Source organism: Saccopteryx bilineata, chromosome 6 (genome assembly GCF_036850765.1).
Source record: "Saccopteryx bilineata isolate mSacBil1 chromosome 6, mSacBil1_pri_phased_curated, whole genome shotgun sequence".
NCBI classification, from domain to species: Eukaryota; Metazoa; Chordata; class Mammalia; order Chiroptera; family Emballonuridae; genus Saccopteryx; species Saccopteryx bilineata.
In genome coordinates, this window is record NC_089495.1 from 8,824,642 (window position 1) to 8,896,730 (window position 72,089).

Below are 72,089 nucleotides of genomic sequence, written 5' to 3' on the forward strand. Positions count from 1 at the left end.
TCAGAGTAATGCTAGTCTCGTTAGACGTGTTAAGGTGAGCTATTTCTTTAATTAGTTGAGACAACCTAAAGAGCTTAAATATATTTCTTGCCTATTAAATTTGTCTTTATAAATAAACATAGAATGATAGATGGATAAAGGACTCACTTTAATAAGAATTTGTCAAATTAAAAATCACATGACACAATCTTTGTGCTATAAATATGTCTAATCCCCCTTCCGGAAATTGTTACTTTGTTTACCTTCTGTTTGAGAACAACAGTTATATCACATCTGGGATTCTTAATGGGCAGGCTACTTCTACTAACCCATTCTCCCTTTTACTCTATTAATTCAAATTTTATATAGCTTAACTGTCTTAGTAATGTATGCAATTATGTGCATTATATGTAAATTCTATTTATTGCAATAAAGTGGCTTGATATTTCTAGCACTGTCAAGTAGCTATAGATCACATTTTTTGAAAGTTTACTCTGCAATGGGGATTTTTATGTAGATTTTGCCTGTAATACGGTTAAGCCCTCTGGTGAAGTTAGAAAGATGTTTGTGTAGTGAGAAAAACATAAATAAGCATAAGCCCAGAAATATAAATGTAAAAAAGGAACTTGGGGAATTTTCTGATGCTTTGGAATTATTGCATCCACCTTTAAAATGGCAGCAAGCAGTGTAAATAAATTAATTGTGTATAAATCCACACAGACTTTCTTATATTATGAGTGGGGGAGTAGTGGTTGCTTTATGAAGAGAAATTCAAGGACTGCAGAAAGTAGATTTTATTCTCATGGTATAGTGACTTATGTGATTTGACTTGGATTTCTAGAAGCTTGCAAAGGTGTCCTAAATTCCTGCTGATCCAAACTGGGTCATATCCCCTCAAAGGAGATGAAATATATAGAAAAAAATCAATAATAGACTAAGAACGTTATTTATATTGTCTAAACCTCATACATGCATAAAATATGAGTTTGATACTCTTACTAAACGTTAAGGGAGGAAGTTGAGGGTTAAGATGGTTTAAACAATTTACTTAAGATTAAATGGCTAGCTTTATCCTACCTTAATATTAAAGAATAATGCTCTTTCCCCCAAATGAAACAGAGCTAATTCACAAAAGCAATAAAATATTTAGAAAATAAAAATGAACATAAGTGTACTTGCTTTATGTGAATAAACCCAAGGCTAAGGTGGTAGTAAGAATTCAAAAAAAGATTTGAAGGTGTGGGGGAAATAACTTGTTTTTCACTGATGATCTAAAATTGTGAAGATGCATTAATTCAGTAAGCAAGTACTTGTTATGTTTTAACTGAGGAAAATCATAAATGATGTTGTCAATGGCCCATGGAAACAATGTTTTACTCATTTCTGGTGGAAATATACATCACTATAGTCTTTCTGGAATGAAATTTGGCAATATCTATTAAAAACCTAAAAACAAAAATGCCCATAGTTATAACCATTAAATTCTGCTTATAGGGTATTTGTTTCCAAGCATACTGGTGTTTTTAACACCATTAAGTAATTGTATCATATGTCATTTTTAGTATACATATGATTGTAGTCTGTAATCTTTCAGTAGGTCTGCAAACTTGAGAAAGAATTTCCAAATGGACCGGGCTTGGGTCCTTCGGTTGGGATGGACCATGAGTTTCAGAACACCCGAAAGAGAAATGAAAAGAGCTTCATGACACCCGATTAGGTGCAATGTCCAAACAATATCTATTTGAGACACTTCAGCAACTGAATGGTCCTGGGCCACTGCTCAGTGGTGACAGGCTGACTGTATCTTACAAATGGGTCTTTGGAGAGCATATCAGTGGCCATCTATTTTTGAAAAGGGTGCTGAGTTTCTGGAAGAATATCTTAAGGACAGTGGTCACAATTTTAATCCCATCTATTTCTGTAAAGATCTAGAACAATGTCTCTATACATTTATCTATCAATCTGTTCCTATTTATCTGAAAACTTGTATCTATATTTATCTACAGTCCATTCCCATCAAGGTAAAAAGCTATACACACATACACAACTATATATCAATTTTATATCTTTAAAATGATAATCATGTCACCAATGAAGTGAGGCTTGGGTTGAGACCTGACACATTGGTAGGAGTTCATCTGCAAAGGACGATGAACATTTGAGACTGAAGCGAGGCCCGGTGATTGGAGCACATTAATTTTGAGACGCTGAATGTAGATCACGTGGCTCCAGCACACAACCCATGGATGTGTACAGTACAAGATCCAGCCGCAGGTTCAGGCTCAGATCCAAACTTCCTGGTCTCACTGTGCTAACTAACTAAGCACTTTGTGCTTTACCCTAGGAGCAGTGGAAAGTGTTAAAATGTTTTTGAAAACTACAATTATATTTATTTTTCAAAATAGTCATTCTGTGACCTGACCTGTGTTGGTGCAGAGGATAAAAAGCATCGACCTGGAATGCTGAGATCACCAGTTCAAAACCCTGGGCAATATGGGAGTTGATGCTTCCTGCTCCTCCTTCCTTCTCTTTCTGTCTCTCTCTCTACCTTCTTTAAAATGAATAAATATTTTTTTAAATAGTCACTTTGTCTACCATGCAGAGAAAAATATAAGGTGCTGATTAGTAATAAGGGACATGACTGAAAATTGGACTTTAGTAATAACAATAGAGCCTGACCTGTGGTGGTGCAGTGGATCAAACGTCAACCTGGAATGCTGAGGTCACTGGTTCAAAACCCTAGGTTTGACTGGTCAAGGCATATATGGGAGTTGATGCTTCCTGCTCCACCCCCCTTCTCTCTTTCTCTCTCTCTCTCTCTCTCTCTCTCTCTTTTCTAAACTGAATAAATAAATAAAATAATAATAATAAATAATAAAAAAGAAATAACAATAGATATAGAAATAAATACACAAAATTGGGCTATATTTAGGGGAAAAATACAGTATGGCTAAAACCTGTTAATAGATTGAACATAAGAAGAGAAAGGAGAAAAAGGCATCATCAAAAGTGACACCAGGATCTCTGGCTTACATAGATTTTGTAGGTTAAATTTCTGGATGGATGGAACCAATTACATTTCCAGAAATGAACAAACCATATTGGGGTAGCAATTTATAAGTATTAGGAGCTCAGGCTGACTTTTGCAAAAATGTTAAGCAGGTAAATGTCGCACAGGAAAGAGGTCTTCCCAAGAGACGTGAGTGTGGGAGTCATTCAAGGTCGGAAGACCACGCCATGAGAATGGGCAGAGAACCCCCAAGTCCTGCTTGAAGCTGTCTGGGTCAGGGCCTCTAGGAAGTCCAGTACTTAGCAGCTGGTTAGAGGAGGCTGAATCTACAAGCATGTCTACTTAGGAGGAAAACCAGAACTCTATTGCCATGGTCACCAAAGAAAGACATTATTTTTAAAATGAGAGAGTAATCAACACAATGCTCTTGTGGGGTCAGAAGGGATGAAGTTTGGAAAAAGTTACATCAGATTTAGAAAGATTAATGTTATATGTGACCCTGATATTTTTATGGTAATTAACGACAAATACGGGAGCCATGTTTGAGAGATCCAACAGCGAATAGGGACTCGGAGATACGAGTTATGGGGGAAGCAGCGTAAGTTCTCATTTAATATGGACAATAGGTTCTTGGAAGCTGTGACATTAAGCAAAATGAACACAACAAAACTAGTTTTACCTTAGGCTAATTGATACAAACAAGAGTTAAGTTCCTAGGGCATGTGTCTGTCACAAAAACATCACCAAACTTCCAGATAAAGACCCAAAGCACTTGTAATGTTAAATATTGAAATCAACATGAACCATACACATATTCAAGAAAGATTCATAGAAAAACAAGAGTTCATTCCTTTGCAACCTGCTTATTCCAGTTCAGGGTCATGCACAGCTCAGACGTGTCCTGGCAACCCAGGCTGCAAGCGGGACCATCCTGGACAGGACGCCCTCCATGGCGGGGACACTCACACCCACGCCCACACTCACTCAGACTGGGACAGCATAGACACGTCAGGTCACCTCAGGTGCACATCTTTCAAATTTAAGAGGACACCAGAGTTCCCAGAGAAAAACCCACACATACACGTGGAGAGAAGGTACAAACTCTACAAAGCAGTGGCCTCAGCCAGGAATCGATCTTTTTTTTTATTAATTTTTCATCACCGCCATAACAAAATGAAATGCAACAGATTTAATTGATGGAGGACCTGCTGTACAGAGTGAAAATTATCTTACGTCTATATTCAATTGCACATTCTAAAACAAATTAACTTTTCAAAAGTAACAAAAATCTTTCTTCAGCTTTACTTTAGTTTCTGCTATCATATATTCCCCCTCTGCATCTCGGCACCAAGTAACGTTAAATAATAATACTATTTGGCTTCATTCCCAAATTTATGTTCTCTTGAAGTTATTTCACTCTAGCTGCTATTCCTTCACGAGCCCCCGCAATGTCCCTAGTCTCATACTTTCTTATCAGTAGAGGATACAGGGTCATATCAAATGGCATTATTTCATTTTCCTTCCTACTTCATTTCTCAAATGACTTTCCAAACTATTAAACTCCACTAAATTCTTCATATTTTCACCCACTGTGTTTTTCTTAACCCCACTCTATTGGATAGCTTCTGTCTCAGTCCGGTTGGGTTACTGTAACCAAATACCATGGACTAGGGGGCTTATGAACAACAGAAATTTATGTCTCACTGTTTTTGAGGCAGGTACCGTTAAGTCCCAAATTCTAGGTGCCAACAGATTGGATGTCTGGTCAGAGCCAGTTTGCTCACAGCTGGGTGTTTTGAAAGCTCCCCTGGTAAAAGGGGAAGGGGGCTTACTGGGATCTCTCTATAAATTAATTAATCCCATTTATAAGAGAGCCCTACCTCTTGACTGAATTACCCCTTAAAGTTTCCATCTCTTTTTACTATTACCTTTGGAGGTAGAATTTCAACATATGAGTTTGGAGGGACATAAACATTCCGTCCACTGCATCATCTACATATTCTTTTTCTCTGTAAGCTGTTCTTCTGGTGTGGTTCCAATTGTATTAGCCCAATGGGACTACAAAACTTTTACATGTTTTCCTAATCCGTGAGTATCACCAGCCGTATACAATGGGAAGTCAATAAATCTTGCTCACTTGGGAGGCATATAGATATTTTGGGGCCTGACACAAAATTTAGAGGAAGTCTTTAAGAAAAGTAACTCTGGGCCTGGCCAGTTGGCTCAGTGGTAGAGCATCGGCCCTGCATGTGAATGTTCCAGGTTTGCTTCCCAATTAAGGCACACAGGAGAAGCGACCACCTGTTTCTCCACTCTTCCCTCTCTCCCTGCTCCCTCTCTCTCTCTCTCTCTCTCTCTCTCTCTTCCTCTCCCGCAGCCAAGGCTCCATCGAAGCAAAGTTGGCCCGGGGAACTGAGGATGGCTCCATGGCCTTCACCTCAGGTACCGAAATGGCTCCAGTCGCAACAGAGCGACGGCCCCAGATGGGCAGAGCATCGCCCCCTGGTGGGCGTGCCTGGTGGATCCCAGTCGGGTCCCTCTGCCTCCCCACTTGTCACTTAAAAAAAAAAAGAGGAGAGTGACGTCACGGAAATGGCGCCGTGAGCAGCGCGTCCGACAGCTCTCCCCTAAATCACAACAAATTTATCAACTAGAAACAGAAAAATTTATCCTCGGAGCATTCCGGAGTTCCACACAAACTGATAGCGAAAGGACTGTTATCACTTGAATCTGAGAGACGAGGGTGTGGAGGAATCGACCACAGGGACGTTCTTTCAAACCGCAAGGAACTGCGCCTGTGGTGAGTCAGCCCATATACTTGGGAACCGCAAGCCGCCGCGAGCGGCCAACGCGAGCCGCCACTGCGAGCTGCCGCCGCGAGCCGCCGCGCGTGCGCCCGGTCCGGTTGAGCACCGCTGACGTTCCCAGCGGCCCGCACACTACGAGTGGGGGTCGCCGGCCACCGGTGCCCGGAGCGCCCCATTCGCTCGCGTGCCTTGGGCATTCCACGCGCCCAGGGCGCCCTGCTGGCCCGCACACCCAGGGGGCTCCATTATCCTGTGCCTGGTGCGGTCCAGCCGCCAGCGGCGGGGTGAGCGGGAGAGGCTTGGGAGATTCTCTCCGTGGGCGGGGCACCTCACCCAGCCATTCAAGCTAACAATCAAGCATTGGGGGAGGGGCGCGCGCAGGCAGCCTAAAATACCTTCGGAAGCACAGCTGCGACCCAATCACTGAAATTAGCTTAACCCATAAAATCTGCGCACCCTCGGTTCTATTTGATAAGATCTCTCTCAATTCAGCGTTCCAAGACAAGAGGCATGATATTTTTTAGTGCCTCTCGCTAAAGGGGTGGGGGCAACTTCTGATTAATAGAGCCTCCATATTTAGGGATAAACGCTAACAAGAAGGACTTGGCAGATAATAAGGTCTATACTACACTAGTCGTAAGCAGAGACTAGTGCCTCTTCTTCCCTGCAAAAACAGGCTACAAAGTGTGGAAAGCCTGGGTTGAGAGGTCCAACTAAATGATAGGCGCTGAACAGTCACCTTGACAACAATTGACTCCCACCCCCCGCCTGATTACACTGGAGGCCCTGACTGTCAGAGCCTTTCCCAAAGCCTTGCACTGAGTGGGGATAGAGTGGGGATTTCCCAGCTCTTTGAGCCTCTTACTCCCCAGGCAGAAGCAGTTGCAGCCTTATAGCTGGATCACCAGGCTGCTAATTCAGAAAGGGGGGACTAGGAGAGAGAATCCAGGAAAGCAAACTCTCTCATCGTTGGACCCTGCAAACGCCAACAAGCCTTTACTTCCAGCAAGACTAAAGCCAATTATATGACATTGCCATAGAATCCCATCAACTGCAAATCCCTACCTAAGAGTGACACAGGGGCAGAGCCTGGGGTACAGAGTCACTGACCAGGAAGAGGGAGAGAAAAGAAAAAGGAAGAAGTTAACCTCTCAAAATCAAGAAAAACCCACAGACTTTACAACTTGATCCACTATTTTTTTTTTTGTTGTTGTTGTTGTTGTTTGTTTCTTCTATCTTTTTGCCTTTATTTCCTCCACCTCGGTCCTTCTATTCTCTGCCCATCTTATGCTTCCCCTTTCTTGAACTACACTACCCATGAGTGTTGCATTTTATTTTTCTTCTTCATCCTCACCCTCCTTTAAGGTTATACTCCAAAACACTTAACTCTCACTCTCTCCTCTTTTTTTCTTTTTTTTTTTTTTGTCTTGCTTTATTTTGTTTTTTTCTCTTCCTATTTTATTTCTTCCTTCGTTTTTCTCTTTTTCTTATTTTTTCCTTTCTATTCGTTTTTTCTTTTCTCATTTTACTTTCCTCCCATATAATCCTCAATCACGAACAAATTAGTTAATTTGGGACTCAAGGCTTTTTTTGGCTTTATTTCTCTTTTTTGCTTTTGTTTTTATTTTTTTTTCTTGTTTGTTTATTTTTGTGGCATTTTGGGTCCTCCCAACCCAAGGTCTCCATTGTATTTAGTCTTCGCTTCACTTAATACAACAGATTTTTACTTATTATTTTTATTTTTTCTTCTTTATTATTCTTTTTTGGTCCTTTTTTCTGGTTCCCTCTTATCCCTCTCATTATATCTCTTAGTTGACCATCACATACAAGCAAATCATCTTATGCTTGTCTAAGATTTTCTTCCTTTTTTTTTTTTTTTTTTTTTTTTGCATTTAGTAGGTCCCTACTCCCTTTTTTTTGCCCCTTGAACTCTTCACCCCAAATCAGGCCCTCCATTATAGGCACGATATTTCCCTGAGGAGGGGAGAGGAGGGAAAGAGAAGAGAGAAAAAAAGGGGGAAATAATAAATTATTACTGTTTTTTTTTTGTGGGGTGTTTTATCTTTTTTTTTTTTTTTTTTTTTACTTTTTACTCTTTATTAATTCTAATTAGTGCTATCAATAAGACCACCCTCAGATGCCGATAAGAAAGAGGAAATCGAATATTATGGATACAAAAGAAAGAGAGGTAACACAAATAGATGTGGAAAAATCTATGGAGAAAAGACTTAACATATTGGAAGCCTTGGAGCTAAATGACAGAGAATTTAAAATAGAAATCTTAAAAATACTCAGAGATATACAAGAAAACACAGAAAGGCAATATAGGGAGATCAGAAAACAACTCAGTGAACACAAAGAATATATTACCAAGGAAATTGAAACTATAAAAACAAATCAAACAGAAATGAAAAACTCAATTCACGAGCTGAAAAACGAGGTAACAAGCTTAGCTAACAGAACAGCCCAGTTTGAAGATAGGATTAGTGAAATAGAAGACAAACAACTTGAGGCACAACAGAGAGAAGAAGAAAGAGACTCAAAAATAATAAAAAACGAGAAAGCCCTACAGGAATTGTCTGACTCCATCAGAAAGAATAACATAAGAATAATAGGTATATCAGAAGGAGAAGAGAAAGAAAATGGAATGGAGAATATACTCAAACAAATAATAGACGAGAACTTCCCAAGCCTGTGGAAGGAACTAAAGCCTCAAATTCAAGAAGCAAACAGAACACCAAGTTTTCTTAACCCCAACAAACCCACTCCAAGGCACATCATAATAAAGATGACACAAACCAATGACAAAGAAAAAATTCTCAAGGCAGCCAGGGAAAAGAAGAGTACAACATATAAAGGAAGGCCTATTAGATTATCATCAGATTTCTCAGCAGAAACTCTACAAGCTAGAAGAGAGTGGACCCCAATATTTAAAGCCCTGAAAGAGAGGAACTTTCAGCCAAGAATACTATACCCATCAAAGCTATCCTTCAAGTATGAAGGAGATATAAAAACATTCACAAATACAGAAAAGATGAGAGAATTTATCAACAGAAAGCCCCCACTCCAGGAAATACTAAAGGGGGTTTTCCAACCAGATTCAAAGAACAAAAGAAAACAACACCACAAGTAACAGCTCCACCAAGAACACAATAAAACCAAACTTAAACTGTGACAACAAAGGAAAAAAAGGGGGGAGAGGATGGAGATTAACAGTAGCAAAGGATGATGAAGTGCAGAAATACTTATAAGATAGGGTACTACAATGAATATGGTAGGTACCCTTTTCATTACTTAATGGTAACCACCCTTAAAAAAACCACCACAAAAACACTTGACTTAAAAAAGGTAGCAACAGAGGAAAGAAGTATGGAACACAAACAAACAAAAACAAATGATAGAAAAACAAAAGAGAAGAATCAAACTAGATACAAAACTAACAGAAAGCAATTTATAAAATGGCAGTAGGGAACCCACAAGTGTCAATAATTACACTAAATGTAAATGGATTAAACTTACCAATAAAAAGACACAGAGTAGCAGAATGGATTAAAAAAGAAAATCCAACTATATGCTGCCTACAAGAAACACATCTAAGCAACAAGGATAAAAACAAATTCAAAGTGAAAGGCTGGAAAACAATACTCCAAGCAAACAACACCCAAAAAAAAGCAGGCGTAGCAATACTCATATCTAATAATGCTGACTACAAGACAGAAAAAGTACTCAGAGACAAAAATGGTCATTTCATAATGATTAAGGGGAAGTTGAATCAAGAAGACATAACAATCCTTAATATATATGCACCAAACCAAGGAGCACCAAAATATATAAGACAGCTACTTATTGACCTTCAAACAAAAACTAACAAAAATACAATCATACTTGGAGACCTCAATACACCGCTGACGGCTCTAGATCGGTCATCCAAACAGAGAATCAATAAAGATATAGTGGCCTTAAACGAAATACTAGAACACCTGGATATGATAGACATCTACAGGACACTTCATCCCAAAGCGACAGAGTATACATTTTTCTCTAGTGTACATGGAACATTCTCAAGAATTGACCATATGTTGGGCCACAAAGACAATATCAGCAAATTTAGAAAAATTGAAATTGTACCAAGCATATTTTCTGATCATAAAGCCTTGAAACTAGAATTCAACTGCAAAAAAGAGGGGGAAAAACCCACAAAAATGTGGAAACTAAACAACATACTTCTAAAAAATGAATGGGTCAAAGAAGAAATAAGCGCAGAGATCAAAAGATATATACAGACAAATGAAAATACGACATATCAGAATCTCTGGGATGCAGCAAAAGCAGTAATAAGAGGAAAGTTCATATCACTTCAGGCCTATATGAACAAAAAAGAGAGAGCCGAAGTAAACCACTTAACTTCACACCTTAAGGAACTAGAAAAAGAAGAACAAAGACAACCCAAAACCAGCCGAAGAAAGGAGATAATCAAAATCAGAGCAGAAATAAATGAAATAGAGAACAGAAAAACTATAGAAAAAAATCAATAAAACAAGGAGCTGGTTCTCTGAAAAGATCAACAAAATTGACAAACCCTTGGCAAGACTCACCAAGGAAAAAAGGCACAGGACTCAAATAAATAAAATCCAAAATGAAAGAGGAGAGATCACCACAGACATCATAGATATACAAAGAATTATTGTAGAATACTATGAAAAATTATATGCCACCAAATACAACAATCTAGAAGAAATGGATAAATTCCTAGAACAATACAACCTTCCTAGACTGAGTCATGAAGAAGCAGAAAGCCTAAACAGACCAATCAGCAGGGAGGAAATAGAAAAAACTATTAAAAATCTCCCCAAAAATAAAAGTCCAGGCCCAGACGGTTATACTAGTGAATTCTATCAAACATTCAAAGAAGACTTGGTTCCTATTCTACTCAAAGTCTTCCAAAAAATTGAAGAAGAAGCAATACTTCCAAACACATTTTATGAGGCCAACATAACCCTCATACCAAAACCTGGCAAGGATGGCACAAAGAAAGAAAACTACAGACCAATATCTCTAATGAATACAGATGCTAAAATACTAAACAAAATACTGGCAAACCGAATACAACAACATATTAAAAAAATAATACATCATGATCAAGTGGGATTCATCCCAGAATCTCAAGGATGGTTCAACATACGCAAAACGGTTAACGTAATACACCATATCAACAAAACAAAGAACAAAAACCACATGATCTTATCAATAGATGCAGAAAAGGCTTTTGATAAAATACAACACAATTTTATGTTTAAGACTCTCAACAAAATGGGTATAGAAGGAAAATATCTCAACATGATAAAGGCCATATATGATAAACCATCAGCCAACATCCTATTAAACGGCATAAAACTGAGGAATTTCTACCTTAAATCAGGAACAAGACAGGGTTGTCCACTCTCTCCACTCTTATTCAACGTGGTGCTAGAAGTTCTGGCCAGAGCAATCAGACAAGACAAAGAAATAAAAGGCATCCATATCGGAAAAGAAGAAGTAAAGCTATCACTTTTTGCTGATGATATGATCCTATACATCGAAAACCCGAAGGACTCCACAAAAAGATTATTACAAACAATAAACCAATACAGTAAGGTCGCAGGATACAAAATTAACATACAAAAGTCCATAGCCTTTCTATATGCCAACAATGAAATATTAGAAAACGAACTCAAAAAAGTAATCCCCTTCACGATTGCAACAAAAAAAATAAAATACCTAGGAATAAACATAACAAAGAACGTAAAGGACCTATATAATGAAAATTACAAAGCATTGTTAAGGGAAATCGAAAAAGATACAATGAGATGGAAAAATATTCCTTGTTCTTGGATAGGAAGAATAAATATAATCAAAATGGCCATATTACCCAAAGCAATATACAAATTTAATGCAATTCCCATCAAAATCCCTATGAGATTTTTTAAAGAAATGGAACAAAAAATCATCAGATTTATATGGAACTATAAAAAACCCCGAATAGCCAAAACAATCCTAAGGAAAAAGAATGAAGCTGGGGGCATTACAATACCTGACTTTAAACTATATTATAGGGCCACGATAATCAAAACAGCATGGTATTGGCAAAAAAATAGACACTCAGACCAATGGAACAGAATAGAAAGCCCAGAAATAAAACCACATATATATGGTCAAATAATCTTTGATAAAGGGGCCAACAACACACAATGGAGAAAAGAAAGCCTCTTCAACAAATGGTGTTGGGAAAACTGGAAAGCCACATGCAAAAGAATGAAACTCGACTACAGCCTGTCCCCATGTACTAAAATTAATTCAAAATGGATCAAAGACCTAAATATAAGACCTGAAACAATAAAGTACATAGAAGAAGACATAGGTACTAAAATCATGGACCTGGGTTTTAAAGAACATTTTATGAACTTGACTCCAATGGCAAGAGAAGTGAAGGCAAAGATAAATGAATGGGACTACATCAGAATTAAAAGTTTTTGCTCAGCAAGAGAAACTGATATCAAAATAAACAGACAGCCAACTATATGGGAACTGATATTTTCAAACGACAGCTCAGATAAGGGCCTAATATCCAAAATTAACAAAGAACTCATAAAACTCAACAACAAACAAACAAGCAATCCAATAAAAAAATGGGAAGAGGACATGAACAGACACTTCTCCCAGGAAGAGATACAAATGGCCAACAGATATATGGAATACTACTCAGCCATAAGAAATGATGACATCAGATCATTTACAGCAAAATGGTGGGATCTTGATAACATTATAAGGAGTGAAATAAGTAAATCAGAAAAAAACAAGAACTACATGATTCCATACATTGGTGGAACATAAAAATGAGACTAAGAGACATGGACAAGAGTGTGATGGTTACCAAGGGTGGGGGGGGGGAGGGAGGACATGGGAGGGAGGGAGGGAGAGAGGGGGGAGGGGGAGGGGCACAGAGAACTAGATAGAGGGTGACGGAGGACAATCTGACTTTGGGTGAGGGGTTTGCAACATAATTTGATGACAAAATAACCTAGACATGTTTTCTTTGAATATATGTACCCTGATTTATTAATGTCATCCCATTACCATTAATAAAAATTTATTTAAAAAAAAAAAAAGAAGAGTAACTCTGATTACATATGAAAAAGCTGGCTACGAAATATGTAAAATAGCTAATGAAATTCTATTTCTTTAAAAAGAGGAAATAAATCACAACAAAATTTAAAATCTACAAAACTGAAGAATTCCAAAACACCACATTAACTAGAGAAGTAGTTTAATGATTTCATTAATTAACTGAATGATGCAGCTCTACAACATTTACCCCCTTTTATTTTTGGCCACATATTTTCCTGCCAACTTACATGACAACGGGTAAAAATGAAGTAAGAAAAAAATAAAATAATTTAGTTTCTCTTCTAGCATTGTTGATACACATTTATTTATCTTTTTTGTTCCAATTTCAGATAATTGGATTTTTAAAATTAGACAGAACCTTAGGTTTTTATATGTGTGTTAATACTTGCAACGTTGGATGTTTTTCTGAAGGGTCTAACTCTTTATTACTATTTGAATAAGTAATATCTTAAAGAGTCTAAACTTCATTACAGTTTGAGCACATAATAGTCATTAATCAGTTTGTCAAAGGGGGAGAGCAGAAGACTCACTCTCTGACTTTGATGTTTGATTATGTGATTGGACTCAACCTCTATTCTGAGTACGATTTGATGAGAATGAACCTGCTGTTAACAAATTTCCACATACAATGATTGCAAATATTTTCCATAAAATAATTTCTCATAACACATTTCAAGCCGTGTTTCCGTTACACCCCCAGGTGCTCTTATTTCTAACAGCCACAGCATTGGGACACCGAGTATCTTGGATCCCAAGAAGAAATTTGTTTTTTACTTCACTGAAGTAATACTTTGAACATGATTTGTCACAATACTTACATTCCTTGTGTAAAAGAATACTCAGCCTATTTAAATATTTACAATTTTCAACTTTTTCCATTTTTCTCAGTTTTATATAGAGTTTGTGTTTTTCTAAATAGCTGAAAGTCTAAGTGGCAGGATTTAAAATTGCCCTTTTAGTGGCACTAAATATGCATTTCTTATATGGGAACTACCATTGCAAATGAAAGAATAAATGAGTTATTTATTTATTCAGTCATTCATTCAATTAACAACTACTCATTGTGGATCTCATACATGTTAGTCTATACTTGGTGGCTGGGACTCAAGTAACAGAATAACAGATTCAAACACACACACACACACACACACAACTGTGCTCTTAAAGTATCTAAGAATTTAGTTGGAAGAGGCTAGGATTAATACAATAATATTAAGGTAATTATTAAATTAGGATTTCAATAAATGTCATGAAAGTATAAATTTGTCAGGATAACACACTAAGTCAAAGTAAATACCTTTTTTATTCATCTTTCTTTATACACTCCAGAATAGTTATTAATTAATTACATTTTTGTTTCTTACAACCCACAGAGGGAATATACATGTAATGACTAAAAATTATTTACTCATTCTCATCTAACCTTAAGTAATTTTACAGATTTTTAAAATTTTTTTTAACTATGTTATTATAGTCAGGAATAAGCTAGAAGTGAAATTGACAGAATTAGAACTTTCATATTTTTAATATTTAAGTTAAACGCCTGTAAGAGAAAGAGTTTTCACTTTTCAACTACTACCAACAATGAGTTAAAGAACAATAAAGTTAGCTTGATCTCAGATTAAAGGAGTGTTCACTAATTTGAAATGAAAGAACGAAAGGGTTATAAGTGTGAATGAGAGAGAGAGAGAGAGACAGAGAGAGAGACAGAGAGAGAGAGAGAGAGAGACAGAGACTGAATGAGAACAAAAAGGTATTCAAAAACCCTTGCCTGAAATGTTAGAAGAAGTTTAAGACTCTGCTCCTAGGGATAGTGCAGCCACACTCCACGCCCTCCGGAGCCGCCCTCCCGGCACTGGCTCAGACCCTGTGCCCTGTGAAGTCAGCACCTGACGCTCCCTGAGCTGCACCACTTTGGCTTATATTCTCACCCACACTCGACGGAGTTTTATGGTCACTGGCTTCACTCTCTAGCTTTTTGCTCTCCTGTTCTTCTCTGGTTTCCCTTCTGCTTTCTTTGAGTCTTCTCTGCCTTCCAAAATGAAAATTAGTTCATATTCCTATTGTGCACAAAGGAAGGAGAGGTGAAGTAGCACTCCCTTCTTCCCGCCAGAGGAAAGAAGAGCATGGTTACACAACGGGGTTGCTTAGTAAGTGCCTTTGCTTGGCATCAGGGTGCAGGGAGCCCCCTGCCTCGCCTGCTCAAGGGCAGGACACTGTTCTATACTTAGACTCTCGTGCAGTATGAAGGCAGTCCTCTTAACAATTGCCCAGACAGTCCCATGCCTATAGTAGATTTTATTTTTACATCCAAAAACATGATTTAAGCACCAAACCTAAACTCTACATGCCTCCTCAACTTTAAATGATGAAAATGAGTTTTTTTAAGAATGGCAGTCACACCATGATAGTCAGAGACCATTTCTGGCTGTTGGCAATTTATTGCCGGTTTTCAGTGTCTGTCTTTGGCTGTTGCAATTTATAACCATTTTTCCCTCCCATTAGAGTTGTAGGCAAATCTTAGCTCTGCAAACACTGACACCAGTTAGTCAGGCAGACAGCAGGAAAGTGACAAGAGGAAAGTTTACAGCTAATTTTGAAATAGTTCCGTGACATTGGCTCATGAATAAAATGTAAAACAAATTATATGGGTGAGTACATACAGATTTAAAAGCAAGATACCAGAGAGTTCAGGAAAAAAATAATCCCTTGTGAAAACCAAGACAACAAATATAATGTCACTTCAGTTGCTGGAATAACATAGTGAAATAAGTCATGTCTCCTGTATCAGAAATATCTGGTGAGCTACTTAAAATGCAAATGATGCTCCCTTATCCAGGAACTTAAGAAAAAGAAGTCTCTGGGGACGGGCCTCAGAAGTGTATTATATCACAAAGCTACCCAGGTCACATTTATGTTACTTAAAATCTGGGGAGCATTTGACAGTCCACGGTAATTCCTTCCTTGTAACTAGGTCAAGAAACTGCTCAAAGACGGGTTCTTTATGAAAGTGTATAACTTGGAGAACATGACGGATGTCAAAGCATTTTATGATTTCTGGGTTATTCATGTAAACTATTAAAGAAGAAGTTTGCACCTGATCAGGCAGTAGCGCAGTGGATAGAGCATCAGCCTGGGATGCAGAAGATCCAGGTTCAAAACTCCGCAGTTGCCAATTTGAGCCTGGGCTCATCTGGCTTCAGTGCGGTGTCACTGGCTTGAGCGAGGGATGATAGACATGTCCACATGGTTGCTGACTTGAGCCCAAGGTTGCTGGCTTGAGCCCAAGGTCGCTGGCTTGAGCGAGGGGTCACTTGTTCTGCTGTAGCCCCTCAGTCAAGGCACATATGCGAAAGCAATCAATGAACAACTAAGGTGCCACAATGAAGAACTGATGGTTCTCATCTCTCTCCCTTCCCGTCTGTCTGTCCCTATCTGTCCCTCTCTCTGACTCTCTCTTGGTTTCTGTTACAAAAAAAATTTTTTTAAATTAAATTAAGATAAAATAAAGAGGAAGGTTGCTAACAGTAATCATGGCCTAAGAATCTGAATGCCATGCGTGTATAAAGAAAATGAAATATAAGGTCTGCCTTTGAGGAAAGGAAATTCATAGCAGGAAAGAAAAAAAAATAAACTTAAAAAATAAAATTGGGAAAAAAATACACTGACTTCAGTTGATGACGGAAAAACAAACCAACAAAACGAAAAGGTTTCTATTGAACCTGCAGTGGGAGGCCAGAGGGGAAGAGCACAACACAGTTAGGAAGTTCCAGAAGGGCTCTCTGTAGAAGAAAGGGCAACAGGGTGTTGTTGCTGAAGACACTTAAACAGATGCCAGAATTGTTGATCACGAAAAAATATGGGTAGCCCATGTACAACAATGTCATTACAGAATGTCAATCCCCCTGGGAAGTCAGCCAGACTGGAGGTAATTTTCTGAAAACAGCTCAGTCCTGAACTTAATCCAAAAGGCATTTATTCATAACAAAGTCCTCCTTTCAAGAAGGGAGAAGGCTGTGCCAGATAAAGAGCTGCTGCCGATCCAGTTTCACTGTAAAAATAAGCAGCGTGCACCATGAGGTAGCCCATTTATTCGGAACAGATTTTGAACTCCCTGAAATACAATTATTTAGAATATCTGCCATTACAGAAAGTATGCTTGTTTATTTTAATGGAGGACGCTTCTGAAATGACAGGGAAAAGAAAATCATAAACACCAAAGAGAAAACCCTAAAACACCAGGCTCTACTGAATTTACAGATGAGCTTCATTAAAAATTCAACCCAGCTTTTTCGCTTCCGTAATCTTGTAGGAATGTGAATATTCAAACTTTGGGCCCCATTCGGATTTGAGACGGGTTATTTATATGAAGCTTAAATGTTTCTGGTTCTGAGAGAAATCCTGGTGAAAAATGACAATCGCAGAATATGGGAAAGGAATAGCAGGTCATGAGGTTTGCTTTGGTAGTTTTATTTGGCAGCAAAGTGGACTATGAGTTCATTTTAGTGCTCTGCTTCAAAGAATTGAAGAATTAATTCATATTTACTGGCATGTTAAAGCATTTAGACTTTCATTGACACTATTGTATCACTAATCCGCTCATACATGACGCTAATAGAATGCCTTCTAAGGGCCAGGGTTGGCCTGAGAAAATAGCATGAAAGTAAGCATGGAGTCTAGGGAAAGGAAAAAGTCAGTTTGGAGCCGTATGATAAGACTTATTTATGTACATAAAAATTGTATTGTCTAGGGCTGTGCTTAACTTTTGGTAGGTGGGTGGTTGTAAATGTACACATTTTAAAATACAACATGTAATTAATAAATAATAAACAATAAAATTATTATAAATAAAATATTTTTCCAGTGGAGAGGTGGTTATTAGGAGAAATAGAATAAAATACAAACTAATCTTAAGATAAAGTAAGTGAAGTCATTCCACACAAGGTAGAAAACATACGTAAAAGAATAAATACTGAGGCACTGGCCGTTTGGCTCAGTGAGAGAGCATTGGCCTGGTGTGTGGATGTCCCGCATTCGATTCCCAGTCAGGCACACAGAATAAGTGACCGTATATATGCTTCTCCACCCCTTCCTCTTTCTCTCTCTCCTCTCTCTCTCTCTTTCTCTCTCTCTCTCTCCTTCCCTTCCCGCAGCCATGGCTCAATTGATTCAAGCAAGTTGGCCTGTGCTGAGGAAGGTTTTATGGCCTCACTTCAGGCACTAAAAAATACCTTCAATTGCAACAAAGCAACAGCTGCAGATGGGCAGAACATCGCCCCCTGGTGGGCATGCTGGGTGGATACCGGTTGGGGAGCATGTGGGAGTCTGTCTCTTTGCCTCCCTTCCTCTCACTAAAAATTAAACAAAATGAAACCAACCAACCAACCAACAAACAAACAAACAAAATAAGAATAAATACTGAGAGAAGTCACATGTTCAGAGAACTAAAAGGAATTTTATATTAAGGGAGTAGAAGTCGGGGCTTATAAGCGATGAGATTTGATGATGTTAACTTATCTTGAGAAATACTACTTCTATGTTTAAGAACATGGTTTTATTGACTTTGTTTTATAAAAAACACATCTTCCCAGTCTAGATTGAATGGAAAAACTGAGGCAAGAGGATAAATTGTTTTGCTTGATAAAGTAATAAGAATTTTAGAAAGGTAGAACCCTTTAGGGCTGATAACAGAAGCTTGGATGACTTAGAGACATTCAGATTACACCAACGAGGGCCAATTTTGCAAGACCAAAATAAAGTATCTATAAAAGATAGAGTACTACAAAGCTAAGTTTTCACACTGAAAACTAAAATTCAGATGGGATGTCTTGCTTTTACTATTATTATTAACATGATCACTCACATTATTACAAGTCAGATAGTTTGAGGTGAATATGATTTGTCTAAATGTATAGGAGACATTTTCAAATTAATAACCATTTAATCCAAGCTGTTTATTGATAGAGGCAGATCTCTGCTTATAATGAGTCAATAACCAGCTGTTGCATTTATGACTGATGGTTTCAGCCATTTATATTTATGTTTTTATTTTTTTAACACATATAGTGGTCAGTCGGCACCTCACATTGCTTTATGGGAGTTATAATGTGGCCCATTTCTCTCCTCTGTTTCTGCCCAGAACTCCCCCTCCCCCAAGCCCTTCTGTGGCTCTGTTCACCCACCGCAACCAAGATATTAATGTTTTCACGTCACTTAGGATGGCGTAGAAGAGACAAGTGCACTGGGAGAGAAATAAGACGTGGACATTGAAGAGGAAGTAAAGAGCAGTGTGGTTGCGAATGCTTCTGAATGAATTTCAGGCTTTCCCTTCTGTGTCTGCATTATCTGAGGAGAGAAATGGAGAAACTGTCATTAACACTCCAAGTCTGAGGTGGGGTTTTATAATCGTGCAATCTAGAGACAGCATGAGAGAGATGGTATAATTACTTAGCCCCATTTTAAGAAGCTGTTGACTGAATTTTAGAGACATTCAGTTATTTATAGAAGTTTACATAACAAATTAAAGGACATCATGTTCAAAGTTTTGTCTGATTCAGAAATCTTTGTTAATTCTTCCTGAGCATACATCCTTAATTCCTCCTGTCCTTGGAAGGCAAACCTCAGACCGTTACCTTAGGCCGGATTAACTCTTCAAACTTAATGTACATGTAATTGTAGCAAATATGTTTTATTATTAAATTAATTTATTTTTTAATTATTTTTAAGAGAGAGAGGAAGAGAGGGAGACAGACAGACAGACAGAAATAGTGATATGTTCCTGTCTGTGTCCTGATCCGAGGTCAAACCTACAAATTCTGCATATCAGGATGATGGTCTAACCATCTGAGTGATCTGGCCAGGGTGCAAATATAGTTAAAAGCCATAAAAATAACATGCAGTTTCAGAAACACTTTGAGGAGCAAAGTTTTTTTTGTTTGTTTTATTGTAGAAAATGAGAAAGCAGGCAAGAAAGAAAGAACAAATCTTCTTTTAAAAATGTCACTCATCTAATGTACCTAATTAATACATTTGATTATCTCTGACAAAAATGAATCTTTTTTTTAATTTTTTTTATTTTTTACAGAGACAGAGAGTGAGTCAGAGAGAGGGATAGACAGGGACAGACAGACAGGAATGGAGAGAGATGAGAAGCATCAATCATTAGTTTTTCATTTTGCGTTGCAACACCTTAGTTGTTCATTGATTGCATTCTCATATGTGCCTTGACCACGGGCGGGCCTTCAGCAGGCCGAGTAACTCCTTGCTGGAGCCAGAGACCTTGGGTTCAAGCTGGTGGGCTTTTGCTCAAACCAGATGAGCCCGCGCTCAAGCTGGTGACCTCAGAGTCTCGAACCTGGGTCCTCTGCATCCCAGTTCGACGCTTTATCCACTGTGCCACCGCCTGGTCAGGCAAAATGAATCTTACTCTTTAAAAAAATTAAAATTCTAACATTCTGATAATAGAGCATTTGAAAAACTAAGATGTATAGATTATATAATTATATATATATGTATATACATATTACATGTAATTTTTTTTTGTATGTATAAGTCATAAACAAAATACTCTCCATTCACAAATTTTATGTACAGAGACATATCCTGAATGCCTTCCTTACTCTGATCTGGGGCCGTCCTTATATCTACAGTACATTTCTGGACAAATGTGATCCTTCACTGAGCCATTGTGTTCTTTAACCTTAAAGAGTGTTGTTTTGTTTAGGTCTTGCCTTGATTTAGGAAAAAAGATATTTCATCCCATGAGGTGCATTTGTCAATGATGTTCTAGAAATAACAGACCCATGATTTTCATGAACTGGTTCAGCTGAGAACATGTGTTCCTGTAGCCTCCGTCTCCAGTCTGACCCACAGCACCGGAAGACACTGAAAGGTGCCCTCCCTGTCCCTCCCAGACACATCAGGATGGTTCTTCAGATCTAAACCGAGAGTACTTTCCCTCAACTTAACAGTTAGTGCCTCTAAATGCTCTGCGAACCAACTGATGGTTAAAATGCAAATGAACCGGGAAAGCTTTGTTGCACTTAAATAAACAACATATTTTTATTCCGGGTCATTGTCTATTTCATTGATAATTTAGAAAATTTCAACATAAAATATTTCTTATTTGGGATTCCTGATTTTTATTAACTGAATCAGTAGAAAAATTCTAAAAATTGCATCAGTATTTTTATCATTTGAATAACTTTTAGGTACTAAGTAACTAATGGCCTTTCTTTTTCTTCCAGTTTAATCCTTTTGTGTTCTGCTGTGTGTGTGTGTGTGTGTGTGTGTGTGTGTCCCTACCTGTGAAGGTTCAAATGTTTCTTGCATGAATTCCGGTGTCTTACTTCTTACAGACAGAACATGGCTAGCATTTTAGAAAGCGCTGATTTACTTTTGCATGTCAGATATGAAAAAATTGCTGTTCCCTCTCACAGTGACTAATGTGCCTGTCAGTAGCATGGTGTTTTACAGAGTTTTATGTGGCAAAGGACTAGTAGCTACTTTTTATTCTATACTCAAAGCAGCAAAACATGGCAAGCTGAACCAAAACGTCAAGCATTGTCTATCATGACTCAATTACATGTGACAGGGAACATAAAAAGGAAAGAAATACAGTCTCAGCTCCATCTTAAATAGAACATTAGCTAATGGGAAGATTTTATTTATTTCTTACGATGCATTGCTTGCCAGCAAGAAGCAAACATATCTTAGTCAGTTTCCTTATACCATAATGGTGAGACTTACAAATACTAGTCTGTTCTCCATATTTTTTCCTTCCCTGTTATAAGCAAAGCACAATATCTTAATTATCCACTAATTCTTTCAAATGAAATAAAATTAGGGAGAGACTAGTCAAAATTTATTGTAAGAAACATCTCAGATGAGTAGTTTCAATATCTGTGCGTCAAAAATGTGTGAAGAATAAAAATTGTTACAATTCCCTGGAATAGTAAGGGAAATGTAAAAAAAAAAAAAAAGTTTGGTTAGCCAGCCATCTGAGAAGAAATTGAACATACTAATCTCAGTCAATATTTTCATGTTGAATTAGAACGCAACCACTATGAAACATCCCACTAGAACATTTTGGGTTCAGACATTGCCAAAGCTGAAATAGACTTCAATGAAACAACAGAGGATTTCTGGAATGTTTTCATAATATTTCTTCCAGCAGCAATGCCCGGTATCAAATATGTCACTCTATTCAGCTTTTCCACAGCAAGTTTCACTGCCCACGTGCTCTCAAACAGGAGGCCGTCCCTCCTGAGGGGTTCTGCGGAGCCGGCGGAGACCTCTGAAGCCTCGCTCGGCAGGCTCCAATAAGGGAGCTGCTAGCTACAGAGAGCTATTTAAATTGAAGTTAAATTAAATAGAAATGACAGCTGGACTCCTCAGTAGTGCCATCCATGTTCTTATGTTTGTGGAAAGCAGATCTTCGGAAATATTGGGTGAGCCGCACTACTGCTCATCACAGACAGACAGAAAGTCGGAAGGAGGAGGCTGGGCGCTCTGAGGAAGGTGCACCCCTGCACTGCGCAGGGGAGGTCTCACTGCAGGGCTCGGCCGCCGACGGGTGATCTAACAAACCACGGGAAACCGGCCTGCTCCTGCCAGGGAGCCCTAACCTAGCGCACAGTCGTCACTCCGATCAATTCCCAAGCCAAGCTCTCTTTGCTTGCCGAAGCCATTTTTAGACTGGCTTGGGAATCCTGACCTGCTCGCCTCCAAAAGCCTCAGAAGGGGAGAGAGAAGCATTTTCAAACTCAATTTGTATGGGCGTGGCACCAGCAGGGCTGACGTCAGAACCACACTTCGGGTTTTCCTTAGGGTGGCTACCACAAACAGTGTTAGTACAAGAAATGATTAAGCCAGGGACAGGTTTAGATACAATTTATCACCTCTAAATAGGGCAATATTAAAAGAGACATCACACGATTGATTCCTTCAGAAATTTCCATGTTAAGAAGCACAAAGGACAGTTCACTTTCTATAATACAGTTTGATAAGGAAAGACCTTCACTGCATCTATGATAGAGACTCACAAAAGGGGACTTGAGATATGTATCTAGATTCCTATCACTGAATGTCATCACATGCATAATAGTTACAGATAAAATACTCAGCCCACGATTGCCAATCATGGAAATGTTCTAACTACCTTCCCTAGTCTCTTCAGTTTTCCTGACACCTAACATAAATCACGCGGACTTAATCGCATTTCCTCCTGTAATATTGTCAAAAGAAGTATCGAGGAGCTATTTCCAATAATAACAACTCTTCATTCTAAGAGGTATGCCCATCAACATCCCCACTGCTGGGTACCCACTGAATCTCAGACCGTGAGTCCAGATCCCGTTTGCCGGATGATTAGCCATTTTAACATAGCATCTCCCAGGCTGTTTTCCCAGGTCTTTTTGTGTCTCTTGTGAAATAAAGATTCTGTAACTAGGCACTCTCTTTAGTGACAGTGTAATCATTTAGTGTTATTGAAACTCAAATAACAGTTTCAATATTTATATAACCGACTCCGGTGGTAGTGAGAGCAAGCGCTGGGGATCTCTTATTTGTATCAGTCCGTCTTCTAAATACCAGCATTTTTGTTGCCATGCTTTTGGACTTTTCATTCCTCTTTTTCTTATACTCTACAGTTATAAGCATGGAGGGGATTTTTTTCTGTTCAACAAGTATGATTTCTCCTCTCTCTCCTGTCTTTATAAGTAAGTGTGCTTTCCCTATTTGTTTTAACAAAGAAGGTGCCCATTCAGTTCCGTACACTCCAGCCTTCTCTAATGTCTCCGTGAGGGCGGAGACGAGCTCAGTAAAGCCACTCGGGTGTCTGGGCCCCTGTAGGAAGGAATTGATGTTTCTCACCTCCCTCCCTTCCTGTCTGTCTGTCCCTATCTGTCCCTTTCTCTGACTCCGTCTCTGCCATTAAAAAAAAACAAAAAAAAAACAAAAAAAAAAACAAAAAAAAAAAACAAAAAAAACAACTAACCACAAACCTGGATATCAATATCAATTTTGGATAAACTGTGATCAAATACCTGGTGAGCGGAAGCTTAGGGATTCTTCCAGATGACTAGGCTGCAGGACTTCCGATTAGCACAAACCTCACCACAGGCAGTTTTGTTGCTGGGGCCTGGGATACTATTTCTGAAAGCACACTGGCTACATTTTCCAATATGTTTCTGAGCATACTTTATATGCTGTAATGAGATACTTGATAAAATTGCCACATCACAAGAATTCAAAGTCAAATAATAGACTTCAAGAAAAACAATCCCTAAATAAACATTAATCATGCTGTGTTTGCGTTCCATGAAATGAAAATAATAGCAATCAAAGCCCAGAAATGCCTGTGTAGAGATGGCTTTAAAATTTATGGTCCTCAGCTCCATAATTGCAACTGTTTCTGACAGTAATATCTTATTTAGTATTACAACAAGACTGGTTACACAAAGAGCATATCTAAACTTGCCTTTTCCTACAAGTCAAATTGCCGCTGTTTTCAGAACTTTCTTTTGCCACCTGATTCATCGCATCCCAATCATTTTAGTCATATATTTAGTCATTTTTGTAAACTGTGTTTTCTTTAGAGACTCAAAATACTTGTAAAACTATTGTTCTGTATCACTGAATGCTTTCCATTGAAAAGTTATACATAGTTTGTCATTTCCTGAATATTCCAGGCAATAATGTTAACACTGTAATTCTAAGCAACTATTTAATTGTCTTATATTTTAAAAATTATATAAAAACACCTGATCTATAGATAAATCTAAGTTTTATTGTCATCCCTGAAAATAAATGAATACATATAGATTTTGGTAATATTTTGGACCTGATTCAGAGCTTATTCAATAATTATACCAAATAAACAACTTTTAAAAAAATCTATATCTCTATAAAGAAATTTGCATGTGAAAAAATAATAAGACATTTTAATGTAGTAGTCTGAGTTCAATACCATCAAACTATAATGGATGTATTGAGGAAAATAGTTTTAACTGAATTACTTTATTTTGAGATAACTGTAGAGTTACATGCAGTTGAAAGATGTGTTAGTCTCCATCTAATCTGGCCAGTGCTAACATCTTGCAAAACTGTGGTACAATATCATGTGCAAAATACTGGAATTGATAAAATTAAGACAGAATATTTTCATCACTACAAGAATCCCTCTGTTGCCCTGCTCTAGACCTCACTTTACACGTGCCCTCATATCTCTTCACCACTGGCAAACACTAATGTGTCCTCCATATCTGTGAGTTTGTTGTTTGAGAATGTGACATCTATGAAATCATACCGTATATAAAATTTAGGGTTGAAATTTTCAATGAGCACAGTTCTCTGTAGACTTAAGAGTTGTTGCAAGGAGTTTGTTTCTTTGTACTGCTGAGTAGCACCCCCGGGATGAAGGCATCAGGTTGTTTAACCATTCAGTCAAGACCTTTAGGCTGTTTCCAATTTTTGGAAAATATGAATAAAGCTGCTATCCACAGTTTCACACAAGCTATTGCATGAAAAAATAAATAGTATTAGTTTCTCTAAGGTGAATTCTCAAGGTTGCATTCTAGGTGCATGTTCCTTTGTTCATTTTTTCTTTTTTTTTTTTCTTTCTTTCTTTCTTTTTTTCTTTCTTTCTTTCTTTTTTTTTTTTTTTTAGAAATAGTCAAACTATGGTATTTTACAATCCTACCACAATATATGAGTATTCCACTTCTTTTTAGGTGAAGAGGAAGGGAGACAGAGAGACAGACTGCCTTCTGTGCCCCAACTGGTATCAACCTGGCAACCTCTATCTGGGGCTGATGCTTGAATCAACCAAGCTATCCTCAGCACCTGAGACTGATGCTTGGACCAACTGAGTGACTAGCTGTGAGAGAGGAGGGGAGAGAAAGAAGGGAGAGACTGAGGGGCAGAGAAGCAGATGATTGCTTCTCCTGTGTGCCCTGATAGGGAACTGAACCCAGGACGTCCACACACTGTCCCAACACTATCCACGGATCCAACTGGCCGGGGCCGAGTAATCCACTTCATTAGCATCATTGCAAGCATTTGGTGTTGTCAGTATTTTTTATTTTAGCCATTTTGATTAGTGTGTACTAAATCTTTACTGTGATTTTAATTTGCATTTCCTTAATAGCAAATGATGTTGAACATATTTTCATGTGCTTATTTGCAATATATATATATCCTTTTCAGTGAAATGTCTATTTTTGGCTTTAGTTCTTTTCTAATTGAATTGTTTGCTTCCACTGTTCAGTTTTAATAGTTCTTTATATATTCTAGGTACTAGTCCTTTAGCTTATAAATTTGTCCTACTATGTAACATGTCTTATTATCCCTTAAAGTACTTATTTCATAGAATAAAGTTTTTTTTACTGTGATGAAGTGTAACTTATCATTTTTTCCATTCAGGGTTTGTGATTTTAATGTCAGCTAAAATCTGTTGGTCTAAGTGTATATTCCAAAGATTTTTTTCTGTTTTTCTTTTCTAAAAGTTTTATAGCTTTATGTGTATGAATTCTTTTTACTAATATTTTTCTTAAGGCTTTTTGAGTCTATATTCATGAGAGATATGTAACTATAAGTTTTTATTTGTAGGATGTATCTAGTTTTGATATTAGTGTGATACTAGCTTCATAAAATTAATTAAAAATTGTTAGCTCCTCTTCTATATTTTATAAGGATTAAACAGACTGAATATTAATTCTTTTCTAAACACTAGGTACAATTCTCCATTCTCCAGTGAAAACACTTGGTTTTGGAGGTTTAAGTTTTTGGACGTATTTAAATTATTAATTCACTTTCCTTAGTAGTTCTAGCACAATTCTGTTTCCAGTTTTTAAGAGAGACTGTGAAAATATTCCTACCACTACCATTTTTATTGTCAAATATTTTTAGGGAAGGGCATGCTTCCACCTATTAATAGATTTCCTCTTTAAATGGTAATGTGTGAGAAATAAATTTTAAAATGCACTGCCAGGACCAAATGCCATCATCCTTGAGAGACTGCTATTTGCCCTCTTTCCCGATGTACATTACGGTGTGGGCGCCATTACTAATTTTGACGGGGCCTTTAGGAAGCTCGGAGCCGTTTTTAATCCTCAATTACAGCAACATGCTTGCCCTTAAGGGGAACAAATTGACTTCCTCTCTCTTTCCTTCCAAGTCATTTTTTAAATTTATATTCCAATTTTATTAATGTATTTTATCATATATTATAACGGGGCTCTTATCCTTTTTGAAATGGAAAGAAATATTGAAGAAAATAGGTTACTTAATGTGGCAGATACAGAAGTACTTGCCTTAGACCCCTACCCCGGCCCCTCCAGAGAGAACTCCCAGCAGGCTGTGCGTAAGAATGCCCTTTACAGGGATGCACTTTTGGGAGTGGACCCACGCCCCTGGAATCCACCCTGCCTAGTCACATACCACATCACCCAGAAGCTGCCAGTCTCATCAAAGCATGGACTAGCTTAGCAATCATACCTTGAGAGAATGAGTCACATCCTCTAGGAAACAGTATGCATATTGAATCAGAGACATTTTATGTATGTATGTATGTATGTATGTATGTATGTATTTAATGGCATTGTGCCCCAGTAGCAAGAATACATTAATTTGAAGAACAAGGGGTTAAACAGAAGTTGTTCCATTTATTATCTCTAGCAATGACCTAGGGACTGACTTTGCAATCCCTACACCTACATTCTAGATGATTCAAGCATGGATTCCTTGCCCACAAAAAAGACACTCTCCCCGCAAAGCACAGAAAACTATCTTTTAGCCTGACACCTTGAGCATCAGGTAGAATTCCCAGTGAACCTTTGCTACTCCTAACTCCCAGTGTCTGCTTCCCAGGGCATCCACCCAATGATGCTTCTCCTGTCTACATTCTGGGCCAGGCTAAATCAGTACCTCATATCTTTGATCCTTCTAATTCATCAGTCTTGTAAAACCTTTATTGTAAACAGAACTTTTCACTGATCCAAACCCAATGTACTATAAACATCAGGAAGTTATTTTTGTATGTTTGCACATATGCCTTCTACACAATATACATGAAGTAATTTGCTCAGATAAAAAAAAAGAAATGAGTTAAATGAGTTAATAGTTCATATCATAGTATTATAAAGATCACCATAGTGATAAGAAAGTCTAAATATAGCAGTCATTTAAAATGTGTAGAGTGAAAACAAATGTTGATAATACTGTTTTAGATTCCTTTTCCAGTAACCTTGATAGATTCAATTTTGGTTTTGAAATAACTAGTGATTATTGAAAAAAATATGATAACCTGTCATAAGACAACAGTTATATCAACATCAAGTACGCATAAATGTTGAGTTAAAAACAGTTACTCTTACTTATTAAAATAAGCATGGCTATATTTCTCTGAATATATTTATATAAGAAAAAAATGTGACAGCAAAATAATGTGACTATTGTATCAAGATTAATAATTGTATGTGCAAACTCTCACCTATGGTCTATGAAATTAAGTGATATTTGCTCTGATTGATTTTACTCATGATTCCTGAATTTCTCTTTGTTTTTTTGTTTATGTCTGTAGTGTCCAACTGAACTATGGTTCTAATTTATTAATATTATCTTATACTATAATGTTAAAGAGGCTGACATATGCACATCCTTATGTGATTTTTAAAACAGTGCATGTGTGTTTGTTTCTAAAGAAAATCTTTTGAAAAGCTTGTATTATTTTTTAATGTTTTGTATTTTTTCCTCTTTTACTTCCAAAACTTGACTTCTTTTGATAATACCTTATACTAGCTTTTTTATTCCCCAAAATTTACAGCTCCCCATACATTGCTCACTAGAAGCTGAACTTTTAGTAATGTTAGTTTACTTTCATTTAAAATATTGTTGTGATCCTTATTTGTCAAAATACTGTCTCAAAATATGACAGTCATATCATCCCCATTTCTTAAGTCTGTAGGTGGCTTTAATTTAGAGGCTAGATTATTTATTTCACTAGTGATCTGTGAGCAATTGAATTCAAGTTCATATACACAAAAGGTCTCATGGCACTAGATAATTCTGAGGAGACTGATTCATTTAGTGTATGTATTTGAAATTAGATAAGGTGATTATCTGCAATTTAAGGTGGAACTCAATTATGACTATCATCATAAATTTGAAATTTATCATCACTTTACTTAATTTTTTGGTTTAAAAAGGCAAGTTGTTTAAAATTTTTCCTTCTCAAATTATAGCAGTGACTTATTGCAAGACTCGAAAATGCATTTAGAGAAACTATATTTAAGCATAGGATTTATGGACAAATAAATTTTGGGAAATCATAAGTTTGTACATTTGCCTTTGGTTTTTCCAAAATATATATGTAACAGCTACAAAAATAATATTTCCCCAATGGACAGTAAAAAAACCATGTTATGTCAATAGTGTGATGACTCTGTGTCAACTCATGCCCTCATATATGCACACGAAATATTGTTCTGCTTAATGAAATTCTCATAAATTGCCCTTTTTTCACTCTAGATCTTGTGGTGAAATATAAATGGATTGGACTTCCACACATTTCATTTGATCTGTTTTCAAAATATTCTCTTTCAGAGATATGAATAGAACACCCTAACAACAACAGAAAAACACTGTCATTTTTACCCCTGAGACAGAAAATACAGATCATCTGAGAAAGACTCATCTTCCCCCTTGACTCAGGGTAAGACTTGCATTGTCCACTAATTGGGTCAGAAATCAACTGCCACGGAGTTGCGCATCACATGGCTGGAAATGGCTGAACTTGCCTCTAGCCTGCTCCTTTCCTGTCAAGTTCAGCTCACATTCCCTGTGACCGGAGAAGGTTGCATCAGCAGCCGGACCGTAATCAGCAGCCGGACCGTACTCTCTTGCTTGGGCAAAGACTTAAAGTAACTTCAGTGCACATCGACTGCTCCACCTTCACGCCTGACATATTTCACGACGGCACCACGGAAATCAGATTATCTGTGTTGAACGCGTGGTGTTTAATGCACTTCCCCACCACAGGAGTGCCCAGCCGTTTATCAAATGTCAGCCTTGAAGGTCGGTCTACAATCCCTGTCTGAGGGTGGTGATTCCACAGGTATCAATAGGCTGCTCTTTGAAAATACCATCTTGCAAAGTGCTCTAATACAGTAACACTTTTAGGTTTTTATTTTAAAATAAGAATCTTTTGCTCTTGATTTTATGGGCCTAACCCATGACAGTGGTATTAAAAATTACTTTAGTCTTTCTTAATATAAAATATGTATCCAGATTATACAAACATTTGTTAAAGGAATGAGGTTTTTGGACATAAAAAAAAAAAAAGCCGTTGGTCACCTTGTTTAGCGAGCCCTAAGAAAAATACATTGCTAGCTATATCATTTGCATTGTTGTGTTTCTCAGGGGTTTGAAAAGTACTTTCATTGCAGTAGATCTTTTTATCACCCAATTGTTCATCCAAAAAGAAAAAGGAAAAGATGGAAGAATCGTGATGTAAAGGAAAATAATAAAATGCCATGCCTGTCCCATGGAGGCGCAGTGGATGGGGCATCCACCTGGAACTCTGAGGTCGCCTGTTTGAAACCCTGGGCTTGCCCAGTCAAGGCACATATGACAAGCAATCAGTGAACAACTAAAGTGAAGCAACTGTGATTTGATACTTCTTGTTGCTTCCACCCCTCTCTCTTCACTCTCTGTAAACTCAAGAAATAAAATACTTGAAAGAAAGCTTATTTATGCTAGTATGGATATTAGTTAAATTTGACTTTGAAACCAAACAATCAATACCAAGCAAACAAAGAAGCCAGTTAAAAAGTATGCAGAGGACCCGAACAGACACTTCTCCCAAGAAGACACACAAAGGGAAAAAAGGAGCCCTCATTCTCTGCTGGTGGGAATGTAAACTGGAACCGCCACTGTGGACAACAGCACAGAGATTCTTCAAATTATTAAGAACAGAGTTATCGTCTGATCCAGCAATTCCTCTTCTAGGTATATACCTGAAACATTTGAAAACATTAATTCGCAAAGATATAAAGAGATATGCACCCCTGTGTTCATTGCTTCATTTTTCAAGGCGACTAAGAAATGGAAACAATTGAAGTATCCTTCAATGGACAATGAGATGAACAAGATGTGGTACATCTGTGCAATGGAATACTCCGGAGCCATAAACATCGAAATGCTGCCAATTTCAACAACCTGGATAGACCTTGAGAATAATTTGCTAAATGAAATAAGTCAGGTAGAAAAAAAGTAAAGAAGCATATGATTTTGCTTATATTTTGGATATAAAACTGAAAGCAATAAATGAACATATAAAAACAAACAAAACTCAGAGATACAGAGAGCAGTGTGGTGCTGCCCAGAGGGAAGCAGAGTGGGAGGGAAGTAAAAAGTAAGGGGGTCAATTATATGGTGACCAAACATAATTTCATTTTTGGTGGTGGGCACACAATGCAATATACAGATCATGGAGCATAGAAATATACACTTGAAACCTAAATAATCTTATTAACCAATGTCACCCCCAATAAATTTAATTTAAAGCAACAATCAGAGCAATGTTCAATAAAAGACTATTTCCAGTTAGCTATGAGACTTGTCAGTAGTAACCAGAGATAAAAGAACAATACATCAATGATTTTCTCAATGGTCACTGTTCTTTCTAGTACTAATACCAAATTTGGATCAAGTAGTATTTAATAGGGATGTTGGGATTTGATTCAGTTGCTTAAATGTTAACACTCTCACGAGAAACAGGCATGAATAGAGAAGCCAACTCTCAATTATTTGTTTAAACATTTTACACCATCCACTTATTCATTATTCATGAATCCCAAGTGCAAGAGAACCCCTTTGAAGTGGCATTAGGATAGACCAAAGCAGATCTTTAGAGGTGGCTCTCCTTGCTTCTCAGGACATTTTGCTGAGTGTGGCAGAGAGAGAGAGAGACCATAGATGGGCTCAAGTTCTTGTGTTAATAGCGCTGAGTAGCTGTATACTCTAACTGACACTGTGATGGCAGTGTCACTGTGCGAAAAGGAAAGATCTCTATACTGCTGAGAAGGTCTGGTGTAAACAAAGCTGCCAAAGAGAGTGATGCTTTGGTGGCTTCTGTCACTTAGCATAGAAATTAACGAAAGACACCTGTAAAACACCATATGAATAAAACAATTGAAGATGAGACACTAGGAAGGGAAGGAACCATTTTATGCTCTGATGTGACAACCCTGTAGCAATTTTTATAGCTTGTGTGTGTGTCTTTGGAAATGAATGGGGAGAAACCAGCTTTACACTAAGGGAAGATATGGACCTGATGCCCAGTTAGGCAGTACTCTTCCTTTGAGATCGTAGTCCTAACAAATTCTTCAGATCACTCTTTGTCATACAATTTGAGACTACAGCTCAAACTCTGGAGCCCAGCTTGCCTCTAACACTTGTTAGCTCTGTGACTGTGGGAAGGAAACTCAACCTCTCTGAGGTGCTGTTTTCTTATAGCAAAAAGGGATTATTACAATATATTCCTCTTAAGGTTGGGGGAAGAGAAATTGAGATAGTTCAAATTAAGTGCTTAGTACATAGTAAATAACAATAATAAAAATAATTTTTGAAAACTCTCCATTAACTAACAGGTAAGTATATATTGTTGTTAGCTTAATTGCTACTATTTTCTCAAGATCTTTCTTGAGTACTTGAGGTGACATTTAGACATTTAATTTTTTTGAAAGTTGTTTAAGGAATATTTGGTTTACATGCAGGGCTGTAAAAAACTATACCAATTATAGTTATTCTGGTTGGATATATTGCTGGTTGGTTTGACAAGAACCTTGTCTTCTGCATTAAGAAACAAAAGGCAGGTAGCCCATATTTAATTGCCAATTACAACATGCCAGTCACATATTAAATGCTTTTCAAGTTGTAGCTCATTTAATTTTTCAGAACAAACCTGTCAATGACTTTTGTTAGCTCTATTTTATACATGAGGAAACTAAGGCTATGAGAAACAAAATAATTTCACAAGGTCAGATTTTACTTTCGAGTCTCAGATTAGCATAGTAAGCTCAGTGAGGCTAAATCACTCTATAAGTAAGTAGCTAAGCTCAAATTTTAAGTCACTTCCACTTCCACTGCAATATTCTGCCTCCTTTGACAGTTTCCTTAGTTTTACCTGAATGGATAAGAGAGTAATAGGAAAATGTATTTGAGGATAAAACGTCAATTCACTTGAAAGATTTGTTAAAGGTGGACAAGGTCACTTAATCAGGTGTCACTCTTGCTAAAGGGCTATAATGCAATCATATGTAAAGGTGCTTTCCTCCATTATATGCCTTCTATTAAATTATGACATTTATTATGTAGAAACAATGCTCCCTGACATCTGCTGTCAAGGGTTTCCTTCCGTTATTTAATTTGGACTTGTCACATCACAAGAAGTTATGCAAATGACTCTTTGTGTGGGAGTTATTATATTGCCTCACATACACTAGGGTTTAAGGAGACTGGCAGAACAATTATGAAAATTATCATAAAATTCCATATACACATTCAACTTGCACTAAACTCCAAAAACAATTGCTATGTTCAGTGTTCCCTAAACGTAAATGGTTCAGCTCATGTGTATTCTAAGTAGTGACTTTTATAGACACAATTTATACTGTGTCCTAATTGTTCTTGGTACCCTAACAAACTTAGCTGTTTTAACTAAGTATAAGTAGTATTTTGTGGCAAAGTATTAAATTAGCATAATATATTACGAGGAAGCACCAAAGGGTGCATTAAGGTGCCAGGATTAATAATTTAATAACAAATGAACCTCAGTATACAGTGAGCATTGCCTTTTAGAGTGATTACCTTTAGAAAATACATTTTGTTTTTTTTACATATTATTTAGCAAATATTCAAGTTGAAGTTTTAAATTTAAATATGAATACAGGGTAGGAAAAAGTAGGTTTGCAGATGTTCGTATGGAAAAAATATAATAATTAATAAATAACAATACAAGAATACAGTGCGTGATGTATTCATAACTGTAACCCTACATTCTGCCCACTCTGTATACATATGGATGCTGACTATTGTGATGTATATATAGTCCAGTATTAACCAGATGTTTCATAATTACTTTTGAAACTAAGGAATATATGAAGAGATTTTATGTTTCTGTATGTCAAAAGCTTGGGATTAATGTCTCCTACAATCAAAATATTTTTCTCAAAAGATGTGTGAAAATAATGGCACACGACACCTTAACCCCAGCACTATAAAACAGTAAGTTACATACACATCGAGAGAGTGCCTCCCTGTGACATTTTCTTCTACTTCATAAATTACCTTAATCACCAAATATTTATTGAAGACCCGCCAACTGTTAGGCATTAATATAGGTTCTGAAGATATACCTTGAAGATAAAAAAAAAAATCTTTCACAGCAATATTTTAGAAAGGAGCAAAAATGAACTTGGGAAGAACTAATAAATACTCCATTAAGGAATACAAAATAGAAGAGAGATGACCAAGAACATTCATAGGCAACAGTAATTGAAATAAATGTGACAATGTTTTGGTTTCAAGTTAAATATGAACTTAGCAACGTATAAATAATGAGTGGATGTAGCAAGAATAATGCAATGGCATGTTCTCTACAGTGAGAAACCATGAATTAAATTTATCCATTAATATAATTTATTTTGAGAAACAGAGCCAATGTTGAAAAAGGTAAATTAAGATTCTGAGAACATAAAGGAGAGAAAAATAATAGAATAAACCCTGTCATATATATCTGGCTTTTTTTGGGGGGGGCATTAGCTATTTGAAGAGCTTTTGATGAACTGTATGAGTTTTCTTGGAGAAAGAGTCCTCTCCCACTAAAGAGGCTAATAAATCCTATACCCACATTCCCAGACTTTCTGTCAGCTAGGATGCAGGCTTTTTTTAAACTTTATCTATTCATTTTAGAGAGGAGAGGTAAGGAGAAGCAGGAAGCATCAACTTCCACAGGTGCCTTGACCTGGCAAGCCCAGGGTTTTCAACCTGCGACCTCAGCATTCCAGGTCGATGCTCTATCCAGTGCGACACCACAGGTCAGGCAGAATATAGGCTTTACCAGTCAGATGCACTCAGGATATATAGACTAGGGAGCCAGATAACAAAATTACACAGCAATGGGTATCATCTGTGGTAGCAGTGAGGATGGCTGCAAGGTCCAGTGGGATCCAGTCTCAGGGCCAGATGTGTGGAGGACCAAACTGCAGTTTCTACTGATGGTCTCATAGCAATAGATCTCTGGCACAGATGCGGGTGTTGTTTCTTGCTCTGTAGCAACCACAGGCCAATAAAATTAGCTATTCAACACAATTTTAAGACATTATTTTTGTTTGCACCAACTGCAGTAGTTTCTGTTGCCTGCACCTAAAATTTTGGATTAATGGCAACATACCAAGAGGAAAAAGTACACATTTATGACCTCACTGCCTACTTCCGTCCTTATCACAGAATAAGTCTTCAGTACAAATTTAGCAAATGGCTAATGAAATGTAAATGATACAGGTTTTTATCTTCTAAACTAGACAAAGTATCTCCACATGGATCATTTTAACTTTTTTTTTTTACAGCAGTAGTAACATGATCTGCTCTGAAAAGTTTCAGTAGTGATTGATAGCATAATTTTGACATGAATTTCAGCTACTTAAAAATATAAATATGGTAGAAATTTTCATAGCAATTGAAAACACATTAAACAATATTTGAGATAAATATAGAAACAGCTGTGAAATCAGTAAACACAACTATAGTTTAATATGAAAATTATAGTTTAGTAGAAACAATATTTAAACCAGAGTCACGTGAGTGTAAAGAACTCGCCCATTTTTCAGTGTAGAAAGATTCAATTTCTTACGCAGTGAGATTTGCAGGGTACTGAGCCAGAAGGAGATGAAAAATTTGAGTGATATATTAAGAAATCCGAAGAAACATAACATATTTGAACTTTATACAAGAACAGAAACTGGAAAATGAAACGGATACTTCTGATATCTAACTAAAACCACATAGAGACCGTTACTTCTGGAGACACGCAGAAGGTTCATTCGCAATGAACATGCTAATGTCAGAAGACTTTTATCTAAGGCTTCCAAATCACAAAGGGATTATTACAAGTTCTCTCAGGATGCTCTAATCGTCTCTAGGATCTGAGTGCTATTGATACCTGCCTTGGTCTTGATCTTTAAAGCTGTTTCCAAAGCATATATCTTTTTCTTCTTTAAAACTCCAACTATGCTGAAACAGGACCCGTCAGCCTCTACCCATGACAACTTCATCTCCTGTAGATATGGATAGGCTTCCTGCTTACTGCTCCTGAGTCATTCATGGCTTTGACAAGTGACTCGCTCTCTCCACCCCTTGTATTCATACTCATTAGTGAGTGTAATCTACCCAGACCCTCGCTGCACTGGCATCCTCATTCCTCCTAACAGAAACACATATCCCCGCTACATTTCTGCCCACCGCGGACCTATGACTTTGCTTCTCATATCTCTGTCCCTCTTCCCACTTCCATCTCTCTCTCTCTCTCTCTCTCTCTCTCTCTCTCTCTCTCTGTTTTTTTCTCTGTTATCACTCTTTCTCATGTCATGATGTGTATATGCCAAATTATACCCTGCTTAATTTTCACTCTGGACAACTTCCTACCTACACCATTGTATCACACAGTGAAAGAATGCCACACCGTAGGGAGGCAGAGGGGCCCCAAACTTTTTGAGTTTTATTTCCCATCTCTGACATGTCCACAGCTGTTGTGACTTCTTGCCGACGAGGTCCAATCAGCAAAGTGTATATTTATATTATCACTGTAGTGGACCCCCACGGCGGCGTCCGGGGAGAAGACCGAGCCGGGTCCCTGATGGCCAGGGGCTGGAAAGCGACGCGCCGCTCAGTAAAATGAATGACGGTAGACGCCTGGTCTTGCTAGCCGAAAACAAACTTCCCTGGTGGTCTTCAGTACAAGGTCAGAAGGGAAAGCAAGGATCTGTGAAATCCAGAGCTGGCTGGTGCATAGCAGAGGGTGTGTTTATTTACTAACCCCACAAAACCAAATCAGGAACCAACCGCAGCGCAGTTAGAGCACCACCTGACCTCCCACTACCGTCCTTCTCCAACATCGACCTGTTTTCGGCACAGGCCAACCCCGCGACTTCCCTGGCACGAGCTGAGAGCCAGTACTCCCGCCTCCTTCAGTACTGATGGCGCACCAATCGCTGCAGCCCCTCCGGGAGGGGGCGCTGCGTTTCATTTATTGTTCTTTGGGTTTTGTTGTTGTTGTTTTGTATCTAAAGGAAGCTGAATTAGCGTCCAACTGTCCTTTCCTACCATATTAAGTCCTTAAACCAGCAGTCATGAAAAAATAGCGTGGGGATTCTGCCGGTTCTTATAGGTCTACGCCAATATGGCTCCTGGAACAAGAGAAATCAGCCCAGAATGCGTTGGGAAGCCGACTGAGTTAAAATTTTTGAACAGCTGATCCACATAAGCCCCTCCTTGGACTGTTGGAGGGCAACGTCTTTGTTCTCTAGGGATTAGTAAGACTGTTCACACACATGGAAACAAATTAGATTTGTTATTTTGACTTACTGTTGTGTTTTATTGAACATAGAATGATTCTCATCACAAAAACTTCAGACACAGACCGCATCGTGAGTGGACTCCTCCCAACACCGAGAACAGAGAGCGCATCCTCCAGCTTTTCTTAGGAGGGTATACATGTTTGATATGAAAACTTAAACAACAAAAACGGGTACAACTCTTAATTCCTTTCATCAATACAGAGGCAAACATGCTACCCAAATTATTAGGAAATGAATCCCAGCCATGTAAAAAAGAATTCTCTTACAGTGACCTGGGGTTTTAATACTAATTAGGCAGGATTGGTTAAATACCTGTGCGCCCATCAGTAGGACATACACTGGGGTGCGTCGCCCGCGCCCGCCCATCCCCCAAGCGGGACCGCTCATTTAACCAGCCTCCGGGCTGCTGAGAGCTGACGGAGCTCAGCTGTCTTCCTCTTCGGAAACTGCACTGGGCTGAAGAGAACCACTTTATCCCAAGTCCCCTTGTGGAAGCATCCGGAACACTACATAAGATTTTCCTCCATTCAAGAAAGCTCTGTCAGACCATAATAGCTGCACCGCCTCTCCTGGGACGCCTGAAACAGCTGTGTTCACTGTATTGCAGCTCAAATTCCCCACTGCCCCAACCTCTACTCTCCTTACTTGCCCAGGTGTCGGTATTAAGAACATCCCCTTACAAACACTCTGTATGGCAAATCTCTGTCTCAAAATGTGTAGCTTATGGCATCTGTCCTGTGACATTATTTTAACAAATACAAGGGGAATATCGTATGATATTCTCGACAGATTCTTAAGGTGCAGTTGAAACAAATTCAATACACAGGCTTTGATAGTCGCCTAGGAAACAGGAAGTAGTGGTGTCTGTCTAAAGATTAAGTATATATACAGAAGACTGAGGGAAATTCATATAAGAAGAGATTTTTTAAAGCTTCACCTCTGGTACCTAGCAATTGCTGTCCACTAATGCAAATTGTATTCCACAGTGTACCAAAACAAATATTGGTAAACTTTTTCCGTAAAAGGCCAAAGGGTAAACGTTTAGGCTTTGCAGGTCATAGAGTCTTTGTCACAACTACTCAATTTGGCTATTGTAATAGGAAATGGTGAGTAAATAAAGGGAGGAGCATTTCTATGTTCTAATAAGACTCTGTTTACAAAAACAATTGGTGGGCCATATATGACCTCTGGTCATTGTTTATCAACTAGTATTCTAAAGGGCCTATTGAATTAAAGAAAACAAGAAAAATAATTAAGAGACAAAATATAGAAAGAAAGAGTAAGTTAAAATTATTTACTTAGGATATTTTAAGAAATTTATAGTATGAAATATTAGAATCAATAATTTAGATAATTAAAATGTTATAATACAAAATCAATTGTCTTTCTGTCTTTAGTACTCATAAAATAACTTAGGTAGACCCATATATGATAGCACTTGAACTCTGGACAGAAAAGTAAGTTAAAATAACCACAATACCACGTTTAGACATTTAATAGCAGGCACAAGTCAGGTACTTGGGAGAAGGGGAAGGCATAGGATGATGTTCCCGTCTCTAAAGCTTTTTGCTGAAGTTACATCCCCATCAGTCCCAGCAGGGACTGCTGATATTTGAATCACCACTCATAGTCTTCTCAGCTGTAAGAAACTGAGGGTACGATGTAAGGGTTATCCAAACAGCCAGAAAAAGTTGGGGTGAATTATAGAATGAAGAATGCCACAAAAGGTGAATTCAAATATCTATCCACAATATGATTGACCCCTAAACCACACAGGCTTGAGGCATGCCCCAACCAACACAGCTGAAGATGAAAAAATTGAGTTCATCTACTGTCCACCAGAGAAGAGATAGCTTTTGTAGTTTGAGCTAAGCAAGACTGCTGAAAAACAAATAAATAAACATACAACATTCTCAGAAAAATGAAACAAACCAGTGTCTAAAAAATATTATTTGGGCCTGACCTGTGGTAGCACAGTGGATAAAGCGTCGACCTGGAAATGCTGAGGTCGCCGGTTCAAAACCCTGGGCTTGCCTGGTCAAGGCACATATGGGAGTTGATGCTTCCAGCTCCTCCCCCTTATCTCTCTCTGTCTCTCTCCTCTCTAAAAATGAATAAATAAAATAAAATAAATTATTAAAAAAAATATTATTCACGCAAACACAATGAACACGACTGAACCAAAAACTGTAAGAATAAGAAACACAGAAATATGACCTGCAGTTGAAAAAAAAAACAATTAATGTAGACCAATACCCTGTTAGCCCAGATATTGGACTTACCAGTTAAAAACTGTAAAGCAGCTATTTTAACTATAGTCAACAATGTGACATAATATGCTCATAGTAAATGAATAAATAGAAAAATCTCAAACATTATAAGACAATACATTAAAAAACCTGTTATAGAATATTTAGCCAGTGAACTTGAAAATTAAGAAGTGGAAGATCTGGAAACAGCCCAAGTGTCCATCAGAGGATGAGTGGATTAAAAAGCTTTGGTACATATATACTATGGAATACTACTCAGCCATAAGAAATGATGACATCGGATCATTTACAACAACATGGATGGACCTTGATAACATTATACGGAGTGAAATAAGTAAATCAGAAAAAAACTAAGAACTATATGAACCAATGCATAGATGGGACATAAAAATGAGACTCAGAGACATGGACAAGAATGTGATGGTAACAGGGAGTGGGGTGGAGGGGTGGGGAAGGGGCGAGGAAGGAGAGGAAGGGAGTGGGGGGGAGGGGAGGGGCACAAAGAAAACCAGATAGAAGGTGACAGAGGACGATTTGACTTTTAGTGAGGGGTATGCAGCATAATCAAAGGTCAAAATAATCTGGAGATGTTTTCTCGGAACATATGTACCCTGATTTATCAATGTCACTGCATTAAAATTAATAAAAATAAGATTAAAAAAAAGAAGTATAACTGATCCAAACGGAAGAAGAGAGAGAAGAAACATAGGAAGGAAATGAACAAGGTCTCCATGGTTACTATTCAGTTCTAACAAATGTGTCACTACAGACCCAGAAGGAAAGGAGTGAGAGATGGGGGGAAAGATATTTAAATAAATAATGAATGAAAATGTCTCAAATTTATACATTTATGCATTTATATATTTATGAATTTATACATTTATAAATTCAAGAATCTCACCAAAAACTAAGAATGATTAAAGAAGAATAAAAAAAACATAATTAGGAACAGTGTAGTTAAGGCACTATAAAAAACAACAACAATGGGCCTGACCAGGCGGTGGCACAGTGGATAGAGCATCGGACTGGGATGTAGAGGACCTGAGTTTGAGACCCCGAGGTCACCAGCTTGAGCGCAGGCTCATCTGGCTTGAGCAAAAAGCTCACAGGCTTGGACTCAAGGTCGCTGGCTCGAGCAAGGGATTACTCGGTCTGCTGAAGGCCCACTGTGAAGGCACATATGAGAAAGCAATCAATGAACAACTAAGGTGTCGCAACAAAAAACTGATGATTGATGCTTCTCATCTCTTTCCATTCCTGTCTGTCTGTCTCTATCTATCCTTCTCTCTGTCTCTGTAAAAAAACAAAAACAACAATGGAAAATCATAAAAGCATCCAGAGAAAAATGAAATATTACATACAAGGAAATAGTATTACAAATTGCAGCTGACTCCTTGTTAGAAGGAATGGAAACAAAGAAACAGCATTTCTACATTTATTAAAGGGGAAAGTAAAATAAACTAAATTCTAAAGTAAAAAGTGGTATTATTTAAGAATGAAGGCAAAGTAAGATTTTCAGATAAACGAACACAAAAGATGTGGCTATGGTCATTGTACTGGCAAAGTAAGTTCATCAGAAAAGATTTGAGCTAGCTAGGCTTAGAACACACACACTTGTTTTAAAGATATAATCTTAAAATTCATACAACTGTTTCAAACAAAACTAAAAGCTGTACTGTGGTTTATAACTTACGTGACACATTTATTATGCATATAGAGAGGGGATATTGATAGCATATATAATAAGGGCAGAGCAGTAAACCCATTGTAAGGTTCTTACATTTTGCAGGATTCTCATTTTATATCTAATACACTGAAAAATAATTTAAGAATATAAATACTAACTACTAAAATAATCAGTATAAAAATAATGCAATGAGGTTTAGTCAATAAGCCAATATACCGTAAAACAACCACTGATATGAGAAAACAAAGAGCTATAATCAATAAGCCACAAAAAAAGACACAGATCTTCTAAATCATAAAATAATCCCAAAAAGAAGAAAAAGAGAAGAAATAAATACAACACATTTTTATTTCTAGAAGTATGATTTTGGGTCTTTTGTATAATTTTGATATTGTTACTTTTGAACTTTTTGAAAATATGGCATATAATTTTAATTACTTTTTTTATTTATATCTACTGATTCAAACACCTGTGTCAGTTCTGGCTAGGTTTCCACTATGCTTTTGATAAATCTTCTCATTTTAGATCTATTTTCTTGCTTTATTGAAGGGTTGCAAATTTTACTGGATGTCCAATACTGTGATATCAGCTTGTTGGAGGCTGGATATCTCTGTTTTCCTGTAAGTATTTCTGAGTGTTTTTCTGGGACTCAGTTTCTTTAGAAATAGTTCCACCATTTTGGATACTGCTTTGGAAACTCGTTAGGTAGGAACTGAGCAGGGCTCAGTGGGGAGTGAATTATCCTCCACGGCTGAGGCAGGACCAGTATGCTTGAGGTTCTCTGCTCTGGCTCCCGGGAACAGTGTCTCTTCCCGCTCTATGAATCCTGGCACTCCATCATGGTCGTAAGTGGATGTCCCTCAGAGTAGTGACGTCCTCCTAATGCAACCGAAAAGTTACTAACTTATGAAAGCACTAGGATTTTTATAATAACTACATTCCCCTTCACTGTAGTGTCAGCTATTTTGTGTTTAAGTATTTTTGGTAACCAGAATAATGCCTGACAAATGACAAAAATAACACAAGCCCTTGGAATCTACACAAGTCACTCTCACTAAGAATGGGAAACCTTCTGAAAGCGTGGTCCCCAGTACGCCTCCCACCCACCACCTCTTCCAGGTTGTCCAGCTCTTTGACACCCACATTCTTCCTCCAAGTCTTGAACCTCACAGTCCCCTCCTTTTCATTTATTGACTCTCCAACTCTTGTTCTTTCTTCTTCTTTTATTCAGCTTGGATGCACATTCTTATATTATAATCATTGTCTCTCAACATCCCTAGACAATCCTGTCTCGGTCTGCCTCATTGCATCTTACTAGGCAAACCTGTAATTGTAGTAAACCTAAATATGCACCCAGGAGTCACGTCATTCGTTTATATACCTGCCTAACCAGTTAAAATATTTAAACAACAGCAATAACAACTTTACTTGGTATTGTATATCTCTACCTACATTGCCATTTGCACTTTAAATTTGGAAAAGCAGAACCTTCCTGAAGCGAAAGCAGAAATATTGCATAAAAATAAATTACTCCAAATCTGAATATTAGATAATAAATAAACTTCAGTCAGACAGTCTGGTCCAAAGTGAATATGAGTTATTGCATGTGAACAGTTCTTTGCAAATGCTTGTGAAGATGACCTATGAATCTTAATGATGAAAGACTCAGGTAAGTATGGTTTTCATTTGTATCTAATCTGATCAATTAGATCAGGGAAGTTTGCATGAGCCAATTTTTCAATAAATGTTGCATTTAAAATGATAAAAATGGAAAATGGGGAAAAGGGAATTCTGTGCTTTTATAAAACATCAGAAGGACTTTGACAGGAAACAGGGTTATCTTGAATAACTGAATATTTATGGGAAAATTATCTCGTTAGTATAGAGAGATTTATACTGTTAATCAATAAATCATCACATGCTGAGAACTCTACGCAAGATTTAAAATGTAAATATAACACAAACGTAGATAAATCATTATTTTTAAGAACACTATTTCAGTAAAGCAACTGGCAGGATTGAAATATTTTATTTGCAGCTTAGATCTGAGTGCCAGGATATAGCTAAATAAGAAATGAGAAGTATTTGTCTTTGTACAATGTTTAAAGGTTGTCACTGTAGAGCTAGTGTGTTGAGCCTTGGGCCATGATTTTGAGAAGAAAGAGATGAGCTTATTTACTCTCTGTGCACTAATGTCTAGAGTGAACTACTTTTCCAAGCTAAGAATAAACAAAAAATTATTTGTTCCATACTTCTTAACACCTTGCAATGCCCTCAACACATGTCCCTTAACTGGTAGACTTTTCTTTTTACATTCATGTGTAGAAATCTAGTCAACACTCTTTTTTTTTTTCTTTTTTGGACATCTGTATAAGAATTTAGACCTTAAGCTCTCAGTAAAAGAAGAAAAAAATTTGAGAAAGTCTCATTCTGATTGTCAGATAAGTAAATAGATCTCTAGAAGAAGAAGACACTTTTTACCTGGTCTTATCTTGAATTTAGAGACTGCTTGGACACAAATGATAGCAATGCAATTACATTTTATAAGCAAGCTCAGCTTTAACTATGCTTCCCAAGAAAGGGGATCAAGGTTGTATAGTTCAACAATAAGAGCCGACAGTGGATTATTTGTCCAAGTGTGTGGGTCTCATTAAGTGAGAGCTCAACCCAGGAGTGTCTCTGCAAAGTTCCCAGAATGCTAAATAGAAACATAAAAGGTTACAGAGTTGGGGAGACGAACTCATAGGATCGTGTTTCTTTGAATGTCAGGAAAAAAATTCCTATCTAGAACCTAAGTGTTGGAGAATGACAGCTAAGAAAAGAATGATAGCTTAAAAAAAAAAAAGATAGAAAAAAGAAAAGACACAACTGGAGGTTGCAATGAAAGATAAGGTTTCAAGTTAGGGTAAGCTTTAGGGTAAACTTTAGAAATAGTCAGGTAGGCAGCTGTTTCCCATTACTGGGCTTTTACAAAATTCAAGCCTACCATTCCTTGGACAAATAAGCTCAATTTAAATGGCCAATAGATAAAAGGATATAATTGACTAGGTGATCATTATCTCAAACAAGAAAATATTTGATTTCAACTAAAAACCCAAGTAGAATGCTGAAATTCATGCTCTCAGATTAAATAGACTTAGAAAAGTTCTTCCATGAAGTAAAAGCAAACATAGTCAAATTTCCAAAAGAATTAGAATTAAAGAAACATCAGGAGAGACCACACCTGTACAGACATAGTCATTGACACTTCCTTAGGAAATGTCAATTTGTATGAAGTGTTGGCATGTAGAGTGAAAAGAAATGATCGTCCATTGTTTTCAAAGTTCAATCATCTTTACCATTTTCTATGGCCAGTATACTTGGACTGTCTCAGAATGCAAAATAAAATTGAACGTCTCAGATGTAACTGTAGCTGTTCCAATTCAAATATTAACATCATATATTATGATACTAAAACTTAGAGATGCATTCAAACTTATGTAAGGCTCTACTTGTTTTATTTAGTTAGGTTTTTTTTAAAGCACTTGCTTACTTGAAAGTGCCATCTCCACTAATCTGGTTGTATACTTGCCCAACATTAGCAAATGTTTTAAGCAGAGCAAACCACTTAGAGAAGTTAATGAATTAGATTTCTCAAATTTATATGTGACTATTTTATGAGTAAATGATATTAGTCACAATTCTTTTTTTTTAATTTATTTTTTTTTAGAGTGGGGAGAGAGGGAGAGAGACAGAGACAGAGAGGGAGGAGAGAGAGACAGGGGGGAGGAGCTGGAAGCATCAACTCCCATATGTGCCTTGACCAGGCAAGCCCAGGGTTTCGAACCAGCGACCTCAGCATTTCCAGGTCGACACTTTATCCACTGCGCCACCACAGGTCAGGCATTCACAATTCTTTTGTCACAACTATAGAAACAATATTTTTAAAAAGAGGGAGACTCTCTCGGCTGAAGTAACTGAAAAGTCCAGAGGGTAGAGTTAATTTTAATCATGGTTGGATGCAGAAACACAGATATCTGAATCAAATTACCCTTTCTGGATCCTTTTGTTCTATTTTTGTCTCCATCAGTCTCATTCAGAGGAAGACACCCGCACCATGGTGGCCCCTAGCAGCTCCTACTTTATACATTATGTTTTAACAACAATATCAGCAGAAACTCAGTTTGGATCTTGTCCTCTTTCTGGTACCAGTTACTAGTGTGCAGCAAGTGAAACTGTAATTGGACGAGCCTGAATCACATGACCATGACCAGACTCAGCATGGTCTGAGAGTGGGGAGGGAACCCCCGATGAAGGTGGAGGGAAGTGGAACACAGGTATACACCAAGTGAACACTTCACAAACCACTCCAGCAAAACATCTTGCATCGTTAGAATCACAAGTCAGGTTTCATCTGGCAAGCAGAAACGGTTTTAGCACCTTGTTTCATTTTTACTAAAATAATGATTACTGATGAGCAAAAGCTAAAATTTCTTTTATCTTTTACATACAAAAGTTCTGTTTCCAATACTCCCTCAAATAACATTCTCATGTCCCTACTCTGAAATCACTGCAGAAAGGATCTCACCTATTCTGACCAATGTTCATCAACAAGGGGATAAAAAACAAAATTAGAACTGTGGGCAAAGTGATATCATCATTTGACATGGGCTTTCCATTTCCTCTTTTCCATCACGATAGGTGCCCTTTGATTAATTATACTTTTAGGATGACATGATTGACTATGTAGGTACTGAATGAACACCAATAGACAAGTTTGACTTACTTAAGTAATAACCTGATTTCCGTTGCCTTCTAAAGAGAGTTACTGATGCCAAGAAATACAGGGAATACAGTTTTCAGACTTGTGGGTATAAAACAGAGTCCATTGTGAATGGGATGTGGTGAGAACAGTGAGACTGTGACTAGATCAAGAAAAACTGGAAGCTACTGAGACTCGTGTGTGCCTTTTTACAGACCACACACATTGCAAAGTGATTCCTGTGTCACCGAGGGCTGTAGCAACAATCAAGCCACAGCTGTCCCTTAAATGGCACTTATTGTTATTATTCATACTGTTCCCACTATTCCTGTGCACTGACATTCCAGCTCATTCTAATGGATTTAGGGTCCTTCTGTGTATTTGATAAATCAATGGAAGTACTTGACAGGGCAATCACTTCACACTCTTCCCATTCTAAAAGATGACACAGCATTCCTTAAGCAGCGCGCATTTTCTTTATTCTATTATTTGTTGTGTATTGTATTTGGTTAAGCACTAAAATGCCCCTTTTAAGGAAGAAAGTTTTCTACTGGAAATAGTCAGGTGTGACATTTCTTTTTTCTAAGATCAGTAAATCAAAGTTGTTTTTATGTGAAATAGCAAACTAATAATAAATTTGTCTCCAGATTTCATTTCTCAGCATGAAAACCCTTAGCTGGTTGTCTGCAAAGAGCCAGTGAATAAAGCAGAAAAAAATAATTCAAGCCTTGAAATTCCATTAGTTCTTTATGGAAACCACCAAATCACAGATTCAATATTTTTCAGATCCAGGAACACCAGGTTTTCAGATTTTATTTTTTTTCTTTCTGGCAGTGGTATATCTTACTGCAATTCAGACAAGACAGTCCAGCCCACAAAACAAAATCACAGGATGAATTATATCCTTGCTGCCATGGTGAATTCAGAAATGCAGAGTAAAAAGAAAAGGACAGAAAACTACTTCACAAGGAAAACGTGAAAGACAAAAAAAAAACTTATACAGGGATCTGTAAAAATAGCAGTATGTTTTGGCACAAGATAAGGTGTTCTAATTTTCAAAATATACTTTAAAAATTAAGTTTTAATTGTCCGGGGACAATAAATGGCAAGGCTGTTATAACGTACCTATGGAACAGGTGTTCAAAATATGTAAGCGTATGTGTGCTCCATTTTCTTTCTTTTTCCCAACAGAAACAATGCTCAGGAACTGGCTTTGCTCACAGCATCTCTGTGGAGTGGTGTCTTTCCAAACCACTTCTCCAACACTCCCACACCTGCTGGGCTCCCCGCAACTCAGATCCGATCTGACACAGTCTACCTACAGTCAGCATCAGATCCCACCAGTTAAGGGATCAGTCCCATGAAACGGTTCCCCCTTAAGATGACTGTTCCCAGACCCAGGGGTCCGCCTGGCTTCCGATCTACCAGCTCTACACTCCAAGGGCTCCCAAACCCTCTCAGCAGGTTTGACCGTGTGATTGAAAGCCTCACAGGACTCAGGAGATGGCTTGACTTTCTACTTCAGGTCTATTACAAAGATCAGACTCAGAGACAGTTCAAGGAAGGAGAGGCCAGGGTACGGTGGGGGAGGGGGGTGCGGATCACATGGCCTCTCAAGCTGTCTAACGCCCTCCAGTGCCTCAGTGTGTTTACCAACTTGAAAGCCCTCCAAGCCCCATTACTCAGATTTCTGGAGGATTCATTGCGTAGGCATGATTGGATATATCACGGGTCACTGCTGATATATCTCTTCCAGCTACTCTCCCCTTCCCAGAGGTCCAGGTGGGGCTGATGGTTCCAGGCTTCTAATCATTTCTTGGTCTGTCTGGTGACGAGTGTCCCTCCTGGAGGTATCCGGGCGACTCCGGCCGAGTCATTCATTAGCATACAGAAGACACTGATTATCTCCGTGGAGGTTCCCCTGACTTTAGGAGCTCTGTGCCAGAAACCTGGGTTAAGACCAAGTCTTTATTTCTTGTTCTGTCACAAAGCTTGAGGCCAATGTTGTTGAATTAGAATTAGAAAATATCTATTGAGATGTAACTAAATGGCACTGTGTCTAGGCTTTATATCTCTTTGTGGTCAGTGGGTCACTAGTTTCAAAATAACAATGTGAAGAGAGGCTCGCTTCTTACCAAATGCATCAGAACTGAAGGATAATTAAGTAACATGGACGACGGAATTTGGGGAACCAGGAATCAAACATCGTACCTTCGAATGTGTATTTATATAAGTATATTTTTATCAGGTAATTGTGTAATCCAGACAGCTACAGAGAGGAAAACTCATTCAAGAACCAGAAAGTCCCCCATAAGGTATCACTTCGCCAGGTATTTTTGTCCTGCCCCGAAGCAAGACTGGAAAGTGCTCATCCCACGTTGCAGTGCAAAGCCACCACCTGAAACGCCCCTGTGTACGCGGCCCCGGAGCGGAGCGTGCGGCTGAGAAGGAAAAGACAGTCACTCACTCCATCTGCTCCGAGCCTCTTCCCTCTGGCTCGGCCTCCAGACTGTCATTGCCCTCTCTCCTCCCTCTGTGCCATTCCGAGGACTCCGTCCTCGTTGCCACGCCTCGACAGCCCTACTTAAAGCTCTGTGCGCATGCAGGTCTTTTCCTGCAGTGTGCACTGTTTGTCACCCGAGTACTTTTTATTGATCATGGGTGACTTTCTCCTTGTGGATGTGCTTTTCTGCGCCTGTTTGTTGCATGTTCTTCTTGGTCTCCCACCTCCTTCAATATTGAACCGTTGTTTGACCTACAGGACGGTGCCTCCCTACCTCAGCTGAGTCTAGACAGCATTTAGAGTCATTAACATCACAGTGGCTTGTCCTTGGAAGTGTCCTCAATCTTTACTGAATTGAGATCCTTTCATGATTTAGATTTGAGTGTAGCAAAGAACTTGCTCTCTCCTGTGTATTATTAGGAAAACAGACTCACCGTGAACCCCAATACCATACCCAACCCCAATACTGGCTCTAAACCTTTCAAGTTAATCAAACACAAAACAACCAAAACTTCAAACCAATTCTACAAAATAAAGTAAACACAGTTATCATTGTAGCAAAGTACACAATTTGCCTAACCAGTAATTAAAATGTATCTTTCAGAGCTTAATTCTCCGAATTTTCAGTCTTACCTAAGGGTTTCTGATGGCCAGGCAAAAGGCAAAGAGGAGAAATTCGGTGCCACTTCCCTGAAAATCAAATTTAACTAAAGGTGAAAAAGTTTTGAATGTGTGCACTTTTAAAAGTTTTTTTTTTTCACTTGCATGTGCATATAAAAACAGCAGAATCAGTCGCTTTCATGTTTTACATAAAACAGAAGATTTCAAAGGAACTTTGTGTTTTCGGGGCTGCTTCGGGCTGTCTGCCCAGACTTCCTGGGGACATGCATATACATTGTCCCTGCTTTAAGGAGCACTTCAGAGAAAAAGTTGGAGAAGCCGTGATTTAGTTGAAAGAATAATAAACTTAGGGCTGGAGGAACTGAGAACAAATTCTAGCTTTGATGTTTACTAGCTGTGGCACCTAAATCCTCAAAACTTCCATTTCCCCTTCTGTAAAATGGGGTACATGCTACCAGCTTGATAAGCGAGAGAGGATTCAGTAAAGTTAGCGCCTCTGAAAAAATCCCAGAGAGCTGTTAAGCACCATTTACATAGGAAGTTTCGTTTGGAGCCAGATGAAAACACATAAAAGCCAAGACGGGTGTTGACAAAATACACTATCTAAATATTGCATTTGCATATCGATAATTGCACACACGTGATAGTCTCAGAACTTCATGCTATCTGCTGCCTTGTAAGATGCTCTTCCCCAAATTTCCGCTTTAGCAACTGGCAGTTGTAGGTGTTTTGTCTTATTTAAGTGACTAATATCCCTGAGCTCTTCACAAAATAGTATCTTTTTCCTTTCTTTCTTAAACCTTCTACCTACAAATATTCAGTGAAATCTTCTTGAATAAATAAAGGAATTCATAAACAACTAAGCTAAAATTATAATATAAACATCTGCTTACGTCCATGGTTACAGGAGTCATCAGGCTGTGCGAGGGTGACTCTTGCCTCTGCTACTTACGGACTCTGTGCTCCGAGACAGATTAGTTCTCTAGGACGCAAACTGTCTCTCTGGAATGTGGCAATGACAGGCACATCAGAGTTCTGTGAATGGCAAATATGGTCATGCCTGCGAAGGGATGGCATATCTTTTGGCACATATTAAATCTGAAGTAAATGAAAATGTATATCAATGACAGTTGCATAAGTGGGACAGAAGTTACAGCAAGGCACTTGTGACATGATCTTGTCTGTAAAATCGCAGATTCCCGCCCCAGCGTTTGGAACTCACGGCTTTCTGATTTAGTCTGGGTCAGAGGGACCAGACAATGGCTGTGACCCTCTCTTCTCCTCACCTCGTTTCTACTCGGTTTCCTTTGGTAACACTTCCTTAGAGGCTCGACGCCTCTAAGGGTTCTCCTCCCCGGTTACTTCCCATCAGCCCCTTCACGCCTTCCTTCCACCTGCCCATGATTTAACACAATGCCTAATAACAGCGCCACCTTCTTAGGCAGAGGCTTATTTTTATGTTCATAGTCTGCAAAATACGTTTCAAACTCGTTTTCACTTTCTGTATTTATTTCCATTTTTGAAGTAAATGGCTCGCCAAGAAAGTTTTTTGTAGCTCTGTTCAGTGAAATTTCAATAATTATTTGTGCAACATAGTTACTCCATACATGTTATTGATTACTTTGAAAAGGCTTCCCGTCACCTGTACACGTTACAATAGAGAAGCACTCACGCCTACAAAGGCGCCCCTGCCTCCCAGGTCGTTCCGTTCATGAAGACCTGACCTGCTGCTGCAGATCAACTGCTCCCCGCGATGTCTTCGGAGATGGGAGAGGCATTCAGATGACTTCGATACCTTGAACGCTGTTGTGACACATTGACAATAAATAAGTGGATTCCAGCCTCAGGATATAGCTCCAACTGTTTAAAGGAACATCAGGAATTGAGAGGAAAAGGAAAGTTATTGTACACGGAAAGATGACAGCACATTGCACTTTCTGTTATGTTATTTGATAGCCAAATATTTGACTCGATTCAAATCAATAAAAAAAACACACAACAAAACTTGAACTCTTATTCTGTTTTAAGGGCCAGGTTAGGCCGAGAAAGAGACAAAGGGCGAGCCACAGAGCTTTCTCTCATGAGGCTCGCGGTCCATTTGAGAAGGGAGAATAGACGTGCTACTTCTCAACAATGAGCATGCGCAGAAGAGAACGAGTCTGCGTGGACCAGTGATTCTCGCTGAGGCCGGTTCAGAGGACAAACCGGATGGCAGCAGGCTGTACGGGGCCTGCGTTTCGAAAGATTGATGTCGGAGTGGCCAGAAGGAGCTCTCTCGACAAGTGGAACGTGGGCTTTGACAGCGTGCACATTGCAGGAGAGGACGGGTGAGAAGCTGTGGGTCCCGCCACAGAGAGAGGGGACAGAAACAGCGCGGTGAGTGAAGAGTCCATGCAGCTGGAAGTTCAATAGAACCGCTGCCCTGACGAGTATCACCGTGTGTGCTGCTCCGAGCTCGGGTGCCGCACACGGAGTCCCGGCACGGGGACACGCGTGTCCCCTCAGGGAGGCATGGAGCCCTGCGCTTCAGAGCCCTGCGCTTCATGGACACCATTTTTTTCAACCTTCAATATTCTAAATCAGGGATCCCCAAACTTTTTACACAGGGGGCCAGTTCACTGTCCTTCAGACTGTTGGAGGGCCGGACCATTAAAAAAAACTATGAACAAATTCCTATGCACACTGCACATATCTTATTTTAAAGTAAAAAAAACAAAACGGGAACAAATACAATATTTTAAATAAAGAACAAGTAAATTTAAATCAACAAACTGACCAATATTTCAATGGGAACTATGCTCCTCTCAATGACCACCAATGAAAGAGGTGCCCTTCCAGAAGTGCGGCGGGGCCGGATAAATGACCTCAGGGGGCCACATGTGGCCTGCGGGCAGTAGTTTGGGGACCCCTGTCTAAATTACACTTAAAAGGTCAAGCGTTATTTCTAGTTAAACAAGCAAAGAGTTCTTTTAACTTCTTATGTGTGCTCACCTATGATTTGTCTTAAATTTTTTTCACCAGAAACTATGATCTAGAATTTACAATTCCAAGTATCGGGTAGTCTTAGAGTTTTTCCTGAATTCATCTTAATAATAATAATAATAAAAAAGCCCCCTGCCTAGTTAGTGGGATATCACCCACCCAAGGGGGCAATCTCAGAGAGCTCGTCATTTTCTCCCATACCATCTCCTCCAAATTCCAGTCTTCTAATTTTATAGAGTATTCTTCAAAATCAATACCTCTTCCCAATTCCTCTCCCTCAGACTCACTGGAGCCCTTTCGAGTGTAGACACTCTAAAGAACAGAAATGCTGTCAGAATGTGTTTTCCTGGCCCAGGCTTCTCTCTCCTTTAAACCATCACACGGTGCTGATGCATTGATGCATTGCTATTTTAAAACATTAACACTAATCACATCTTCAAAAGTCCGAATCTTCACCGTTGTCTACAATGTCCTAGATCTGCAGTAAAGGTTTTTCGGCCCAACCCCTTCCTGCCATTACTTTCCAGGGCCTCTCACTGTGTACTTTATGCCCATTATTAGTGCTACCTGCTTCTCCAAATGTAGCATCTACCTGCGCCTATGTTCTTGCTGTACTTCAAAACCCATCTACGCATAGATATGTGATACATTCTCTAAGGTTCTGCTCGAATGCTATACCCGGAATGGGGCTGTTCATGATTTGGCATTTCCTCGCCTGAGCCCTCTGAGCTCATCTTCTGTAACTTGGTAGTGGTACGTGGGGCTTTTTCTCCTGTGCAGACTCATGGAGACAGTGATTCCAGTAATTATGGAATGAGAGAGGAGAACACTAAGTTTCCTTTTTCCCCAAGGGGGTAGAAATGTCTTTAAAGAAGGCACAAAGTTGACCTTGAAAGGTAATATTTGGCTTTTCAGAGCACTATTAAATCCTTGTCTGCAAGAACTTAGAAAAAACAGTGGTGAGGCCTTAATTTATTTTTGACCTTTTGAATATCTAACATAGGTTATAGTTTTTAGGAAAGTCTCTTTTCCTTGATAGTTCTTAAGTCAAGATAGAATCGGCAACAGAATAAAGGCCTTATGCCGTATTTAAGGTTTCCTTGAATTATCCATATTTTCTGCCATTTTGCTTTTAATTTGCATGAATAGAAAAGAAGGAATAAGATCAATAGGTATTGAAATCTATGTATGTTCATGGAATAACACCACGAGTTTTCAAAAACCTTTACTCAGTAAACTATCACATTAAACATGGATTAAAAAGATTTAAACCCATATTTTCAAAAGAAGAAACTGATGATATTAATGGCTATTGGACCTTGAACTCAAGTGATTCTACTCCAAGTAAGACTTACTAGATTCCTTCTCTGGTGAGCTACAATTTCCTTCATCTCCTGATTGTCACAAACTACAGTATTTTAGTTTATATCTGATGCTACATTTTTTTCTAACTTTTCTTATCCATCCAGGATTTTATGACAATGTCAATCATTTTTTGTGTGATGGTGATGAATTCATTTACAGAGACTTGTTTTCTAACCATACATGCCCATATATACAAGAACTAAAAGGAGCTTATCAGAATCTTAAAAAGGCAGACATGGAAGATGGTAAGGGAGCTTCCAATATATTCTTCCCTGGCTGAAGAGCCAATATAATTAAAACTCTGTGGTTTCTATATATAATAGTTCAATAACAGTAACTCCTGTGGTGAAAAGAGATTATGGGAAATGGAAACATTCCCTTTAAAACTTTGACTTAACCGTGATCTAAGTACATGGGTTCCACAGCATTATTTATCCAGACACTGTATTAAACTTTTCAACTGCATCTTAATATTTAGATTATATACAGTCTCATAAATATGTCATATAGATATAGGCAAAAGGGTAACACTTGAACTACAATGGTCCACTTACACATGAAATGTTTTCAAGAAATATACAATCAGCCCTTGTGTCCCTGGGTTTCACATCAGTGGATGCAACCAACGTTGGATGGAAAACAGTATTCTCTATCTGTGTTAAGGAGTAGAAAATGGAAAGTAGGGAGTAAAAAATATTGTTTGTCACCTGCAGTTAGGAATCCACAGAGTTAGAAGGCCAGCCCTGCGTTGTTCTGTGACATTTTATGTAAGAGCATTGGGGGAATCAAAAGTCTTATGCAGATTTTTTACTGCACAGGGTTCAGTACCCCTAACCCCCATGGGTTCAAAGGTCAACTATATAGATATGCATATAGGTAATCCTATTAATAATTAGATACATTTATATTTTTAAAGGTCTAATTTTTAAAGGTTATAAAGGTCTTATATTAGGCTTGTTATGACCTTTGAAAATTCTCTTTTACCTACTAATTCAATTTTTTATAAGGTAACATGATTTTATTCATAAAAACTCATGGATGAATAAGCCCTGATAGCACCTTGCAATTTAAACAAAATAAATACTTTAAATACACAACAGTACAGGAAGGAATTTGCTTATTTTACACAATTTATACATGTTTACTTCCACAGGTTTATAGATGAACATTAAGTATAGAACTCTTTTTAAATAAAATAATAGCTTGAGGCAACAACACCTATTTGCTCTTTTGTGTGTGTGTGTGTATGTGTGTATGTGACAGAGACAGAGAGAGACAGAGAGAGGGACAGGTAGTAACAGACAGACAGGAAGAGAGAGAGATGAGAAGCATCAATTCTTCATTGCATCACCTTAGTTGTTCATTGATTGCTTTCTTATATGTTCCTTGACTTGGGGGGATATAGTAGAGTGAGTGACCCCTTACTCAAGCAAGTGACCTTGGGCTCAAGCTGGTGAGCCTTGCTCAAACCAAATGAACCCGCACTCAAGCCGGTAACCTCGGGGTTTCGAACCTGGGTCCTCTGCGTCCCAGCCCAACTCTTCATCCACTGTGCCACCCTCTGGTCAGGCTCTATTTGCTCTTTATAATGATATTTAAATAAAAGCAGCAAAGATAACCAGAGCAGTTAGAATCCTATCTGTGATAATACTAAACTGGATGAGTGGATTTTTTTTACTTTGATTTTAAAGGGAAGTGATTTCTTCTGATTCTTGTTAGATTACAATTTTACTATGATCCTAGTACTAAGACTGTCTTCTAATGATAAAAAAGATGGCCTCAAAATATTTTATAGAGCTTTCTTGAGGTATAACTGAAAAATAAAACGGAAAGATATTTGAAGTGAACAGCACAATGATTTCATGCACACAGACACAGCTCAAGGGTCCCCACCCAGTAATCAACATATTCATCACAGCACACTGTCTTTACCTTTTTTTTTTTTTTTGGTGAGGATATTTAGTTTAGTAAAAATAAGATACATTTGGAGAAACTTTTTTCCTGTCCATGACCAGAATTATCAATAAAACATTTTGTTCTAAAAGAGGTAAATCTGAACAATTTTGAGAAGTGAGCGCTCTTACTGCTGAAACCCGTAACAATTAGGTTTATATACCTTAACTCTTTGGGGATATCAAAATGCTCTAGACAATCCTATCTGTCTTCAGAAAAGATAGATGCTAAAGACAGACATGTCGATACGTGGACTTCAGAGAGTGGAAGGTCAATGGTTTTAACTTGTTTATAAGAAAGTAAAGTTATTTCAGACCCCCCTTTTTTTTTGTTTAGATAGAGAGAGAGAGAGAGAGAGAGAGAGAGAGAGAGAGAGAGAGAGACAGGAACATCGAGGTGCTCCTGTATGTGCCCAGACTGGGAATTGAACCAAAAACTTCTGCACTCTGGACAACGCTCCAACCAACTGAGCTATACCACCAGGGCTTAAGTTTTATTACTTTTTAGGAAGATGGAGAGAGGAAGGAGGGGAGAGGGGAGGGAGAGAAGAAGGGGGGAGAGGGGAGGGACAAAGCAAGCATTTGTTATTCCACTCAGTCATGCATTCTTTGGTTGCTTTCTGTGAGTGGCTGGAACGGGGATCAAACCCACAACCTTGCTCTTTTGGCACGATGCTCTTAACTGACTATGCTAACCAGCCAGGGCAATATCTTGACCTCTTATCATTGCTTAAGATAGATTTGCTTTATAGAACACGCACACACAAATAACATATGATTCCATCAAATGATAAACAAATTTGATAATCATGTGCCACATGAATGCAGAACTATAGAGTGCCAAATGGTTTCTTGTTTGTTTTTAAGGCTTCCAGATATTGTATAAATTATGTAAATCATTATTCTCTGTTAAATTTGATTCTTTTTTATTTTTGATAGAGACAGAGAGAGAGTTAGAGAGGATAGATAGAGACAGAATGATAGGAAGGGAGAGAGATGAGAAGCATCAATTTTTCATTGTGGCACTTTAGTTGTTCATTGACTGCTTATTCATATGTGCCCTGACTGGGGGGCTACAGCAAAGCGAGTGACCCTTTGCTCAAGCCAGTGACCTTTGGGCTCAAGTCAGGAACTATGGGGTCATGTCTATGATCCCACGCTCAAGCCAGTGAGTGATCACCCGCTCAATCTAGATGAGCCCACACTCAAGCCGGGGATATCAGGGTTTCAACCTGGGTCCTCCACATCGCATTCTGATGCTCTGTCCATTCAGTCACCACCTGGTCAGGCAATAAATTTGATTCTAAACAGTATTCTTTGCTCACAGAAATGATATATATAGTGTAGTAGATTAAGAAAATTATAACAATATAATTGTCTTTTCCGAAAGTTTTTAAGAGTAGCCTTTTTAATATATATATTTTTACATTTTGAGTTCATTTTCCTGCTTACAAATCAAAACTGTTCTGTAAAATATACATTTACTGCGATAGCTTACTTACATCCTTAGGTGTTTGATGACTGAAACAGAAATTACACAAAAAGGGTGTTTAATTGCCAATTGCAAACATTTGAGATTGAACATTGCTCCTCAGCATTACCTATGTGAGGGTAATTATGACGCTGAAATGTGCTGTGGCCCTCGCTTTGCCCACAGTCAGCTACTAAAGATAAAGGTACCTTGCAGAAAGATGCAGGTGCTTGCTCTGCATTAGAGAAACAGGTTTGCAGTGTTACAAATTCCCCATCTATGAAAATATAAGTCATCTTTCCAGTTGTGACCACCATTCCAAGGTAGTCCAAGTGTTATTTATACAGAAAGAAAAAACTCTGTCTGCCTTTCTCTCCACCCACCCCCACCTTTCCCCCCTCACTGATGGTCTCAGGGAACAAGAAGAAAATTTCGTATAGCCTCAAAAATAGGACCGATCATTAAAACCAAAGCTGCATTACTGTAAACCAACTTCAGAATCAGTTAACCTCAGATCAAGCATCTTCCAACTCTTGAAAAAGCAAGAAAATTTCATTATGACACTGTTCTTTAAAACATCATTCATTATATTGTTTTAAAAGCTGAAATTTATTGTTTGAAAATTATCTCATCTGATCTCTGCCCTTTGTCAGCTCCATCAAAACACTGTGTTTAGCTTCAGGTTTCTAGAAAAATAACAACGTCTGCAAAAAATAGAATTTATATGCTATATTAAATAAAAATTCCACCCAAATAGTGCTTATCTTTTTTAAAATTAAATTTTCAAGTATTATTTTCAAATAATGCAATGTTTGTTAAGCAAAAAATAAATAAATAAAATTTAAAAAAAATTTCTCTTTAAATTTAGGCTCACATATTTCCCCCAGTAAATTTAGTTAAAAAGACATGGTTAGGAAGAAAATAGGTTGTGAAATTTTACACGATGTTAAGAATTGCATTTTGCTCTTGCAGCTGCTTTTCTGTACAAGTTTTTCTGCTGTTGAACGGGTGCACAATACTTTCATAGATCTTGTAGCATCCACAACTGTCAAACATGTCACTGCTGCGGAATGAAGAATGTCTTCGGTTAGTTTACAGAAGGAGGTTGTATTTTTGCATTCTTTGATGCCGTGAGAGTCTCTGCCTGAAAGTGGACAACTACATCAGAGATAATTCGGTTGTGAATCCCTTTTTCTTCGTTCAGTGAATCAACGCTGTCTTATATATATTGTATAAGACATATTTTAGGAACCTTCATGCTGGCCTACAAAATTAAATTCCTCCACTGTCTTCAAGTCCCTAGAGAGAGTGGAGATTGTGCGCCAAACAAATCCTGTTTGCTTCCAGAAGTGTCAGATATACATCTGCCTAGCGATTTACGCACCTTTGTCACATTCTGAGTCCCTCTGTAGTGACAGCAGGCACACACGGATGTGAGATACAGCACATCACCCTTGAAATGGCAGGAAAATTTTATCAAGAGACTTTATTTCATTTTGTCCTTTAAGGAAGAGAAAGAATGAAATTTATTGCTATTTAAAATAAAAATATACAACTCTGGCATGATTGCACATCTGTTAGCGGGAAGGGAAGCCAGAAATGTGCTGTGTTTCCGGCCCTGAAGTTGTCTGCCACCAACGTCTACAAACATCAAGCTTATGAAATAGACAACGACAGAGGAGCAAAGTGACCTTCAAAAAAATGATTATGATATGTGACTTATTTACATCCACGTGTGGACACTAGCCAAAATTTAGAAAATGCACTTATTAACTAATTACCTACTACCATATGTTAATGGAATATAATGATATTTTCCTGAAATAATTACTCTTGTGCATTATGGTTTTATTTTTGTTGCACTAAACATGTTCATTTTTAATTTTTTAGCTTAAGCAACAAAAAATACATATTCTGGCAATGTTGGTGTACACTAAATGAGTTTAGGTGCCTTTTCCCTCCCAGGAAAGAATGCATGGGACCAGGAAAGATCTTGGTCTGTGGAGCCCCGAACAGTCAGAGAGCAAGTGTCTAGCTTCGCCCTTCAACTGAAAAGCTCAGGCTATTCTTTGCCCCACTTTCCCTGGTGTAAAATGATTATTTATAAGTTTTGTTTTTTTTTTGTATTTTTCTGAAGCTAGAAACGGGGAGAGACAGTCAGACAGACTCCCGCATGCGCCCGACCAGGATCCACCCGGCACGCCGACCAGGGGCGACGCTCTGCCCACCAGGGGGCGATGCTCTGCCCCTCCGGGGCGTCGCTCTGCCGCGACCAGAGCCGTTCTAGCGCCTGGGGCAGAGGCCAAGGAGCCATCCCCAGCGCCCGGGCCATCTTTGCTCCAATGGAGCCTTGGCTGCGGGAGAGGAAGAGAGAGACAGAGAGAAAGGAGGCGGGGGGGGGGGGGTGGAGAAGCAAATGGGTGCTTCTCCTATGTGCCCTGGCTGGGAATCGAACCCGGGTCCCCTGCATGCCAGGCTGACGCTCTACCACTGAGCCAACCGGCCAGGACCTATTTATAAGTATTTTAGAGGACAGAAAAAAATAGAGATTTTATACATGGCCTAATATTACTGCAATTTTTATCTCTAAATCCCTTAAGTTAATTATCAAAATAAAAATATTTATGTTCACTTGTTTCTGTTTATATAAAAAGTGGGAGATAATATTTACAAACAACAATTCTGATAAGGGGATAATATTCAAACTATATAAAGATCCCACAGTGCTCAGCAACAAACAAGTAAGCAATTCCAATAAAAAATGGGGAAAGGACCTGAACAGACACTTTTTCAAGAGAAAATATAAATGGCAAACAGATATATCAAAAGATGTTCATCTTTGCTAGCTATTAGATAAATGCAAATCAAAACTACAATGAGATACCACTTCACACCTGTTAGATTGGCTGTTATCAACAAGATAGGTAATAACAAGTGTTGGAGAGGCTGTGGAGATAAAGGAACCCTCATCCACTGTGGGTGGGAATGTAAAGTAGTATAACCACTGTGGAAGAAAGTATGGTGGGTCCTCAAAAAATTAAGAATAGAACTAGCATGTGACCCAACTATCTCTCTACTGGGTATCTACCCAAAAAATCCAAAAACATTTGTACGCAAAGATACATGCACCCCTATGTTCATCACAGCATTATTCACAGTGGCCAAGGCATGGAAACAACCAGTGTCCTTCAATAGAGGACTGGAAAAGAAAATGTGGTACATGTTCAATGGAATACTACTCAGCCATAAAAAATGTTGACATATTGCCATTAACAACAACATGGATGGATCTTTAGAACATTATACCAAGTGAAATAAGTAAATCAGAAGAAGCAAAGAACTATATAATTTCGCACATAGATGAAATATAAAAATGAGACTCATGGATATAGATTAAAGTGAAGTGGTTAATGAGGGGTTCTAGGTGAAGTGGATGGGGGAGGGAAGAGGGACAAATTTATGGTGACAGAAAATAATTTGACTTTGGGTGATGGACACACAGCATAATTAACTGTTCAAATGTTATAGAAATATTTGCCTGAAACCTATGTACTCTTTTTTTTTGTGTGTGTAACAGAGACAGAGAGAGTCAGAGAGAGGGACAGATAACCAGGATGAGAGAGAGATGAGAAGCATCAATTCTTCATTTGCGGCTCCTTAGTTGTTCATTGATTGCTTTCTCATATTTGCCTTGATGGAGGAGTGGGGGCTACAGCAGACCGAGTAACCCCTTGATTGAGCCAGCAACCTTGGGCTCAAGCTGGTGAGTCTTGCTCAAATCAAATGAGCCCACGCTCAAGCAGGCAACCTCGGGGTCTCGAACCTGGGTCCTCCGCATCCCAGTCTGACGCTCTATCCACTGTGCCACCACCAGGTCAGGCAAAACCTATGTGCTCTTATTGATCAATACTACCCTGTTAAATTTAAATCTTTAAATAAATTTTTCCTAAAAGAAGAAAAAGAACTCCCTTCAATCTCCAAGATGTCTGTTTTCATTAATATGGAAATAAGGCATTGTTTTCTTCTCTGTCTCTCTCTCTCTCTCTCTGTATTCTTACCTTGATTCTTTCTTTTTTGTGTTTAAAATTACAAAAATAATAATTGATCCCCCACTATTTACATGACACTGTGACATGATTATATTTGGGTCATCAAAGTCTGATTTTTTAAAGTACTTGCTGGAAAAACCCAGTGAGATTACAGATAAGGGAAGTAATGAAATACAATAGTAACAGTAACTGCTCTGCCCATGTAGCAGGTATTGTTTTGACAATATTGCTCATTGTCATGTGAGATCCAGATTCTTCCATGTACATGTTTGTCTCCATCTGTAAAACCCTCCCACTTTCACATTTTTTCCTCCTTAAATTCCCACATTCTGATTAGTCTTTTGTAGCCAAATGCAACAACACTTGAATACTTAGAAAGCCCTCTCTTTTAATCAGAAGTCAAAATATGAATCACACTGATAGAAATACTTGTACATAAAACTGAATTCAGAATTTTTAAATGATAGTTTTCAGTTAAATAAATCCCAATTATAAAATGTTTTGTTTAGTCATTAAACTGAGCAGTTATTTGTTGTTGTTGTTATTTGTTTGATTTTTTTGGCCCAGTAACTGGGAATATAGCAATTAACAAAACTGAGAAAACTCCACTCTTTTATGAAACTTGCAGTGTGATGAATATGGGAGGGAGAAGATAATAAAATAAAATAAATAAGAAAACATAGGATGTGTTAGAAAAGTGTCCAAAAGGAAAATAAACGAGTTAACCAGAACGGAGAACTGGGGACAGGCAACATGAGACAGACTGGTAAGTAAGGCTTTATTGAGACAGTGGAACTTAAAATACTTTTCTGATAGAAGTGAGTGAGCACTCACTGTGGATGCTGGGGAAGGAGATTTTCAGGCAAAGAGAGAAGCAGGATCAGAGAGCCAGAAATAGGAGTGTGTTCAGCCTGACCAGGCGGTGGCGCAGTGGGAAGAGAGCCAGACTGGGACGTGGAGGACCCAGGTTCGAAACCCTGAGGTTGCCAGCTTGAGCGCAGGCTCATCTGGTTTGAACAAAGCTCACCAGCTTGAGCCCAAGGTCACTGGCTTAAGCAAGGGATCACTCGGTCTGCTCTAGCCCCCCCAGTCAAGGCACATTGAGAAAGCAATCAATGAACAACTAAGGTGCCGCATGAAGAATTGATGCTTCTTATCTCTCTCCCTTCCTGTCTATCCCTCTCTCTGACTGTCTCTCTGTCTCTGTCAAAAACAAGAACATCCAAAACAAACAAACTAGAGTGTGTTCAATGTGCTCCCAGCTCTTCAAGGTCAGGGTAACTGGCGTGAGAGAAAAGAGCAGTGGGAAGTAAGGTTCAGAGGTGACCAAACTCCATCCTATCCCAGACTTTCCAAACCAGCTTCAAAGTCTAGGCTTTTAATCTGATTAAAGATGAGGATTTATTTGAATATTTTAAGCAAATAAGTGATATGACCTGGTATTTTTTTTTAAAGAAAAGTAACATAAAGGATAAAACAATGAATTTTGGTACTGCATTGTTTAGTCACCCACCTCAGCTCATTAACAAACTATGGGGTTTTGGTTAATTTGCTTAGCCTTACTTTGGCTCAACTTTCTCATGGGAAAACTACTGATGATAGTTGGATCTACTTCATACATTGTGCCACCGCCTGGTCAGGCCAGTTCTATCTACTTCATAGAGGTAAGGTAAGTATGAAATGATTTCATATTGATGGAGCCCAAGGTTAAAAGTATTGTGTGTTTGTTTAAAAAAAATAGAGTCAGTATGTCTGATGGGTTAAAAATAGGCTGTAAGGAAAATAAAGGACAAAAAAGCTACCAATTAGGAAGCTATTAAAGTAAGCTATTTAAGAGAAATTACATTGTCTTGATTAGGACAGTAAGAACTAAAATGGGAGATAGAAGTAGTCCATTTCTGCATGTATTTTGATGGTAGAGCCAATAGACTTTGTTTAGCTTCTGTTCGAAGTATACAAGATAAAGGGGAAGAGGGAGACTAAGCGATTGGAAATCCTAGTTGGTATCTTTTTAAATTTTTTTTTAAAATTTATTCATTTTTAGTAAGGAAAGAGAGTGAAAGTGAGAGAGAAAGAAAGAGAAAGAGAAAGAGAAAAGAAAGGGGAGAGGAGCAGGAAGCATCAACTCCCATATGTGCCTTGACCAGACAAGTGCAGGGTTTTGAACCTGTGACCTCAGCATTTCAGGTTGATGCTTTATCCACTTCACCACCCCAGGTCAGGCTTAGTTGGTATCTTCATAATGAAGAAGGGAATTACAAGAAGGGATAGGTTTGGGATTGAGTTGGATCTTTTTAAGTCTGTTTAAATTTGTTTGCGAGAGATTTTTGGAGGGTAGCTAACTTAAAATTGAGATTCCTTTTAGATAAAGATGTTGTCATAGACTGGTTAGATATATGAGTCTGGAATTCAGAGAAGAGTTTAGAGCTTCAGGAATAAATTTGGGATTTGTCAGACTATGTAAAGCTAAGAGAACTGATGAGGCTGTAGAGAACATGTGAGGAGAGGAGTAGTCCAATTAGCAAGTTTTGGAGCACTGCCGTATTTAGATGTCAGAGACAAAGAAGACACATCAAGGAGAAGCAGGGGAATGTAAAGGTTATACACTATGTGCAGAGAGTCATTCAGTAGGAATTGTGACCAAGTGTCCACATATCACTGAGAGAGCAAATCAAGCTGGCCCATAGGATTAACAATACAAAGGTTATTGTTGACTTTGACACAAGCAATTTTTGTCTACATATATGGGATAAATTCCTAAAAGTCATGAGCTCCATGGCCAATGTAAAAGAAATGTTAGAAATAATTCACACAGGAAACTCTTTTGAGGACTATTTATGTAAAGACAATAGAGAAAGAACTATTAGCTAAAGAAGGAAGTGGACTAAATAGTATTGCATTTGCATAAACATAGCACCATGGTTCTATGCCGTCAGAGAACATCCAGTGGAGATTATTTTTAACAATGATGATGCAGAGAAAAAAATGGATTAATTTCTGAAGCGAAGTAGCCCAGGAGGTAAGAGTTGCTAAACTTGTTTAATTAACTGGAAGGATGGTCAAGTGAATTCATGCTACTGAATTAATAAAGCCTTGTATATAGAAGTTTGAGTTTATGGTTATCCTTTTGATTGAAATATTTGGAGATGAATCCACAGTTCATCATTTCTCCCCACTGGGGACTGTTTCCCTCAAACCACAGCATTACGCAGGTGCATTCCAGCAGCATTTCTTTAAGTACACAAAACTACTTCCCTTGCTTTGGTTGATCAGCTCCAGAAGGGACCTCTGATACATGGCAGACTACTAGGCTTCTCTTTTCCATCATTTAGAATATAATTGAGGGATTGTAGTGAATTTCCTCTGACCAGTATATCAGTCAGTGTTGAGTTGGGAAAAAAAAAAACTAGCCAACGTTTATTAACACGAGGAGATTCCCAGAACAGAATGGTTATTCGATTTAAGAAGACAGAAAGAACAAAAAACAAAACCAGAGGTAGCAATAGATACTATCAACTTTGCTAAACAGATGCTGTGTGCAGAGAGAGCTGAATCAGCTCTTGTGTGAGTAACCAGTAAGGACCGCCACCAGGAAGACTGCTAAACCCTAGCTGACACCAGCAGCCAAAAGTGGAGAGAGAAAGAGAGGATGTCACCAGAAACCAGGAGCCCCGAGAACTTATATCTCTGAGGAGGGCGCACCAACTCTCCTTCTCAAAGGAGAAAGGGTGTGTGTGGCTGGAACTAGCACCTGCTCGAAGCGTACAGGTGACAAGGTGCTAAACTACCTCAGAGAGGAATGAAGCCATCGCTGCCCCTGTTACCGGAGTGAAAAGGACAAGTTAAGGAAACAAAAGAGCCCTTTCCTCATTCCCTGTCTTTCACTCTCCCTCCCTGAGATTCTAGACCAAAACCTAGTCCCACCCAGCAATCCAGTGCATGCAACTTGCAGGCTTCTGCTCTTGTGTTGGAGAAAGGAGAAAGAAAGATGGCCGTGGCCCCGAAGGGCAACAGGTAACATAACCCGTCCAGGACAGAGCCGGAGGAGCTGGGGCATAAACCTCCCTCACAGGAGGTGGATGAAGACAGGAGACAGAGGTTGTTCTGCGCGGAGCGAGAAGGACCACATGGATAGGAGCCAATGAAAATGCATTTTCTACTGGTTATACACGTGTCTAAGCGCCAATCACGGAGACCCAGCTCACTTCCTGCTCGTGGGTGTTTACGGCATTTTTACATTCTTAACATTTGTTCCCCTTCCCTTTAGTTTATCTAGTAAAGCACTTGGCAAAATATCTGGCAGATATTAAGTGTCCAAATAATATTTACCGGGAAAGAAATCGGATGTTGTTTTCTGCAACTTGCCACGGACTCTTCTGTCACAATATTCTGTGTCTCTGCTGTCCTATCTGGCGGGCATTGGCTGCACATGACAGCTACATATGAAGTTTGCGGCAATTTAGGTGCCAAATTCCAAATTTTATTTAATTTCCGTTAATTAAATGTAATGGCTGAAACCGATACTTGAGTTAGTTGTTGGAAAAAGGTTTAAGTAGGATTGGAACAACTGGAGATGTGAATCTACCTTTTCAACTGTAAATTGTATGAAATCTACGTACACCAGGCATTTTTTGGTGAAAATGAAACATTCAAATAGTAGACATAGGAAAAGAGAATGCAAAAATGTCTCATTAAAATTTTATATTGATTCTATTTGGAAATAATACAATTATGACTACATCAAAATAGATAAAATACGTTATTCAATTAATTTTACCTATTTATTTAAAATTTTAAACCTAGTTCCTGAAAAGTTGAAAATACCATGTGTGGTTCACATTGCAATTGGGCAGCACAGCCCTAGACTCTTGGTCCTCAAAATATGTTCTACGGAGTCACAGCACATGCATCATCTAGCTCAGGGGTCCCCAAACTTTTTACACAGGGGGCCAGTTCACTGTCCCTCAGACCGTTGGAGGGCCGGACTATAAAAAAAACTATGAACAAATCCTTGTGCACACTGCACATATCTTATTTTAAAGTAAAAAAAATAAAACGGGAACAAATATAATATTTAAAATAAAGAACAAGTAAATTTAAATCAACAAACTGACCAGTATTTCAATGGGAACTATGCTCCTCTCACTGACCACCAATGAAAGAGGTGCCCCTTCCGGAAGTGCGGCGGCGGATAAATGGCCTCAGGGGGCCGCATGCGGCCCGCGGGCGTAGTTTGGGGACCCCTGATCTAGCTCTAGATGCAACATCTGAGGTCCCTCTGACAAGCCGAACTTGGATCTGAACTCGCTTTTCCACAAGATCTCCCAGTGATTTGTATGAATATTGGAGTTTGAGAAGCACGGCCTTTTTCCTCTTCATTTCGTTTCAGTTCCTCGACAGCAAAGACCAAATGCCGTCTCTACGGCCTGTCTCAGAACACGGTTTGGGGATGAAAACAAGGAGGTGAAATTCTCATGAGAATGGGAATTTGGTAACTAAGGAAATTATACACATATATATATACATATGTATATATGAATATACATATATGTATATTCATATATATATAATTATACATATATATACATATATATGAATCATACATATATATATATATATGAATCGCGCAATCTCCCCATCCTATTCACGTCAGCAGTTTGTGCCACGCGGTTGTTAGTCTGTGAGGAGCCCCCGGGAGGAGCGCCCACGCCTCTTAGCAGAGCTGAGCTTGGTGCGCCGGGCGGGGAGCTCCTGCCTCTGACACCACTGCGCTCTGAAGGTTTCCCTGTGTCTCACGCGGCCCCGTGATGTGATTGGTCTTGGAAAAGAATTCCCGGCAAGTTCTCCTTGATCTTGGTAAGTTTCCGTTTTTTCTTTAGAAGCAGCACCTCCTCTCTTCCTCATCCCCTCCTCCATCAGATTCCTCCCACTAAGATTTCTGCAGCTGCGTCATCCGGCGATGGCTGCATTCTCTTCTTGGTCAGAGCTTTGCCCTGTCGTTGGAACAGCCCCGGCGCTCTGATCACAGTTGTTATTCATTCTGTTCATTGTCTAACGCACAGGCTCTCACCTTCTACTTTTCCTCTAGCCTTGTAGTTGTTAGTGTGTGACCTTGCGGGACGGACGGTTTTACAGAAATCTCATACCGGGTGAGCCGAAATAACCTGCATGCATTATTTTTTCATAAACTGCGATAACAGTGGAAAACCCGAGTTCTCTCACGCTTTGAGCTTCAATAGTTTAGGTGAAGGGAGCACTTCCAAAGAAGACTGAAATCTGAGGGATGATTGGTGGAGGAATTCATACTGAAATAGGGTTTCCGCTGCTCTTAATTTATTATTTATACCATGCTTAATTCCAAAAATGATCTGAGGCTGCGTATGCTAAAAGACACTGATTCAAAAGACCCATTAAAACAACTGAATGATAACTAAAGAGGTAGAGGAAAGAAAAAAGAAAAAAAGAAAAAAAAAAGAGGAAACAACAAGCTAAGAAATCTTGACTAAGAAGAGCTATTATTTCTGGATGATCATCAGCATATTTAAACTGACCGGCAAAGAAGGCAAAATAGCCTGTGTAATACAATAAATATTACAATAGTTAAAATATTTTTAAATGTTATATAACGGACATAGAAAAACCTCACTGGCGATTTTATTCTAAATGAGTTTCTTTCTGTTAAAGGCTGTTTCTTCCGTTCATTTTTATTACGATTAGCTGCGGACTCACTCTATTCTAGTTCTGCGAGGCAGCTCTAAGCGGAACCAGAACCGAGCAAAACTTTGTTGGTTAAAGAAGAAATGTTATACGCGTCACCGGTCACACGCTGAGCTGAGAGCCGGGAGGCGGCGACAGAGAAAGCACATGGGACCCCGTATTCGTGGGCGGCAGATCGAGGAGGGAGACCCACATCAAACAAGCACCCAGAAAGTGAGGGTCAAAAATCCCAGGATGTGGCCGGAGCACACATCGAGAAATTTTCTCTTAGGCTGAAGGTCAGAGAACGTCGCTGGAGGAAATGACATTTAAGCTAAGACTTAATAATAAGTGCGGATGCCTCAGCCCAAGGGAGCAACTTGAGTCAAGGCTGCGAGGTGAGCAGCCAGGGCAGGCGGGCTGGGGGTGGGGTCGGGCTGCCGGTGCTGGGAAGCCGAGGGGCTGGGTGGGAAAGGGTGGGAAAGGGCCGGCGGGGGGGGGGGGGGGGCAGCGAAGAGCTTCCTCTTAATCGTAGGGACACCAGGAGGGAATTCAAGTGCTTTTAAAGCAGGAGTTATTCCCATTTTTTAAAAGAAAGATATTCTTTTAGTAGAAAGTAATTTATAGGGAAGCTGTATAGGACAGAAGATATCTGTGCTGAAACTATCGAGGCTCAGCTAGGAAATGGCAGGGGTTAGGGGGGCTCAAGTAGTGATATTAAGAACTAAGATGAGAAAACAGACAGCTAGAGATCGAATAGACAGGACTTGGGTATGTGAGGAAGTGAATCGTGACATCTCCCCAAAATCCTTCCTTGAAACAATGGTTTCGGCTCATCCATATGGAAGTTCGCTGTGGTTTTCCATGCGGGGAAGTGAATGGACACAGGCTCTTGGCTATCAGGCAGTGGACTAATCACCCAGTCTCATCACTAACACCAGACCATGGTCATAATTCTCCTCAAACATGGTCGGTTTTGTCCTGGAAATCTCTCAGTCACCACTCAGTGAGAGATCCTAAAGATCTCTTTTCTTCACTCATGAAGTAATGGACGTTAATAAATCATGTGAGTCTTTTTAGTTTATAAAGAAACTCCAGCTTTCTAATTTACCATGTTTCCCTGAGGAGCAAGACTTCTAATTGAGACAATCTCCCAGATGTATTATTTTATGTTCTTATAATTATTTTAAAACATATGGCAATAAAAAGTTATTCCTCTTCTGTGTATTTTTATGTATGATTAGCATCCTATGGGTTCAAGTAACATTTAGTATTTCATCTCCTTTGTGTTGTCTTCTCCAAGTAAAATTATTACTCAATGAGAAGAAAATAGGTCTATAGCAAAATATGTACAAATATCACATATCCTAAATGTGGTTAGTTTAATATTTTAATAATTTATAAAATTATATTATGAATTTTATCTGCCGAATTTATCAACTCATTTACCTGAAACTTCCAAACCAATGGTCCAATTTGCAAATGGAAACTTAACAAATTAAAGTAATTCATCTCTTACTGCATAAGTTTCATGAGTGAATATAATGGCTCACACATATTATGTAGATGAATTTTAAGTAGTTCACAAAGGGATTTTCATATCCCTGCAAATAGAGATTTATTTTAAGATGTGACTCCTTTCATAAAATTTCATAAAGGACCTAAAGTTTGATTATATTAAGGGCCCAAGACATAATAAATTGATATTTTAAAAAAAGTAATAAAACAGGTGAGGCATTTAGAATTTAGGATATTTACATGGACATGAATTCATCTCAGATATTTTAAAAGAAATACTAGTGGAGGGATTAGCTACATATTGATAGAAAAGGTTAAAGGAACACACAAGAAATAGTGAGACATCCAGGTTTTCTGGAGCAGGAAGCTGTTATGGCTCTTTCTTTGGGTTTAAGAGAAAGGGGGATGAAAAAGTGTTATTAAATCTCAATGAGAGCAGGAAAAGGAAAGGAGTATCTTAGTCCAGGTTCTTCAGGGAAATATATATATATATATCTCCTATTATCTATATAAATATATTTTGATATATCCTATTACATATGTATATATATATATGTTTAATATATTTATTACATATGTGAATGTATTATATATGTGTGTGTATATGTACATACATAAAATCAATTCATTTTAAGGAATTAGTCCATGTGACTTTGGAGTCTTGCTGAGCCCAAAATCTAATAGGATCATTTGGCAGGCAAGAGATTCAGGAGAGAATTGTAGTCCAAGTCTGAAGGCATTGTCATTACCACTTGCTCGTGGAAGGTCAGCATTTTTTTCAATTCAAACTTCCACCTGATTGAATGAGGCCAACCCACATTATGGATGGTAATCTGCTTTACTGACTTAGAGGGAAATATCATGCAGAAACAACTCACAGAAACACCATAAATAAGGATTGACCAAATACTTGTGCACCATGGCACGAAGCTGACACAAAAAAGTAAACCATCACACGCACAGACTTCCTTACAGGAATTATGGTGTTGGAGCAGGGGGGTTATGGCAATGACCAGAACTGTAACAGTTGAGTGAAAGAGTAAGGAAAAATGACCTAGTCTCAGTTACCATTGGATCTGCCCGTCAAAAAAACAAGTGATAAGGCCTAAGTCTGTGCTAGAGCTCTCTCCTTACCCTGGATTCTATTCACAATTGTCAGCCATGCAAGTAGCTAGTCGATGGATTAGTTCAGCACAGATAGAAAGTCCACCACATAGGCCTTCACACTGTAGCTGACAATGTGGGAGGCAGTCCTTTGCCTTAAACTTTAGAGGAGATCACATACGATAGGGAACACTAGTTTTCTAGGAACAGTATGGCAGGTCCCAGAATTATCTATCATGAAGTGTCTCTTCCTCTCTACACACACACACATCTCAATCACCCACGAAAGGTATTTGAAATGTCCCACTCTCTATAGCCAATCAGCCTGAAGACAGGAATGTGTCGATCCTGTGCGATGTTCTGTGGGATATCAAAGTGAGGCAGACCCACTAGATCCACATTATCACAGTGAGGAGAGTTGTGCAAAGGCAAGGCAAGGCAAGGAAGTGATAACAATTTTCCTGCAAGGTGTAGATAAATTGCTTTTCTTTATTATTCTCACTGATTGGAATTGAGAAAGACCCATTCATCTCTGTAAGATAAGGTAGTACGTCCTTTCTCTTCCAGCACATCTGAAATGGCAGCCATTTTTTGTGTCATCACCCCATTGATTTCCTTTTACACAAGAAAAACTACTAGGGAAAAGAGGACTGCAAGAAAAATCACCATTTCTTCATCTCTCAAGACTTGATAAGAGCACTGATCTTGGCCAAAAATAGTCCTCCAGGGATTCACTATTGCTATGGTTTACTATCTGATACTGTGTGAATGTGTGTGGACGTGGTGTGTGTGTGTGTGTGTATGTGCATTGGTAGAGGGGCAATTCCATGAGATTCCATCTAGAATTGCTATTTTAATAGCTTTCTCTCAGTGAGTCAAGAATACACTGTGTATATTCAAGTTACTAAGAGCATGTGTAGGCAAGAATTCAAAAGGTAGAAAATAAAAAGTTGCAATTTAAGTTGGATTGGTGTGCCAAATTTATTCCGCATAGATACTATTTCCTTCTAGAAAAGAACTTGCAGTCTCCTCTGTGCTCTTATTTAATACACATTAGGATTAAAAACTAGTCCCTCACATCTGGGATTCCATGAAAAAGCTAAGCTCTGATACACTGGAAACTCCATTGCATGTAATGAATTACTATTGCCTATCCATCTAGAACGGTACTAGCTGTATGCAATCCCAGGGAAATTTGAATCTCTTCATGAACACTGACTAAGAAAGGCTGGTACCTGAAGATTGTGTGTGTGTGTGTGTGGGGGGGGATACCCTGTCCTCTGGTCACTGAAAATCTTTTATAATCATCAGACAAGAGAGAATAAGGAGCTATTTTCAGCAATGAAGGCTCACAGATACAAAGTTGCCTGAGAATTTCTATCTGTCTATCCAAATTTTTCTATTCTAAGATCTCAAGGCTTCACTATTTCCCACTCAGAGCCTATAATATAAGGTTTAGCTGTAATATAAGGTTTGTGCAGACCTGCATCCATTTGACGTTGTGATATCACGATCACTAAATTATATTGTACACC